General features: G+C 46.1%; 1 protein-coding gene across 2 annotated transcripts; it reads left to right on the plus strand.

The window, feature by feature from the left end:
* The first annotated feature begins 22,364 nt into the window (after positions 1-22,364).
* IRX6 (iroquois homeobox 6) lies at positions 22,365-28,729 on the plus strand. Of its 2 annotated transcripts, none has more exons than XM_055332091.1 (6): positions 22,365-23,336; positions 24,268-24,522; positions 25,263-25,372; positions 25,574-25,881; positions 26,750-27,355; positions 28,279-28,729. In XM_055332091.1, exons 1-6 carry the CDS (start codon positions 23,292-23,294, stop codon positions 28,284-28,286), a joined length of 1,332 nt encoding a protein of 443 aa, XP_055188066.1. In that variant the 5' UTR covers positions 22,365-23,291; the 3' UTR covers positions 28,287-28,729. The 2 variants fall into 2 exon arrangements, with proteins under 2 accessions (XP_055188066.1, XP_055188067.1); XM_055332092.1 differs by having other exon boundaries at positions 28,282-28,729.
* Positions 28,730-71,884: the final 43,155 nt, after the last annotated feature.

A 71,884-nucleotide genomic window follows, 5' to 3' on the forward strand; every position in this document is an offset into this window, starting at 1 on the left:
TATTTGTCATCTTTAGATCTGCTTAACAATAAGTATTCCTGCTCACTGCCAGGAAGAATAAAGCAAAAGATGGGAAAGACAGTACCCCTTAAATAAATAAATAAATAAATAAATAAATAAATAAATAAATAAATAAGGCAAAGCATGTTGTAGGCAAGGCATGGCCAACGAAGCAGGTTGTCTGCTTGGAATCTTGGCAACTGTAGCATGCAAAGCCCCTACTGGCACTACTCACCCCCTCTCTGGCCTTAGTGAGCTGTGTGACTTTGGACAAGTCGCTCCGCCTCTCTGAGCCTTTCCTCCACCTCTTCCTCTGTGATTGGGGGTAGGGCAGCTAATAAGCAGCGGTTTTAAAATGATGTTCTGCTGAGCCTTTAGGCATCCCTCAGAAGCCCTTGTAGAAAGAGGGTCGGGCGCTCAGTGGGTGGGATTTCTAGGCCCCCCCAATTCCGACCTTAACCAGAGCATTCTGCTTTTATCTCTTTTATAATCAGAGTTCTGCATAATATTTGAAGGGAAGAAACAGCTCTGAGGCTAAAAGGAAAATGAAAACCACTCTGCCGACTGAGCTCGGAGGCCTTCCAGCTCTCACAACCCAGCAGCGCAGGGAGATAATTGTCTTGGTTTCCTAGACCTTCGGCCTCTTGCAAATGATTTGGGCACCAAAGAGAAACCACACCCAGACGCCTGTCTGCACGCTGCCTGCTGGGGATACCAGATGGCTGTCCCCTCCACCTCCCCATGATGACAAGAGCTCTCCCTCCAGAGTTTGAAACCCGTCACAAAGAAAGGGCTTTCTTCTTGGGCAGGACCTCACCTGACATTGCCTCCTTCCTGCCTTTACTGTTCATGGTCCCCAGAGAAAATCCACCGGATGGTAAGATGGGGAGTCCTTCTCCCTCTGGGCTAAGGTGTTTCATGGGTAGTCTCTTGGTGTCCGAGAGGTTGAAATAGAGCTTGTAGAGGCCTGGGTAAAACTATCTGTTCATTCGAGTTCATAACAACTGCTGACAAACACCATCTTTTCCATCTTGCTGATAAATTATGCCTGTCGTGACGGACATTTGATTGTAAAGGCCCTTGGCAGGACTTGAAGGCATTTCACTTAAAACCATTATTAGATTTTCGTTTAGCTCTCCCTCGACGCCCCCCTCCAAAAATAAGGCCTTCAGGTACCTCTGAGATATTTAAGTACACGTTGTCTTAAGAGACCACCCTCACACCGAAGGCAAGTACTTTAAAAGTTGCTTTGTAATATTAAAAATGAGAGAGAAAGGGGGAGGGAGTACGCGCATGAGAGAGAACCGGGTAGGTTTTCCATGATTACTAATTTAGCAGACTCTCTGTTATGTTTTATTGATAGTTCTAAACATAAATTTGCCTTTGGTATACTTTGCTGCTGATGCCTAAAATAAGACATGTAAGAACACATAATCCTATGCCTACGGCTTTTCAGAATAATGTACAAAGGCTCTTTGTGGCAACCCAAGCAAGAGATATTTAAATGGAGAGATGCAGGGCTTAGGCAGTTCTGCAAATTTGGGCAGAAAGAGAAGTCGCTTGCTGCTCACTGGCGGATCTCTCGAAATCCCAGCGTTCATGCAGTTTTAAATACAACATTTCTTCTGGTTTATTCTTGAATTAGGAATCCTGATCTCGCCCACATTTTATTATTTGCAATTGGAGAATCGTGTGTGTGAGGCCCCAAGTTCACAGGAGAAAAATAATACATATTGCACCACTTAAGAGGGTAGTTATTTATGACTCCAGCCTGCCGAGGATACTAGCGTAATATGTATTACGAGATGCCTTTACATGCTCAGAGTAACACAAAACTCTGTGCACACAGCCCATAAAAAGCAATCCCTTTAAAGGATTTGCTGTCAGGGGTTTGTGGTTTTTTTGTTGTTGTTGTTGTTTCCCCTCTTCCTTCTTCCTTCCCTTCTTCTTCCTTTTTAAATCATGAGGTGCCAAGGGATAATCAAATATATATATATATTATCCTCCAAATACTAATGGGCTTGAACACAGGGTGGAAGATGGGAGGACTGATTAGCAGGGAAGGTCACCATGTCATCAGAGGCACTATTTGCAAATAAATGATCTCCATAAAATATTTTGTCTGCGAGGACTGCTACTGTGAGCGATTTGATAGCGTTTGCAGCGGAGATGATGTTGACACCACGGCACCATCTTCATCCTGCCGGATGATGCTGCGTTTTCACAAATGTCATGTTCACGTTCAAACTGGTTGGTTTTCTCCAGCTTGCGAACTGCTGGGGATCCAGGCAGTCAGGAAGACCTCGGTCTGCGGTCCATCGGGGCCCTTCCGAAGGGCAAGCGGCCTGCTCTCCCGCCTCGCTCTGCAGGCAGCAGGGCAAGGCAGGAGCAGAGAGAGACCCAAAGCCATCTCTTAGTATTATTTTAAGGGAGACAAAGTATCTAATAGTGCGCTCTAGGCAAACACACTCTCCGAGACAGATCAGCTTAACTCCCTGGTATCCTGGAGCACAAAGCATTTTAATAAAAAAAAGATTTCGGCTGCTGCACAGGTTTGAATCACGGGCCTCTTTCACAGATACAGGTCCTCAAAGAGAGGCAGCCGGTAGCACATCTGATGTTCAACTGAGCTCCAGGGCCTCTCCTCCAGCCTCTCCTCCTGAAACACTTCCTCAGGCCCTAGGAGGCCAACTGGCAGACCAAAGAGGAGGCCTCCTTTCTGTTCCCCTCCCAGCCACTGCTTGCCTTCCCAGGCAGGTGAGCCCCTCCCAGCCCTGGAGCTCCAACCCCAGCCTGGTCCAGCCTCCAACCCCCCCCACCCTCAACATGTGGGGAGCAGGCTCCTGTTTCCAGCACCAGGTTTTTCTGCACTAGGAGTTGTGAGCTCTTGTCAGCACCTTTTCTCATGAGCTTCTTTAAGCTGCCTGCAGGCTGAGAGGGAGGGCCAGAGTTCCAGGGGCATGAGGTGCTTTGCCCCTCACCAGAATCAGTTTTTTTTTTTTTCTTTCTGCTCCTGCTGCATGCAAGGTGTGGATCCAATGACATGAAATCGGACCACGAGGTCCAAAGGGGGAAGACAAAAGAGAGTCTATACATAGGTCCATTTGTTCATTCACTTTTTTTTCAAAGTGCTTCCACGTGTCACATTGTGTCCTACACGATGGAGTGTCATGACAGTAAATGAACGTGATTCCTACTGTCGTGGGAAGCACCTAATGAAACTCGAGCATAATAAACATATCAGGGGCTAAGAGAAAAAGAGGGTTTTTGGTGGTAATGGTGTTGTTGTTGTTTTAAGCAGACACTTCTTGTGGTGCAAATCAACCCAGTGCTATTTGCAAGGAAATCTTGGTAAGTCACAGGAGTGCAGGGGATCCCTGAGAAAGGTCTAGAACAAAAACATGCAAAATGATACATTTAAGAATAATTCATTTTGGGATGCCTCGGTGGCCCAGTGGTTGAGCATCTTCCTTTGGCTCGGGTTGTGATCCTGGGGTCCTGGGATCGAGTCTTACATCAGGTTCCCCGTGGGGAACCTGCTTCTCCCTCTGCCTGTGTCTCTGCCTCTCTCATGAATAAGTAAATAAAATATTTTAAATATATATATATATATATATATATATATATATATATATATATAACCCCCTTTTGGGGCACCTGCCTGGTTCAGTCCGAAGAGCATGTGACTCTTGATGTCAGGATTGTGAGTTCACACTCCACACTGGGGGGTTCAAGTCCCATGTTAGAGATTACTAAAAAATAATAACAATAATAAATGAACTTTAAAAAAAAGAATAAATCCTTTTAACCCAAGGTCTCTTTGTTCGCTGGGTATTATGATGATTTGGAAGTTTGGGGCTAACTAGTTAATTCTACCTCTCCAGGAAATAAGAGTGATGAGGGGAAGACGGAAGACAGAACAAGAAGGGAGGCTGGAGTCAGGTCACTTCTGAGACCCATGAACACGTTATGTAAATTCATAACTTAGCAATCACTAACATTTTTGCTGGTCATTGCAATCACCTTGGAAGCAGATCCAGGACGAGGGTGAGCCGAGTGAGGTACCAAGGGGGCAAATTGTTAGGAGGTGCTCACTCCCAGGGTCCTGCAAGAGCAGTCAACACCCCTTAAATTTTGCACACAAGGCAGTTCACTCACCTTTCCCTCATCCCAACCCTGTCAGGGAGCTTTTAAAAATACTGATTCCTGAGCCACAACTCAGAGGTTCTGATTTCATTGGTCTAGATATGGGCCGTGGCATTGAGATATTTTAAAGCCCCCCAGATGATTACAATGCACAGCCAGTTTTGAGAACTGATGTTCGGACTTAAGTGGACAGTGAGGTAGACAGGGCCAAGGCCCCCAACAAGAAGATACGGAGTCAGGACAGCTAAAATAAAATATCACTGACATCCTATTCTACAACTTAGGACCACACTATCATTCTGCTTTGCAGCCTTTGCAGAAATGACTTCTGCAAAATGTTGTAAAATGAGACGGTTAACCACAAAGCATTGGTCAATATCATGGGCAAGGAGCAGTTAAGACATAAGCCCCCAGGCATCAGCCAAAAAAAAAAAAATCAGCAGCACAGAGACATTAACCTAATGGGTAGACAGGTACATGACCAGAGCCCTGATTGGCACGACTCAGCACACCCTGATTGATTCAGATAGTTCTGCAGAAGAGCTCATAGAAACCCTGAAACTTAGAAACTCCACAGGCAACCTTCTCAGGGCCTCCTCTCCCACTCTGGGAGCTTTATACTTTTGCTCAATACACTTGATTTTGTTGCCCACCACTCTTCATCTGGTCTACCTCTTCATTCTTTGAATCGGTGTGACCAAGAACAACAGGCTCTAAGGGGTTAACAATCCTGTAACACTGATCCAGCAGTTCCCGCCAAGCAGGGCACCGTGAGCAGAACTGTTAATGATCATATAGCACTTAAAGTAGAGATAGATGGTCAGATTCTTTGCATACACCTGGCTCTGCCCTGGGCAGCTTTGCCAGGTTCAGATTTCCCTCTTCTGCTGATGCAGGGCTGCTCCTGATCAGAGCGGCCATTGGGGGGATCTCCAGATCGTAGCTCGCTTAACTCTGGTGACAACTCTGAAAAGTAGGTATTACCATCTTCATTTTATGAAGAGGAAACCAAGGCCCAGGGAGGTTAAGCCTCTTGTCTAGGATGCAGGCAGAAAGGAAATGAGGTGTAGGATTTCCATCCTGAGTTTGTCTTTTTTCAACACACGTGCTCTTAACCTCCCAACAAGCTACACAGACTCTCTCCTAGGCAAGTGGCTATCTGTAATCAATGACAAACATGGCTCTCTATCTGTGATCTGTGAGCAATTTTACTTACAAATGTCCTTGTCCTTGATCTAGGGGGAAATCAAGCCACTGTTTGGCTTTTTACCTCTAGTCATCAGAACCAGCAGGTGTCCGATTCTATAGCCCAAGTCTGATGAAGGTTGGATTTCTGGCTTGCTTCTGGCTCCAAGAAGGGGTCCCTGGTTGCCCTGCCAAGGCCTCCAGCTGATGGCAAGTAAGACAAGTGGGATGCTAAGTCCATGATAATTATCTATTCTCTAAAGCATTCAGTCAATGGCAGCTGCCATGCAGGAAAACATAAGAAACTACTGACATGAGTCCTCGGAAGGACAGGTCCCTTTGACTGATGGTCACAGGGCATGCTGGGGAGGTGCCCTGAAATAATAATGATAATGCATGGTTTCCTGAAAGGCACAGAGGATTAAGGGGCCAGAGCAAAGGCAACCCTGGTAAGCAGGTCTCTCAAAGTCAACGCCACCAGTAGAGAGAACACAATGTCCCAGGACCTCAGTACACTTGAGTTGAAATTGGGATGAACTGACGTTAGAATCAGCAAGATTTGCGTTCTCCACGGTGCCAGCATGTAGCCACAGAAATTCCCATTCCTTCTGTCTCTGCAGACAGCGTTGCTCTCATGCTCAAGATCTCTATTGTCTTCCCACTGTCTACTAAACCAAGTACAAGTTCAGGTTCTTCATTTACTGGTTACATGAACTTGGCAAGATCTCAACCGTCTGTAGCCACAGCTTTGTCATTTATAACATAGAGTTAATAATAATAAGCAGCTACTTGTGGTAGATCGATTACAATGTGATTTTGCAGCAGTTTCCATAGCAGAGGTGGAAGCTGTTTCCCCATCCCTTGAATCTGGGCCAGCCAAATAAAATAGTGACTATGTGCCAACTCCAAACCTAGGTCTCAGAGGCTTTGCATCCTCTTTTTGCTACCTCAGTGACCTGCCACTTGCATGTGAACGAGCCCAAACTAGCCTGCAGAAAGGGTAGGAAAGCATTCGACAGAACCTGTCCAGCTTAGGCCTTCTTAAACCAGATCTGTGAATCTCTCTAGATGCATGGTAAGTAATAAAGGATTCTTATTTTAAGCTACCAAGCTTTTGGAATAATTTGTTTCACAGTGACAACTAATTGATATACTATCTCACTGAGTTTATATTGTCATTAAGTGAGATAATTTATCCAAATTGTTTAAAACAGTGAAAATGCTCAATAAATACCACTTAGTACCAGTAATCATACTAAGTGTAGTAGTACCAGCTGAAGAAAATACTCTAAGCTCTTAAAATGTATCCTGTTTATCTTACAGTACACTGTATCTGGATTTAAGCCACACTGAGATATTCTCCATACATACTTTGTACATCCCACATCCTAAATTTGGTTACACCCTTCCCCTCACATAGAATGTTCTTTATTGCATTTATACCTTCTAAATCATCTCTGACCTTGAATCCTTAGCTGAACTGCTACCAGCTCCAAAAATCTTCCAACAATGACCATCAGTAGAACCAGTTTCTCATTTGTGTGTGTGTGTGTCCTTAGCACTTTGATGATGTACCATAAGATCATACTCTGTCTTGTTTCGGAATTATGTCTCTTAGTCCTGCGTGACTTTAGGCTTTCTGAAAGCAAACCTGGGGACATATTCATCTCTGCTCTTCCTCAGTGGACCTAAATCAGGAACAGCAAAAATAAAAATGAGGAGTGCCAGTTAGTTCTAGCCAGTTGGTAGTCTTCTGGGAGCGCTAAGTTAAATATTGTGTCCACCTCAGCTAGTGAGGTCTTTATGTGCATGAAGTGGGAAAGGAGCTGCAACAGAGCAAGCACTCAAACGTTTGCTAATCACAGTCAGTTTTAAAACTCTCTATTTGAGGAAGGGGAAAATAAAATAAGATGAAATCAGAGAGGGAGATAAACCATAAAAGACTTTTAAGTAAGAAAACAAACAAGGCTACTGGAGAGGAGGGGGTGGGAGGATGGGGTGATGGGCATTGAGGAGGACATGTGTGATGTCCTCCATGCTACATTTCTCTTGTATGCCTGATTGTTAGCTCATCTGACTCTCACAACAACCTGGTTTTATTATTTTCTGTTTTACAGCAGAAGTTAAATGGCTCGGCTGAAGTCACTCAGCGAAAACCAGAACCCAAACTCAAATGTGAATCGCCTGCCTTTTAACCCAAGACTTTTACTGTGGGATATGAATTGTCCTAATTGACAATCATAGCCCCGAGTTCATATTTTCATGCACCATGGAAATTCACTTCAATTATGTAAATTGGAATATTTATTTAAAATACAGAAAAGTACAATATAGCCACAAGCGCACATGCACATGTGCACATGTGCATGCCTCCACACAACAGAGGGACATAACAAATCAAAGAACTTGCTTTTAGTTCTTTCCTCCTGTAATTTCCTGCCATAATTCTCCATGTGGACAAGTAGGCGTGTGCCATTGTTATTGCTGTAATAGCATCAGAAGGTCACAATTTAGTGACTGATTTACTCAGTGCAAAATGAAGATAATATTTCTTGTATAGCAGTCTTGGCTGTGGAATAAAGGCGTTCCGGTAAATCCAATTTTCTGGTTAATAAAAAGTGACTACCTGGAATATTATACAGTCATGAGGAACAATGAATTAGAAGTACTTACAAGAATGTCAACAGGTCACAGAAACAGAGAACACTTCATAAGAAAAGAAGGAAAGAAAGCCAAACCTTCTACAGTCCAATTCACATAAATTAAGCACACATATACAGAGCCACATTCACCTTTGGCAGATAGCACCCCTGTGCTTATCAGGGGAGGGGAGCAGAAATGAAAAAAAATCAAAAAAGGAAGAAATAGGGGCATCTGGGTGGCCTCAGAGGGTTAGGTGTTCGACTGTCCATCTTGGCTCAGGTCAAGATCTCACTCATGAGATTGAGCCCCAGGGCAGGTGAGCTCCATGCTCAGGGGAGAACCTACTTCTCCCTCTCTCTCTCTGCCTCTCCCCCTGCTTGCACACACACACACACACACACACACACACTCTCTCTCTCTCTCTCTCTCTCTCTTTCAAATAAATAAATAAATAAATAAATAAATAAATAAATAAATAAATAAATAAATCTTTAAAAAAAAAAAAAGAAAGCAAGAAGGGGTTTCACTCAAACAATGATGATAATTGGCCAAGAATTGAAAAATGTGAGTAACAAATTACAGAGGTCCAAAATTTATTAATCAAAAGTAAATTAATTAGTTTCCCCCAAAAGTACTTTACTGTGGAAAATAATTTTCTCTGCCTGCCATTCCATAAATACATACAAAACACTTTTTATGGTCCAGGGGTTGGGAGTATGGAATAATGTAGAATCTCAAGGAACAGCTGATATTTTATCAAGCATCTATAGAATGCTAAGCGCTGCCCAAGGTGTGTTACATATATTATAATTAATTTTCACACGATAATACCAATTATTTCCTCCTTTTTAAAGATAAGGGAGCCAAGGCTAACAGGTTAAGAATTTTACCCAAAGGCATGGCTACAAAGTGACAGAGCTAGAATTGAGACTTATCCCTTTGTCCACAGAAGCCCAAACTCTTTCCATGGTATCAAGCTACATACAAGCTGGTGTTGGGGCAAAGTGGGGGTAGAGATATAGGACATACATTCTTGTCCTACAGTAGCTCAGCGTAGTTATAATAAAGACCATATGGACTGAGAGCTCCCTGAGGGTACACACCTGTTCCCATTCATCCCATTCATCCCTCCAGCACGACACTTTACTTCACATTCTTGTCAGATGAGAAAAGTGACTAACAGTGCTAAGAATATAAGTGTGCTTTTCTGGCTCTACTCTCTACTTAATAGCTTTCCAAGGAAGGCATTATTTTATTGCATTTATCCTTTTATATATAGACCTTTTATATATAGAAGTTGTATAGGCAACCACAGATACACTAAATTGGTATCTCATAATACAATTAACCACATACTGGCATGTGCCAGAGAAGGTTCTTACACACTGCCTAGAGTTGGAGGTTATGTGGGTTTATCTACTTAACTAGGAGGTTTGAATCCAGCTACCACAACCAGCTTGCAAATCACCATCGTCACTACCCTCACCATCATGCCATGACATTATCATCATCACTACTCTCACTGTTCATTGAACATATTCTATGTGCCAAAGCCTGAACTAATCATTTTACTTGAGTCCTCTCATTGAACAACCTTCTAAGTTAATGCTAACATTCATCCTATTTTATAGATAAATTAAGACTCAGAGAAGTCACTTGCCCAAGATCACATAGATAGTAAGCAATAGAATAATATGTTAGTTGGGATAGTTTAAAATGTGCTTCAGTGACAAACACCTCCCAAGTCTCAATAGCTTAACTTTTTTAAAAAAGATTTTATTTATATATTTTTGCAAGAGAGCGAGCTAGTGAGCATAAGTGAGGGGATAAGGGCAAAGAGAGATGAAGACCCCCTACTGAGCAGAGAGCCTGATGTGGAGCTCAATCCCAGGACCCTGAGATCATGACCTGAGCTAAAGGCAGACACTTCACCAACTGAACCACCCAGGCACCCTCAATGGTTTAACATTTGCAAGGTTTGCTACAGAGCTGAGAACCCCAAGACCAGCCATCCTCCATGCAGTGACTCCGACATCCAGTGGCTTTACCATACCAGCATGAGTTCTGCACATTCACAGAGGCAAGAGGAGAGGAACATGAGCATCTTGCACAGAGACTTCTCACTGTCTCAGCCCACAAATGACTCACATCACTCATAGTTCTGTAGCGCGACCTAGTAACATGGCCCTGTCTGACTGCAAGGAGGCTTGGGAGTATTCTTTCTAGCCAGCATGCCTAGGAAGGAAAGAAGTGTATATAGGTGAGCACTAGAAACATCTACCACAGATAGGGACTCTGAAGACCTCTTAGTCCCTGAAGAGACCTGTATCCACCAAGAATGTTATTTTGGCTTCTTGAACACTTCTGTGGGAGGAAGGGGTGATTATCATGGGCTGTGCCCTGACCCTGTGCTCATACAAGACCACTTGCATGCATTGTCATTTACCCCCCAACACCATAAGATAGGCACTAAGTATTCCCATTTTATAGATGAGGAAACTAGGTCTCAGACACTAGGTTACTTTCCCAAGCTAGAGCTGGGACCCACAACAATTGTTTTCTACCTCCCAAACCAAACTCCATCCAGTAGCATTACGAAACAGTCACGTTCACTCATTTGTTACTTTACAAAATACGCTGAAGTGCGTTCTGCATTTCGCATTCATGCCAGTCTTCTGAGATGGTTTGGAACCCCTCCATTTCACAGGTGAGGATGCTGGAGCTCAGCAAGTTTAAGTACATCACTCAAGAGGCCATGGAGCCAAGTCCATCCATGGGCAGAGATGAAACACCCTCCAGGGAAAGAGTTCCAAGCTTAGGAGAATGAAAGTTAGGAGCCCACCCCCACCCCGCCCCAACCTCATCTTGGCAGCCCCAATCCCTGGAGAGAGAAAAGGCAAGAGAAATTCCAACCCCTGCAGAGTTCATGCTCTTAAACACTTATAAAAGCTTTAAGATCCAGACAAAATCCAGACCTAAGTGCAAAGGTTACCGGAGTTGGGATTTTATTGCCAGATGTAAATCCATCTTCTCTAAGACCTGCTCCAGGTCCCTTGTGCCTCACTTGAAATATTTCATGTACGCTGAATGGATTTGTTGGCTCCCTGTTGCCTTCGTAAATTATGAAGTCCAAGTTTCTTAGGGCCTGGATCCAGCAGGGGTGGCTCTAACTGCCCCGTTCCAAGAACTGAATGGAGGACAACTTTGGTTCTTTTGTGGGGTTGTCCTGATTTACTCTTTGATCCACCATTTTGGATTGAAGAGGGGAGCGGTACCACTTGGCTCACAATAAGTATCTCCCCAACCCAGAGCTGATTGGTCCAGCCACAAAGATACTGGACCAGAAGTGGACCAATTAGATTTTCACTCTCCCTTTCTCTCATGTAAGAATACGACACTTATTAAAAGGGACATAGTTGTTGGAGGCCGAGACTCCTTAATGGCAGCCCCCTGGGGAGAAATCCCCCCAAGTTCTCTTGCTTTTAATCTATAAATATGGCTCCCCGAGTTTGGATGTCTAACCCACCCTTACATTCTACCATCTTTTTACCTTTTTATCCCACCTAACAGGGGCCATCTGTTGCAGCAACTGAAAGAATTTTGACTAATAACGTGTGAACCCATCCACTCTCAAGACAGAGACACATCATCTTCAGCCTTTTCATCACCCATGACTTACTTTTCTTTTTTTTCTGACCTACTTTTCTGTATTTCTCCCCAAAACTCAGCAACTTCACCTACTTTCCTTTGGAGTCCCCATGGAGTGGTACAGCTGGGTGCGTAAGGCAGAGACTCTGAGAGTACATGCCTGGGCAAGAGTTAGCATTCTAGGGAATTCTACATCTCATTGGCATCATTATGCATGATACCGCTAGAACCCAGAGTCACCAATCATGGACTCAGTGGGAGCCAGCCTCCTTCTCAGTCTGCCTCTGACCACCTTCTCTAGCCTCATTCCATTCATCCCTTCCCGTCCATCCTACTATAATGATCCCCAAACAGCTCCCTCCACGGCTCCGCATATGCCACTGCCTCTCTTAACCTGGAACACCTCCTCCTTCCTTCATTAAAACCCCAGCTTGTCTGTCAGAACCAGATTATTTCCTGATCTTCTGCACACAGCTATAAGGCACAATTGGCTACGATTAGTTACCCCCATTGCCCATTACGCTTATTCTCCCTCATTGCACTTAACATGTTGTATTATTATTATCTGATTTATTTCATGTCTGTGCCCCCCTCCTTGGACTACTTGTTATTTAAATACCTCCTCCTTCACTGGACTAATGCCGCCAAATTAGCTCTCGTGTGCCCCTGCGTAAAGCAGACTTCGGAGTTTGTTTCTTTTTATTTATTTATTTATTTATTTTGAAGTCCTTCCTAAAGAGATACAGCCTCCTGGGAGAAAAGTCTACAAAGATCAAGTTCTCAAATGTTGAGGCAGAATGTATCACAAATGCTGCCCCTGTGAGTGTGCGTGGCCCTACACAGAACTGAAACAGAAAGTGTACAGTCGGGGGAGGGGGCAGGTGAGTGAGCAGGAGACAGTGAGCTGTGTAAGTGGGAAACATAGAAGAAAAGAAGGCCAATCTCAGCAGATGCTCCTTTTGCTGTTAGCCAGCTCTGTGCATGCACAGATCTTTTTAGAACACGGTCCTCCATCAAGGATGCTCATCAAAACATCCTCTGGATATTCGGAGAAAAAAGTACTGAGCACGTCCACACTGAGAAATAGTACCCAGGTGTCACAAAAGGAGGAATATCTGTGTGCCGATTGGAAAGATGTGCAGTGGATTGTTAAGCGAACACAGCGATGCTCATTGTCTGTGACATACCTAACAGTTCTGGGCGGTTACAATGTGCCAGGGTTTCCATAAAAATTTATTAGATCATCAGAAGAAGCTTGTGTGGTAGGTTTCTTATCCCCATTTTACTGATGGGGAAATTGGAACACAGAGACTAAGAACTTGTTCAGGATGACATGCTGGTGAGGGGTGGAGCCACTCTGCAGGCAGCCTATATTTCATGTTATGCTACATAGGCTGCTAACACCCAGGCTCTCAACCACCATGCTATATTATCATTAATTATGTGTGTGTGTATGAGAGAGAGAGAGAGGGAGAGAAACTTTATATATAGCTTATGCTTATATGGCTTGTATTAACATAGAACATTTCTGGAAGGCAGCCAAGAAACTCTTAGGAGTCCACGCCTCTGGAGAGTGGGAATGAAATAATCAGATGACTTATGTGTCTCTTGTACCCCCACGACACTGTCTTAGGAATTCATTCAGCTGTAAGTAATAGAAAACTCAATTAACAGAGACCTAAACAAAACCAGTTTACTTGTCTGACATAACTAGAAGTCCAGAGCTAGTGGTTTATTGGCTCCCTGATACCAGGGCTACTTTTGAGGAATTATCTTGGCTTCATGCTCATGGAAACTCCTCTTCCTTACTTTATTTATTTTATTTATTTACTTACTTACATACTTACATCTTCATTGAACATTTCTGTATTTTACCTACGTCCCTTGAACATTGTCCATCTTCTGCTCTAGAATGTCAGTTCCATGAGGATGGGGATATTGTTTGGTTTACAGCTGTATCTCGGCACCTTAGAATCCTACCTGATACAGAGTAAATACTCAATAAACATGTGTTCAACCGAGGAATGAATGAATATTGCTGCTTCAATCATCACGTCCATATTCACTGACTCAAAAGATGGAGTGGAGGGCACCACTGCCTCTGACCTCTTTTATCAGGAAAATAAATGCTTTACCAGAATCCTCCATGCAGATTTCCTCTAAACCTTATTAGCCAGAACTGGTTTACATGGCACCCTCCTCTCCCCCGGCAAAAGATGCTAGGAAGCCAGGAACGAGTGGCCATGACTCCAGATGGCCACCCCAGACCACATCAGAATGTGCTTAGCCAGGAAGAAACCGTGAGTGGGCATCAGTTAGACAATCAATCATTTCACCCACAGGTAGTTTGGCTTTTTCCCAGGTGCACATTTTATTTTTATTTTATATTTTTTCTTGAATTCAAATGTCCAGGCCCCACTATCGACTTGGTCAGAATCTCAGGGGGTGAGGCTGGACATGTGTAACTGGACATGTGCCCAAGATATTTTGATGTACCATCCATGATTTAAAAAAAAAGATCTCTCCAGAGAGTCTTTTAAGGTAGCAGGGAGATTTTAGAGTCCTTGAAAAGGAAGAATGACCTGATTCCCATAAAGATGAAAGCCCAAGAGTCCTTTATAGATCACTGAGCTCAAGCTCTCCATTTTTCAGATGAGTAAATTTAGGATCCCAGAAGCAGAAAGACTTGTTCAGCGCCTCCTAGGCAGTCAGTGGCAGATCCAGGCTAGGTTCCAGCATTGTCTCTCAAACCAGTGTCTTGCTCTCTTCAGCTCTTGGCCATCTTATTCTCCATCATCAGGTGTTTAAAGCCAGGGGCAGGACCCTCCCATTACTTACATTTAACTTTTTACAGAGAAACAGTCAAATATCAATTTTGCCTTTCCCTGTTAACTGTGTAATCTAGAGTAATAAATTAGTCCCAAAGCAAAAAGATGTCCTTAATCCCCTTGCTGCTTTTCCATATCCCTGTGGTGTTTGTAATGTAAAAGGAGTTTTAGTGGTTCACATCCACTCTCAGCCTTCCCCTTTATATATGTATAAATTTATATCTCATAATTATAGTTGCAGGTTTCCCCTCTTCTCTGCCCTTGCCCTTGAGCTGGAGAGTGGTACAGGAAGTGGTTTACATTCTCCGGTCTACACTGACAGTATAATCCTGCTCGTGTATCTCATGCTGCCTCTGTCAAGTCCATTTTCTCTCCAATACAAGATAGACACTGTGTCTGATGCCCTCATCTCCACAGACTCAGACCAGTGTGTGCCTGGAGCAAACCAAGTCACCCCTCTGAAAGATCTTATGAGTCAGCTTTGGGACAGTTTCAGAAATGCAAGTGAGGAGACCCACACCAAGGTCCTGTGGATGAATTTATTATTGTTGATCGGGTGTGTCATACTCAGCATCGTGCCTGTGTGATTGCTGTGAACATTGCAAACCTTTCCTTCTGAGCTCGTGGCTAGAGCAAACCCGAACCACCAGAAAGCAGAAGCTTGTGCATAGCTTTAAAAGTGCCAGAGGAAATCCAATCACAAAACCAAAATGAAAGAGCAAGGAAGGTGTCCCCATCCCAGAGATGGGAAGACCTACAGGGCTACACCTCCCAAAGCCTGTATGGAACTCCAAGGACAGACTTTATGCTTTCTTGCAGAAGGTGCTGGAGCCAGTAAGTGGACTACACAGAAATCCAAAGACCCAGTGGTACCCAGATTGTCTCAAATGCTAATCAGCTACATTACCTGAGCCAATGGCTTAATCCCTCTGAAACCCAGTTGCTCATCTGTGGAAAGAGGGTATGGAAATGTACCTACTCAACCCCCAGTATGGCTGGGAAAATGAAAGAGAGCAAGTTATGAAAGTATAATATGTTAATCAGTAATGTGGGTAGGTTTGAAGCAACTGAGTCACTTATGTCCTAAAGCTCCAGCCCAGCTGTATTCCATCCCAGCTCCATCAACCAATATTTATGGGATGTTATTTTCCCAGTCGTTCAGATGTTATATATGGCCCTAGTCATCAGTCAAAGGCAAATGTGAAAGGTACCAGCTGAGAATTCTAGGTGTTAGTGTCCAAGAGACCAAAACATCTACCTGGCTGCCCTGATTTTTTTTTCATTTCTATGCAGATACGTGGTATTGTGTAGACATCTAAGGGTAAGAGGAGACAAGAACCAAAAGAGCTCGGATCAACTACATGTTAGGTGAGGTGGTTATTTCTTGAAATTGCATTGTGATAATTAAGCTCCTACTGTGAGATATGTTGTTCAACCACGACTTTGCAGCCAGCAACCTGAGCCCAAATGCCAGATTTTTAGTACCAGGCCTCTGACACCAGACCAGATAAGCTCTCTTAGGCTCCAGCTTCTGTAAAATGAAACAAATAATATCTAATCTCAGGTATAGCTACACTGTAAACCACACGGGGTCAGAGATTTTCATTGCCTTGCTGACCACTAAATCCACGTTTATCTAGTGATACCTGATTTTGGGATGTCTTGAGAATATTTACCTCCTTAGAATGTAGCCTGCGTGAGGGCAGGAAAGATTTTTGCTCAGTACCCAAACTTTTTCTCCTAGAACCATGCTCAGCATTTAGTAGCCACTCAATATGTGTCTGTTGAATGAATGACATGGTCGTTCTTCCTAGATAGAATAGGAAATGTGATTTGAATAGAAGCACCAGCACTCTTGGATTTTCTTCTGTCTTCACTGGCACCTCATACTCTGTGTGTGTGCAGAAGATATTCGACTATTTATAGTATGTAAGGACTGTGGACTAACCGGGGTGGGGGGGGGGCAAGATTGCTTAGAAACCACCACAGTCTGTCAATAACAACCCATGTAATGGGGAGGCCATACAAATAGCTTCGACCCCAAAATAACAGAATCATCTCAGCTGCCTGTGAAACCCTTCCTGCAGACCGAATTTCAACAGAACATTGCAATAGAGAATATTCACTGCGAAATTCCACAACTTTTGTCACTGTGAAAAATGTCATGGAAAGAGATTTTTCTTCTAAAACAGCAACATGCAAAAGTAATCAGCGCTGGAAGACTCAAGGATGGATGAAGAAAACAAGAGGAACAGATCCAATAGCTCTGGCTTTATGAATAACCATTCCACCACCCCACTCATTTGTAAGACCCTCATGAGATCTTTTTTTACGGCAGGTTATGAATCATCTTCATGATATCTTTAAATGGATGATCAATACTATATTTTCCCATAAAATGTTTGGTTTGAAATCCGATTTTAAGTGCATTAGAGTTTTTGTGCACCGAATCGGTGAATGCCATAATAAATTGTCATCAAATATGAAAGAAATATAGCATAGATTAATTGCCGTATTTATTTATGAGTCTATAAAATACCTTGTGAAAGTCCTGGCACATTTTTGGGATACCAATTTGAACCTTCAAGAAAGTTAAAAGCATTCAAAGAGACTGCAAGGAGATTTATTATCGGAATGTTTTTAATTGCAGACCCAAGCAGACACACAGGTATTAGAATGGCTATGCCCTTAATGGGCATGTCTTATGTGTTTCTCTCTCTTCTCTTTTTCCCTTTAAAAATGATATACTTCCCATATTTTTATTGATTTGTGAAGATTTGCCGTAAATTATCGTGGCCAGCACGTGACATCACAAATGGTCCCAGCTTCCCTAAAGTAGTGGGCCCCAGGTGGCACAAAAAAGAAGGCTCCCAGCCAGTTCTAATGCTTGGCTTGAAAAGTAGGTGAAACCACAGTGAAAGAGAAAACTGAGGAATGTCCCTAAGAGGACAAACGTGTATATAACTTGAAGCTGCACATATTTTAATTGAAGTCTCAAAGTCGACAGCAATGCAATACTTTAGGGGAAAGAGTAACAAAGTATCGTCCTTTTAAACTGCCAGTTGACAATGTTGGAGTCAGAGAGCTAGACGCAAAACTCCACAGTTCCTGGCAGTCCTCAGGGCCAGGATCTTGGCAGCTAGCTGCCTTTCCCATTTGCCCAGGCCATGAGACTATTCCCTAACTGTCCACTCAAGACCACCCCTAGGTCCTGTCACAAAGGGGAATAGGACATGGCATCTTATCCCAGTGGATCCTTGCATACTGTCCTTTTTTTCTTATATGCATTTCTTTCCCGTAGACTTTGTCTTCAAAAGCTGTTCCCTGGTTTTCAAATCCATACATCTGTTGTTTACGTTCCATTTTGATTCCGTGAAAACACGAGATGCCTTAAGCTTATCATTAGAAAGATGTTACCCTCTGTAGGATAAAAATAATCAAGACTTTTCTGTATACAAAAACTGCTTTGCAAGCAAGAACTTAATGCACTAAACCCCCTGTCCACTGACGCAAAAACAAAGCTTAAAAAAAATATCTCATCCTCACAATAGTCACTAACTACTAAATTCCATTGCTTTTTTTTTTTTTTTTTTTTTTTTTAATCAGCAGAGATACAGAGCCTTAAACTTAGCTGGATTTTTTACATGGTTTTTTTTTTTTTTTTTTCTGGTTCTTGTTGCTATTTTTAGTTTTTTGGATACTTATCAGCCACAGCTGGTTCTGCTTGCTGTTTTATATTTTAATGGATGATCCACATCAAATTGCTAAAACCCCCAAATTATTATGTAAGTGGTCTCATAATACAGGCTAATAGAAAAGCATGTCGTAGAGATCTGGAATTTGTGTGCTTCCAGTGGCACCTCTTTAGACATTTTCTCTCCTAAATTACCCTGTGTCATCGCAAGGTACTACATGTAAATTATCAGAGTCCGGTTGGAGTTCACCCCATCTCCTTGCTGTGCCCGGCTTAACTTGTGTTTCAAACAGGGCCTTGTGGAAAGACCCAAAGTCAGGGAGTGCAGGCTTTGGACCAGTCCCTCCTCTGTCATCTACTGGGTTATGCGATCTTGGACTTCTCACCTCTCCAATTTCCTTGTCCTAAGCCTTAGAACAGATAAAGTAGAGGTGTTTAAGATAGCTCTCCAAGCACACTAGGAATGCAAAGGAATTTTATTATCGACAAGCTATGATTTCTAATTCTAAGCTCAGGTTTGTACCTGGTTTGCTGACACATCAAGGCCTCTATATTAGGTCTTATTGTTTTACTTTATTCAGAAATCCATTCTTTCTATTTGCCACCTTCCTGACAAATGACATCAATACCCTCACCTGGGAATGATTGCCTTTTTATTTTTTGCTTCTGATGCTAAGGTTGCTGTTGACAATATGTACTCAGGCAAGGCAGGGATTCGCTGCCTTTCACATCAGATGCCATGCACACCACTTCCGTCAGAACAATTAGTGTTCATTTCGGCTTTACTCAGGGAGACCTGCGGTGACTGATCAGTATAAATTATAGATGCATCTGTCCAGATGCACTTGTCCATTCATGAATAGATTTGAGGAAATTTCATTCTTCTCAGTTCAAAAACAGCCACTAAAAAAAAAAATCCATACTTAAAAAATAGAGTTTAGCACATTGTCATCTATGTTGCTATGCCCATAGATTCACACATTCTGTCTGTGATTTGAGGCATTTGAACTTGATTTGGGGCATTTCTGGGTTGTTATTCACCTCCCCCCCCACACACACACAGACTCCCTGTAAAATCTGCTGTCTTTATAAAACATCAGGAAATGATGGATATTTAACCTGGAATAATACATATGATTCTTGTGTGTGTGCTGGATTCAAGTTTATTGCCAAAGATGTATCCCTATTCTCCCCCCCTTTTTTTTAAGTTTTTATTTGAATTCCAGTTAGTTAACATACAGTGTTATATACAATATTAGTTTTAGGTGTACAATATAGAGATTCAACACTTGCATATATCACCTTGTGCTCGTGATGACAAATGCACTCCTTCATCCCCATCATCTATTCCCTCCATCCCCCCCCACCTCTCCCCTGGCACCCACCAGTTTGTTCTTTACAATTAAGAGTCTGTTTCTTGCTCAAAGATACATCCTTTACCCTGCCTGCTTAAGACCATCAGTGAATTGAAAGCAAGGCAACATGAACTTCAAATAAACAACATGGATGAATACTCTCCATAATCCAAATAGGCCTTTGACTATTTACTTTATTCATATTTGTTTTAATGAGCAGCTAGAGGAAATTTCAGGGCATGTTGCATAATACAACAAAAGGATCTGTACCATTTGTATAAAACACTTTGCGCGGAATGACTCTCAAACTGGAAAGATCTGCATTTCATAAGTTTGTCTACTTGCTTCAGTAAAATTCTCTGTGGACACACACACACAATTGGGCATTTTTCCCAAAACTAAATTAATCAGTGCTAAACAAAGCAATGAAAAGCCAGAGCCTTCAGCTGCCAAATGAGTGCCTATCCACAGTCACGAGGATGAGAACGGATTCCGTGGCTGCTTCCCTGAATCAACGTTTTCCAAGAAAGACTTCTTTTTTACCTGAGGTCTCTGCCAGACAAAGATTCATACCGGTTTAACCCACTGGCTCTGTTTTGTTATGAGGCTCTGAAAATAATGGGAAGAGGACACACTTCATAAGAATTGCTTTTAGGGAACCCCACTTAATGCTCCAAGGGGTCACAATCAAACCCCAGGGGCACCAGGTAGGTTTGCTGTGGGTCTAGCAACTCCCTGAGAAAGAAATAAGAAACCAAAGTCTCCCACGCCTGCAAGTGGCAGCCTTCCTCCCTAAGACACTCAGTTACTATAAAGTAACTTTGAAGACAACAGAAAGGTGCCTTCACATAAAACCTGCTCTTTTGTTTGTTTTTCTTTTCCACATAAGAAGAAAAACACCCAGGAACCTTCATAGCCCTACATTCCAATTTCCTTCACTGCTGCATTTCCTCTCTCTCTCTTTTTTTTCCTCTTGAAAAATCTTGTTGCCTTTTCTCTAATCCTAGAGAGCAAAGACAAGAGGTAGGCCTGGAGGGCCTGCACACAGCATTGATACCGCAGAGGTCTTATAAATCAGCGAAAAATCAATACATTCTATATGGTAGCTTCTCCTTTGCAACCAGATCGCCAGGGGACAGAACTAATGCTTTTTCTTCACCACTATCCCATTTTTCTGTCATAAAAAAAAAAAAATCTGCTTGGGAACGAATGGGCAATCAAAGTTGCTGAGTAAGTATTTCAACTACCTAATTTTATTACTTTACAATTGACATACTTTCCCTCTGGAAATGTTTGCAATTAATTAATTAGCAGTAATCTTCCCCAAGGGACTAATTTAATGAATTCTCTCCAATTCTTACTTTAAAAAAAAAAAAAAAAAAGCTTAGATATACCCAAGCTGCAAATGTGTGGAGAGCTCCAAAGTGCATTTCGAAAAATCAAGGGATCTATCTATTACGGGGACTTTTTATCACTAAATCAATCCAGCGATAACTGTAATTCTTTTTCTAACTGGGAGTTTCCCCGGGTTGAACGCAAGGTTTCTCCAAGGTAACGATACTCAGCAGCAGCAGCCAGGAAACCTCCCTGGGTCCCTCAGTATTTAGAATGAAGGCTGTCCTCGTATCAATAATCGTGTGCGGTTTGCGGCGTCTGTAGGGCCTGGCTCCTTCTGCACAGTGTGTACTGGGGTGGGGTGCGGGGGGTGGGGCGGGGGAGGAACCACTGTGCTTCCTTCTAAGGGGCGGCGGCTCCGGCCTATGGTTCCCTCTGCGAGGTTCCAGGGGGAAACTCGGCGCCCAGGGATGGGGCCCTCGTTGCTGGGCTTCCTCCTCGCCTCGCAAGAACGCAGGGCCGAGACCCGGGCCTGACTTCTGGGCCACGCGCTCTGCGTTCACACTAGAAACGGCGACTGGGCCCTTGAGCCAAGGGTTCCTCCGGGAAGGTGCAGCGAGGGCCTGGGAGTGCGTTTTGTGAATTGTACAGTGCCCTGACCCTGTGCGTGAGAGGCGAGACCTTCGGAGGTTTCTGGCCGTCGTTCCACGCGGATACCGACCGACAGCATCCCCCGAAGACCTCCCCCTGCAGACTGGACGCCCCTCTCCGCCCCCACGTCGCGGCCCGGCGGCCCTCGATGGGCAGGCTCGGGCCTGGGGACTGAGCCTTCGGGTGCGCTGACTGTGCCGCGCGCACACTAGCCCGGCCTTGGAGGACGCGGCCCCCCCTCCCGGCACACGCGAGCCCCTCCGCGCGCCAGCTGCCCTGGGGGGACCCCGGGGACGGAGGGGGGCGGTCAGATGGCGGGGCCCAGCCCGGCGGCGTCGCGGCGGAGCGCGGGGCACGGGCCGCCGTCCCGGCGCGCTGAACCGCGGCTCGCCAGCGCCACCCCCAGCGGAGCGCGGCGGCTGCAGCTCGGTGCCGGCGCCTCGCCGTGGCTCCCCCGCTCCCGCGTGGACGCGGCGGCCGGTGCGCGGGGGGCAGCCACGCCTCGCCTCGGGAGGACATGCCTAGGGGCGTCCCCGGCCGCCTGCCGAGGGCCGGGCCAGACCGAGCGCGCTGCCCGGCGGGTTCCGAGGGGAGCTGAACCTGGGCCTCGAGGGGGCGCTACCCGGCCTGTCCCAGCGCCCGAAGGCGGCGGAGACGCCCCGGGGTCGAGACCCTGGCCAAGGCCAGGGCGCGGGCAGCCTGGATCTAGCTAGAGTCCTGGGGGCGCGGGGGCGGAGAACCAGATTCCGGGGGACAAAGACGGGCGGGCCAGGGGACCCGCCGACGCTGGCCAGCCGCCGTCCCAACGAGCGCGGGGCCTGTGGCGGGAACAAACTTTCGGGCGGCGGAGGGCGGGGGAGCCGGGCCGGAGGCTTCTCCCTCGAGCCGCCGCGCTCCTCCACCTGCCAGCGTTCAGCCTCCGCCCAGCCTGCGCCCACCCCGGCTCCCTCCCCTCCCCCGCGCCTGTTCGCTTCGACTCCTCATCTCGCTCCTCTCCCCTCCTCCTTCTCCCTCTTGCCTTTCTCCCCCACTTTTCTCCTCTTTTTCCTCCCATCTCTCCTTTTGTATTCTTCCCCCCCCCCCCCCGCGGCCCTGCTCGCTTCTCTCCTCCTCCGGGCCGCAGGGGAGGAGGTAAACGAGCTGCGCCCGGGGCCTGCGCGGCGCAGAGGAAGGCGTTTCTCCTACTTCTCCCGGGTAATTTGGAGAGGTTGTATGTGCGCGCGCGCGCGTGAGCTTAAGGCGAAAAGGGGTAGGATCCGGCGCCCAGCAGAGAGGGTCGGGGTCTTTGACGTTCCTCGCCAGCTGCATAAACCTCCCGGAACAAGTCTGAGTGTGGGTGAGAGTGCGCGCGCGCGCACGGGCTGGCTGCGCTTGGCACGCTTGGTGGCCCGGGGCCCCGGGGCCCGGGGGCCCGCCTGGCGGCCCGGGATTACCGTGACGTCACATCGAGCCTCTGGCCACCTTGGGCTGGGACACCTCCGGAGCCGCACAGCCCCGCGCCGCGCCGCACCTTGCCTCGCCACCGCGCGACTTTGGGAACCCGCGTCCTCTCCCTTTCCTTGCCCATCCATGGGCCCTTCTGTCTTCCGGACCACGCGGGCCGGAGGGGCGCCTTCTGGAGCGCAGGGCTCGGCAGCGGGACTGCCCCCGGCTCTGCCTCCAGCCGCGCCAAGCGGGCGGAGGACCCCGCGCGGGGCACCCGCAGCGGCGTAAGGAACCGAGGCGGCGCTCGGCCGGGGGCGCAGAACCGCGGGGCTGAGGCGGGAACTCGCAGGAGGAGGAGGAGGCGGTCCAGGGACAGCCACCATGTCCTTCCCGCACTTTGGACACCCGTACGGCAGCGCTTCCCAGGTAAGAAGTGCCCCCGTGGGGGGTGGGGGAAGAGCCGCCCGGGCGGGGGTGCCCAGGGCACGCGCCCGCGGCTCTGCGCCCTCCTTTCGCACGAGTCTCTGGGGAAGCCAGACCGAGCAGGTACGATGGACCACAGACCCCTCCGACACCCCCAAACCGCTGCCGAGAACATTCCACTCCCCCAGGGCAAGCTGGAAAATCCTGAGACCCGAAACTTGGGCACCGACCGAGCACTCGGCGAGATGGGTGGGATCTCAAGATCTTCCAAACAGGCCGCCTTATTGTACAAATATCCGAGGTGACCCCGAGAGTCCGCCTCACCGTTTTCCAGTTGTTTGCATGTGGACTTCCGTTCTTATCCTCTCTCCCTTCTTTGAGTGGGTCCAAGCTCTCTGCTTCCGGTACCTTCGATTTTTTTTTTTTTCCAGATTAGGGTGGGTGGTGTGGTTGTGCAGTGACAAAGGTTTCCTGGGGGAAATTCTGGGGACACCCACCACGATCTCCAGTTTCTGCCCAGACTGTGGGGTCTGGTTCCAGCTTGACCTCTGACCCCGGCTTGTGATCTGGGACAAGTCTCCCTGGTCCTCATTCCCCATCTATAAAACGGGAGCAGGAGTGAGACGTGATGGTGGTCTCTGTGGCTAACTTCTAGTTCTGCCTTTGTAGGATCCTGTGATGGGAGGGCGGGAGGAGGGGTCGGCGGCAAAACGGGGAGTTGGGCTCCTGTAATTCGCTTCTCAGAACGTTCCCGTCGCCTGCATCCCTGGGACTCTGGAGCCTTAGCAGCGTTTTAGGAGTGTCTGTAAGGGCAGTTTGGATAAATTGCGTCTTCAGATAATTCCCACCCCGGCCGAATGCTCCGCACACGGTGGCATTTAGTTAATGTGGAATAAGGGAGTGACCGGCCGCGCACCTCTCTCGCCCCCCACAGTTTCTGGTGTCGGCAAGTTCCAGCGCCACTTGCTGCGAATCCGCCCCGCGCTCCGTCCCAGATGTGGCCCCAGGCTCCACCCCGGCGGCGGCTCTCTGCTGTGCCTCCTACGAGAGCCGGCTGCTGGGCAGTGCGCGGCCCGAGCTAGGCGCCGCCTTGGGCATCTATGGAGCCCCCTACGCCGCGGCAGCTGCTCAGAGCTACCCAGGCTACCTGCCCTACAGCCCAGAGCCCCCCGCGCTGTACGGGGCGCTGGTGAGTACACCGGAGGGGGCCTGGGTGTGGGAGCCAGAACCCATCTGGCCTGGGGGCAAGAACGCAGCAGCGGGTGACATCTACTCTGACATCTCCAGGGAAGACCTAGGAAGGAAGAAAAACTCTCAGGAAAGGAAATGGGTAGGACTGTGTATAGTGGGGAAGGGGGAGCACATCCTATGGCATTTTACACTTTGCAGATCTCCATTCTGATTAGAAAACATTTGGGCTTCTATTAATTCTGTGAGGTAGGCAAGTCTCCGTTTACAGCTGAGGACATTGAGATGCAGAGGGGTTCAAATCCCTTGTCCAAAGTCACAGAGGTCCAAAGTGTCAGGGAATAGCTCTGCAAGGAGAGTAAGGCAGTGAAGTTCCCCAGCAGGTGGGGATGGGGTTTGGGAGGAGTCACAGGTAGTAAGGGCACTGGTAAGAGCTAATACTTAATTACTGTTTACACCAATAAGTCTGCCAGCTGGTCTTCTTCAGTACCCTATAGGTACTACTGTTATTCCCAGCTACCAAAGGGAAACTGAGCCATAGAGCAGTTAAACAACTGCGCCCAAAATCACGTAGCCAGTGGGAGTGGTGGTACTGGGATCTGAAGGAGACTTTTATTCCAGGGTTCACACCCTTAGCAGTGATACCTCCCAGAGGTATCTTCCCCATCTTCCCCAAATGCAGTCTTGAATTCTTCCCCAAATGCAGTCTTGAATTCTCTCTTCCCACCCCACCCCCACCAGAATCCACAGTATGAGTTTAAAGAGGCTGCTGGGAACTTTACACCGGGCCTGGCGCAACCAGGAGCCTATTATCCCTACGAGCCGAGTCTGGGGCAGTACCAGTATGATCGGTAAGGCACAGGGTGCGCTGGTAGCTGGCATTCCAAGTCCTCTCCCCTCCCCTGACTTAGGAACCATCTGGGAAGAGCCTGGGAAGGGGGAAGGACATGAGGAGGGAGGAGCGCTGAACCTCATTTCCAGGCCTCAGACCATCTCCTGCCTGCAGCCCCAGGTTCTCAGACCTAGAACTGTGAGCCAGGTTCTCCCCCCAGGTATGGAGCAGTGGAGTTGAGTGGCACTGGCCGCCGGAAAAATGCCACCCGGGAGACCACCAGCACACTCAAGGCCTGGCTGAATGAGCACCGCAAGAACCCCTACCCCACCAAGGGTGAGAAGATCATGCTGGCCATCATCACCAAGATGACCCTCACCCAGGTGTCCACGTGGTTCGCCAACGCCCGCCGGCGCCTCAAGAAGGAGAACAAGATGACTTGGGCGCCCAAGAACAAAGGTGGAGAGGAGAGGAAGGCTGAGAGTGGAGCAGAGGAGCCCCTGGGCTGTCTGAATGGTGACACCAAAGGTATCAGAAATGCTCATCACCCCACCTTGGGGATTTTCCAGCCATATATTGGGTTGCACTTTTGCAGCTGCCTTGTGGAACAGCTAACTAAGGTGGCACTCCCTTACTTACCCTTGCACTTGTACCCCCCCTCCCCCCCTCCCCCTCCTCTTCCCCTCCCCAAATGGGCAGTCATCTGGGCCTTGGCCTGCATTGTTCCCTCTGCCTGTAATTCCCTACATAACTGACATCTTCTTGACTTCTAAGGTGTGGGCTGGAAAGTGCCTTAGCTTTTCTGGCCACCCAAGCTAACTTAGCTCCCGCCTGTTGTATTTCCTTTGCCATACTTACCACTATGAGAAGGTACTTGGGATCTGTCTACCTCTTAGAGAACAGCAGCTCCACAGGAAAGTGTCTATCTCACTGCTGAATTCTCTAAATTCTTAATGCTTAAATGCCTCATGATGTCTGGCACATCGATGGCACTCAGTAAATATTTGCTGAATTAAATAATACACACCCGCTACCAATGGATGTCAAAATGGGGTGGGGGGTTGGGAAATGCCCCCTTGGGTGTCGGTTTGCTTTACAGTGGAGAAACTGAGATCCAGGTCTTAGATGGAAAAGGTGGTGGTTTCTTTCCACCAGAAAGGAGGAGACTTCTAAGGAGTGGGGGCAGGGCTGGGACCTAAATTCTGTCCCAGGGGCAGCCTGCCGGGGCCCTGGGACAACTGAAAGAGAAGGTTTCGGCCAGCCTGGCGAATAAGTCCAAGAATGCCCTAAGTGCTGAGCCATCTTGCTAAAAGCTTCTCAGGGATAGGCACTCCGCGGATTTCCCTTGGGGCCTGGGGCTTTTCTCACCCGCTCCTGATTTCCTGATTTCCTGCAGATGTTACTGCACGCCAGGAGGCTCCAGGGCTCCGGCTGAGTGACCTGGAAGACCTGGAGGAAGAAGAGGAGGAGGAGGCCGACGAAGAGGAGGCAGTGGCCGCAGCTGCGGACAGGCTGGCCGAGTTCCACAAAGACTCGCAGTCGCTGCGGGCGCCGTGCGCGGCCGCTCGGGAGGCCCGGCTGCAGCGCGGGGAGTGCGGCCTGGCGGCGCGCACCTTTTCTTTCCCTGAACCCCCGGGGTCCGGAGAAGCTGACTTCCTGCGGGCCGAGCCGGGGGGCCCCACGATGACCCTGCACTACCCCTGCAGCGAGAAACCGCGCATCTGGTCCCTGGCGCACACCGCGGCCCCCGGCGCCGTGGAAGGTGCGCCCCCGGCCCCTCCCAGGCCACGAAGTCCTGATTGCCGTCTGATTCCAGGACAGCCCCCGGGTGCGGGCGGCCGACCCGCGGTCCCCAGAGACTCCGGGTTGGAAGCGTCTTCCCGCGTAGCCAAAGCCTTTGGAAACCGCCCGCTTGCCCCGCCGGGGCTGCCGATGAACTGTGCGCCGTGCCCGCGGCGGAGGGAGCCTGCAGTGCACTGCCAGTACCCGTCTGGAGCAGAAGGTAGTGGGTCCCAGGCGGCGCCGGCGGCGGTGTCTGTCCCCAAGACACCCGTTCACTGTGCCACCCAGCCAGCCCACAGCGTCTCAGCCTCTCGGGCATGCCCTGTTCAGACCCGGAGCGGGATTGTCCCACAGCATCCCTCCAAAGGGCAGCTTAGAAACAAAAGTCCTAGTCTCCCCTCCTTTCAAAACCAAATGATAGTCATAAGCTCAGGGTGAGGCAGTAACTTATCTAGGATCACTCAGAAAGTCATGGAAAAGATGGACAACCAGCTCTCTGCACTGGTGCCCTGTGTTCTACCAAATGGGCCAGGTGGGCACCACCTATGATCTTCTGGCACAGACACCCTTGTCGCCTGCCTGCCTTTCGGAGGAGGCCAACTGGCCCCCTGCATGCTTGTACCAAGAGTTTGCTAGGGCTGCGTAGGAACCAGGGCTTTCCAAGGAATCTGAGGGGACGGGCCAGATACATTCAATTGGTTTAAGGCCAGTGCTCAAGTCCAGCTGGCAGCCCTGCCTTCGGCCCACTAAAACCCCTGGGGAATGTCGCCCAGGCTTGGTGCTGTCCCTGGAGAGCACTCACCCCACAGACTTCACCTCCAGCAGGCTGTGACTGCCAATCAGCTGTGCCTGGTGGAAGGGAATTGTCCCACAAAGGGACGTCCCCCAAGCATCAGGCAGCCTCCAGCAATTACTGTCAGATTCTACTCTTTGTAGTAATTTCTCTCAGGATTAGCTACTGGCTGAGAAAATTGGGTTACGCTGTTATTTGAATTTACACATAACGGGGTCCGAAAGTTGCTCTGGCAAGCAAATCGCTTCTAGACCTTGGATTGCCTTTGGATAAGCCGCCCTTGACCTCCGATTTCCTAGAAATCGCCACCAAGTGGCCCTTCGGGTTTTAATCAACCTTTCCTCTCTCAGCAGGTTAGCGCAATGGCTGCGATTTGCAGAAGAATCTTGGAAATAAGCCCTACTCTTCGAACTCACCTCCATGCTCTGAAGCTGGGAGACCTTGCCAGGAACTGGAGACTCTCACTTCATCTAAGAGACAAACACACAGATACCCTTATACAGGCTCTTCTTGCACGCAGAGCTGGGAGTGGCAGGCGGACGTGGGCTCCTCAGACCCTCTGGAGGAGGTGGCGTCAGGGCACCTTGGGGAAGGCCATGGGGAAGGCTGGGCGAGTCTGCCCAGTGCACCCACTGGGTACACCAAGTCTCCCTCCCTCCTCTTGATACAGGGTCTGCAGCATCTCCTTCCCCTGCTCACCTCCACCCCGCCCCCTTTCACTGTGTAACTTCAATGCTGACCCAGCCCCTCAGGACCACCTTCGTCCCCATTCCTTGTGTCCTCAAAAATAATCAAACCGAACCCCACCTGTGTGGTGTGTCTGTGCCCGGGGCGCTTGGAGAGGCTGGGGTGGAGGGGAAGATGGGATGCAAACAGGGATTCTGGGGACAGGGTGGTGTAAGCTGCAAAACCTCAGGCCCTTTCACAGCAGGGAGCCCAACTGGCCAGGTTTCGGCCAAGGTCTCCACGCATAATGCAACTCCTGGAGCCGGTGCCACCTGGCGGATTCTGTGCAGTGGAGGAGGGGGGCGCAAACGGTGAGGCTGGAGGTGGGGGAGCAGCGGAGGTATTTGGACGCTGCATTGTTTCCGAGCTCCTACTTGGGTTTTAGTTTACTGGGAGAGGGGCGATGGGGATCATCTTGACCATCCCTTGGCACCCAGCCGGGATCCCTGCGCACTTCCCCTTGGACAAAATGGCAAAGCGTGGCAGCTTGCTGGGTCCCTAAGAGGCAAGTGGGGGCATTCTTTCTATTTAATCCAGTGTCAGCAATCACTTCCGGTACAGGCCAACCAATGGGAGCTGAAGGGCGGGGAAGGGGACTTGGCGCCCCCTGCAGCGAGCAGAGCAGCATCTGGAGCAGGACTGGGGGAGAGGGGATGGAGAGCAGCCCGCGCCTGGCCTGAGTTCGCGCCCCCGGGCTGCTGGCCTCGGCTTGAGCCAGAGAGCAACCTGGCCGCTGCCAGTGGAGAGAGAGGGAGGTGAACCCAAGCTGGGGCTCTAGAGGGGAGCTGCGGAGAGCTGATGCGGGTGGCAAGGCCGAAGAAGAACAGCCAGGGTGCGCACCCATGGACCGGATCCCTGGGGAGCTGCGTCTCCACCGCTGGGCTCCAGCTCGGGCTGCCCAGACCGGGTGACGGCTGGCACTGATGTTGGGGGCAGCAAGGGCCCTGTTCTCACCTCCTCGTGGGAGACCCCTTGGAGGCTGCAGAGAAAGAGTAGTTGGAAAGACTGTGGGGGAACAAGGGGCCGGCCACCTCCTGTCTCCACCCAGTCTTCTTTTTTATAGAATGACGGGTCAGAAGGGGCTTTAGAGATCACGAATTACAAAATAGAAACCTCTTCCTCTGATGAGGAAACTGAGGCCAACCTGAAGGGCAGAAGACTGATTCAGGGTCACAAAGGATCCACAGAGGAGAGGGACCCCAGCTCTCCACTCGGGGCCCAGAGCTCCTTTCCCTTGCTTCCTCTGGGTGATGCCTTCCCTGCTTTAGGTTTTCTTCTAGGCAACAGCTGCTCCTACCCCCAGCTCCCCGGGGACCTCCAGTTGCCCACACTGACCCGCGGCTTAGGGTCCGGGAAATTAAACTGCGAAAAGATAAACATTATTTCCAGTCGGCTTTGCAGGATTAACGCTTGTAATAAAGAGCATTAGCTGGAGGTTTCTTTCTAGGCGCTCTCGACCCCACCCCCTCCTGGAGGACCAGGTAGACCCCTCCAGAGGCTGCAGAGTCCACAGAGGCACCTTCAGAGGGCCTCTGGCTGGGAGGGGGGCTCCAGCTACCCATTTGGTGGAAGGGAGAGGGACCCTAGCACCACACTGAGTTTGCACCTGGAGTCGACCCTGAAGGCCACAGAGCAATGATGCACCCAAGCCCCAGGTCACATGGCTGATCCAGAGAGCGCAAGCTGCCCCTGGGGAAGACCAGAGTTCTGACCTACACTCTGCCTCCTGCGGTCCAGCCTTTTATAGAACAGTGAGTCCCTGGAGAGGAGGCTCACCTGGATCTGCCTCCCCTCCCACCCAGGACCTCAGGAAGTTGTCTCCCCAGCCCCTGTCTATGAGACCTAGCTGCTCCTCACCTCTCCCAACCCAGAGCAGGAGCCTGCAGCCCAGGGTTGTCCCAGAACTAGCCCTAGATCTTAGCTGGATATGGTATAGAAAGGGCAGAAAAGAGTGGCTGGAATCCCAGGAAAGAGCTGGAGTGTCTCAGTGCCATGACTGCTTTGCTGTAGCTGTGGACAAGCCCCCCTTCCCCTATCAGGTCCCCCAGCTGTAATATACAGGCATCCCTCTAGCTCTCTATCCTGGTGCAGTGTCTGTGCCAGCACTGGTGGTGAGCACCCAGGAGTAAGGGTGAAGGCCTGAGAAAGGTACATCTGAGCCTGCGATTATCCGAGCCTTGGGCCCCTGGCAATCTGTTCCCACCATCTCTGCCCCCACTGACAGCCTCCTGCAAATCTCCCAATATAATCTCCCAGAATCATATTTTGAACACTGTTTTGATTAAACACCAGAGTAGGGGGAGGGAGGACACAACCCCCCTCTCCCCAGCTGAGCCCGCTGGTGCCCACAGGCAGCTGGCATGTGAGCTCTGCGAAGGGGAATCGGGAAACAAAGGAAGACTACATTCCCAGGTTGGACAGTCTCTAGGAGCTGGACCTTCAAACTTCCTTGATGGTGACAGTGCCCCTTCCCTCGGCTGCGGAGCACCGCACTAGGAGGCTAGGTTGAGAGGAGAGGCTAGACCAAGGGAGTGTTCTTCCTTTACTGATCCCTCTCCACTGGGAGTCACTACATGGCCACCGGACTCACTCCATAATCTCAATGATCACTTCTGGCTCTAAGATCCTATGACCTTGCTAATGATAATAAGAGCATCTGGAGCCCTTACCATTTGTCAGACTCAATGCCATGTCCTTTACACTCTCTGACTCATTTATATGTCACAACAGTGCTAGCGCGCATTATATTGTACTTCCTAGTATGCCCATCCCATGAATGAGGAAAGAAGCTCAGAGAAATGAAGTAACTCGACATTAGTTATTTAGCTAATGAAGTAAAGTCAAACTCTGAATACTACTTATTCTTAATGGCTAAGTTCTGCTGCTAATGCATTCTATTATATTTTTATTACTTTATTTTTTTAAAGTAGGCTCCACGCCCAGTATGGGGCTCGAACTCACAACCCTGAGATCAAGAGTTGCATGCTTTCCTGTCTGAGCCAGCCAGGGGCCCCCGCATTCTATTATTTCAAGATTCTTTATTCCATTATGAAGGAGAACCTATGTTTTTGCGACTCCAAATGTCTGTGAGTCTGTGATCTCATGCCCCTGGAACTCCAGGCTGACCTCCATCCTTCTCAGGAACGTCTGGTGGGAAAGGACCCCTGGTGCCTCCTGGGCACACTCCCATATCCTGGCTGAGAACATCCTTCACCTTTCCCCCTGCCCATATTTCCCTGGGACACTCCAGGTCAGTGTTCAGCAAAGTGTAGGCCATGGATCTCCAGGAGGAGAATCAGCACACAGTTGAAGAATCACACAGGGAGATCTGCCTTTGTAACAAGCACCCTATGTGGTTTGATGGGCTTCTCACCTAAGCAGCTAAGCCTTAAGCTCAGCATGAGGGCTTAGGGTACCTGCTGCTGGCCCAGGAGTAAGTCACATCCCAATAACAAGTGTAAACACTTCCTCCGGATTTAATCTGGATTCACATTCAACCTCCTCATCCGGTTCAGTTGCCCCTACACCCCCTTTCCCCACCCCGAACCATTCCAAAGCTCAAGGCTTGTGGTGATTGGAGGGGGAAGAGGCCATTTAGGAAAATAAGTCTCCTCTGCCAGTTGTCTGAAGACACTAGGATTTCAGGGTGGAAGCATCTTAGGAGTCACTTGTACCTTAGTGAGTAAGAGAATTCTGTCCCCAAACATGAACATGTAATCAAGAATCCCTACACAGTTGGAAAAAGCCAATACCAAGAAGGAAAGACTGTATCTTAAGCAAATAAAAGAACCTATGGAGGGGCGTAAGCCTCTTGCCATTTTCTGACATAGCCACTTATTTGCAGCCTTGGCATTAGAAAGTTCTTCCTTTTTTGAGCCAATTTCTTTCCCCACATGACTCCTGAAATATGTCTCCTAAACCAGTGAGGCCTGCTCTTCTCCATGACATTTTTTCTCCTACCTCCTATGTCTCCTCTTCCCTTCTCCGCATCTGTAGATATTCTCCAGTTATATGGCAGAGGACTCCACTATCAGTGTGATTTTCTTCACTGAGTGTTAAGTTGGAGATGAGAAACAATGACCTGAGTCCTTGGGCAAGTGACCAAAAGTCTCTGAGACTCAGCTTTCTCCTGATAAGTTGGGGTCATCGTTAAACATATGCCTCCTTCACAATTCCTCTTAGTTCTCTCACTTAGTTGCTGTAGGAACAAAGATTTAGAACAGTGTTACTTGAATTTTGGTTGGTGGCAAACCAACTCCCTGATTTCTGCCAAGAGCTGGGAGGTGTTAAAGCCAAGCTAGCGCCATGCTGGAAAAATTTCAGTGTTTCCTCCTGCATCTCTCCTTTACTCCCTCACCACCCTCACAGTCTTCACTTCTGACACTTCTGGTCACCAATTTTGTGTGAGGCTTCTCCACACCAAGCAATAATCTGTGACACCAGCTGGGTGTCCTACTGTTTAACTCAATTCTGACACTGTCTACCTAGAGATAGTGCCAGGTGCTGGAGTTTAAGAGCTCAGTCCCTCAAGACTGCTCTCATTTCAGATGCCAGTCACAAGTAGTGGGTCCCCAAGTTCCCCACAATATCTGACAACTGAGCTACAGGTCAGAGGTTCCTACAAACCCATTCTCAGGTTTAGTTGATCTGCTAGACCAGTTCATAGAACTCATGGAAACACTTATGTTTACCAGTTTATTAAAGGATGTAACAAAAGACAGATGAACAGCCAGATGAAGAGGTAATGAAGAGGTAAGAGGTCCAGAGCAAAGGAGCTTCTGTCCCCTTGGAGGAAGGGTGTGTCACCCTGCCTATATCTAGATGTGTCCACCTGCCTGGAAGCTCTCCAAACTCCATTCTTTGGAGATGTTTATGGAAGCTTCATCACATAGGCATGATAGATAATTAACCCCATTTTTAACCTATCTCTGGTCTCTGGAGATTGGAAGGTGTGGCTGAAAATCCCAAGCTTCTAATTATGACCAGTCCTCATCCAGGAGCCCACCAAGAATCACCTCATTAGAATAAAAGACACTCCTACCACCCAGGAAATTCCAAGGGATTTAGGAACTCTGTATCAGGAACTGAGGTCAAAGGCTAAATATTAGAACAAAAGATATTCCTAGTGTTCTTATCACTAAGGAAATTATGTGGGTTTTAAGAGCTCTGTGCCAGGAATCAGGGGCAGGGATAGATAGATAGATGATAGATAGATGGAGATGATTGATAGATGGTAGAAAGATAACCTATTATCCTATATATGTATTATCTGTTATCTTTGTGTAATCAGAGGCTTGAAAGACAGCTGAAAAGTGGGTAGTAGTTTGGGTCATTCTGAGATCCAGCATTAGTTAATGCTGTGACCAGCGTTGCTGATACGCTGGTGGTACACGTTCTACTCTTTGGTAAACTAATCTGTATTAGTGTAAAGGGTGACTATTAGGAGATCATCAGAGACTAGTGACTTCCCTCATTGCCTGGGACTGTCTCCAAATTCCAATTTAGCTTTTTTAAAGTCTTAGAGAACCTGTCCCAGAACAATGATGCCAACAATGATAATGGTGATGAGTCTAGAGCAATAGTTCTCAAACTTTGCAGTTTATAAAATAAGTCAGAGAGGTCTTTTGTTTTGTTTAAATTTTTCATATCCATACCTGGGCTATCCCAGGCCAATAAAATCCAAAACAACAACAGTCATTGATTTTGTTGATGGATCTGCTTCTTGGGCGGTGTTCAGTGAAAATGGTTTGTTGCGGATCCATGTGGTATTAGAAGAGGCAGCTCGACTGGAGCTCAAGTAGCCACTTCCAAAGAGGATCTGGGGCTTTACCACCTGCGGAGATTTCTACTGTCTCTAAGGGCTGCTTGAGGTGCCTCACATCATGGCAGCTAGGCTCCAGGAGCAAGTATTCCAGGAGGTCTGGGTGGAAGTCACCAGGTCTCTTATGACGTATTTTCAGAAGTCCCAGAGGCCACTTCCCCTGTGTTTTGAAGGTTAAACAAGTCACTAAAGCTTGCCCAGAGTCAAGAGGAGAGGAAATTAATTCTACCACTCAACAGAAAGAGTAGCAAAGAATGTATAGCCATCTTTATTGGAATTGAAATCCTCAGCAAAGGTACAGTTTTAAATGGATTTCCAGACTTTTCTCTCCCACTCAACATGAGGACTTGGGGCTCTATCTTAGTCATCATGGGCTGCCATAACAAAATATGATAGACCAGATTCCCTAAATAACAGACATTAATTTTCCACAGTTCTGGAGGCTGGAAAGTCCAAGATCAAGGTCTGATTGATTTAGTTCTGGTGAGAGCTCTCTTCCTGGCATGCAGATAGCTCTGTTTTCTCACTAGTGGAGATAGACTGTGTGTGATGTATCTGTCTCTTCTTATAAGGGCACTAGCCCTATTGGATTGGGGCCCTATCCTTATGATATCACTTAACCCCAATATCTCCTCGCAGGCTCTGTTTCCAAATACAGTCCCATTTGGGCTGAGGATGTCATTATATGAATTCTGGAGGGAATAAACATTTGGTCCATAACAGACTCCAAGACAGAAACCAAGATGGACAAGCCACTTAGGGAGCAAGTGACTGGGAAGAGGCTGCTGACTCTATGGCCAACAGCCTGGGCTGTCCCTTAGCCACAGAAGCTCTGGCTGAGGCAGGCATCCTGCCACCCACCCATAATCGCCCATCAGTGTCTTGGCCTGGCAATCGGTGTCTGTAGCCTTGATGGCAAAGAAGACAATGCCATATATATTCAAAGCCTTTTTACCTGCCTGACCATATAATTGCATAACAACTCTTCCCTCCATAAATGAAAACTAAGTCTAAAGTAAGCCAAGTCCCTTGTTCAAGGTCGGACTTCTAGGAAGTGGTAAAATTGTGTTCAAATCTAGGTATGTGACCTCAAAGCCAATGCTGTTCCCTAAGCGAAGGCAGAGAGAGGCTGAGAACATCTCCTCTAAGATCAAACTGTATTAGCAACGTGGTAAGAGCACAGCCTCTACAACCAGATGACCTGGGTTCAAATCCCAACTCTGCCATTTACTAGCTCTGTAAGCATGGGCAAGTGGCATAACCTGCCTGGATCTTGGGTCCCCCAATTGTAAAATGGGAGTGAGGATAGTGACTGCCCACAGACAGTGATGAGGATTAAGTAGTTGCCATGTAAGCATTAGACTTGTGTGGGGTTCCTGGGAAGCATTACCTCAAGTGCCGGCTGCAACCTCTTCTACTGCTAAACCCCAGCCGCCCCTGCCTCCCCATGCAGCCTGGCGTGGCTGCTTGTGTCCCCACCCCCAGCAGCACCATTTGCCTCCCTCATTAGGCCACGTCCGTGTCACAGCTCACGCGTGTGACACGTCTTACCTAGAGTGAAGACATGGGGTCATTCACTCGGGTGTCCATTTAAGGAGAAACCTCACCAAGTGAATTTTATGAATTGCTCACACTTCCCCTTATCAAGATTAATGGCACCATTGCCCACGGTCAGTCCTTCTGTGGTCACAGCTAATGACTTCAACCCTCAACACGTTTCCTCTGCATTTGCTTCAGAAAATCATTCTGAACAGCAAGACTGCTTTAATAGGCACTTGGTACTAATGATGCCTTTTAAGTGCATAAAGAGAATCTCTAAGTACCAAAAGGGAGGCCCATCGACTGGTGACAACAGCTATTGACATTGACATTTGAGGCAAGGTCAGAAAGCTGCCGACCACGGGACTGTTACTAGGCCTAACAGTGGAGGTTTTTTTTTTTTTTTAATTTTTTTTAGTACATTGGAAAATTTTTCATTCTGCCCTATGGCTCCTCAAACATGCTCCCTACCAGCACCATTCCCGGAGCCTGTTATGTACATTTCAGCGTTTCACAGCCTCTGCTAGTCTTCATTTTACCTGCAAGATTCAGGTCATATCCGAGCTTGTGCTGTTTTCAATTGGTAGTTTTCTTTAAATAGACTCACTTTTATATTTTTAAATAAATGCATTTGAAAGGAAACATGGTCTTACTATCCACTCTCTATTTCTACCCTTCCCTCTCTGCGAAGTCACCATGACATGCTCAGCCATTCAAGAGGCAGCTTGGTGGTGTGATTAAGAATGTAGAAATAGGGGCACCTGGGTGGCTCAGCGGTTGAGCATCTGCCTTCAGCTCACAGCGTGATCCGGGGGTCCTGGAATCGAGTCCTGCATCAGGCTCCCGGCCTGCTTCTCCCTCTGTCTGTGTCTCTGCCTCTCTCTGTGTGTCTCTCATGAATAAATAAATAAAAATCTTGAAAAAAAAAAAGAAGAATGTGGAAAGCTGGGTTCACATTCTGCCCCACCACTTTGTATCCAGGTGATGGCACAGAAGTGTCGTAAGCTCCCCAAGCCTCAACTTCTTCATCAACAGAATGGAATAAAAACTAGCACTTAGCTCATTGGGTGATGGTGAGGACAAAGTTGGTTGATGAATGTTAAGTGTTTAGCTCAGGGGCTATCATGAGTGCTCCATAAATGTCGTCTATGACTGTATTATCTTCTTCCGCTACAGGCAATCTTCCCGGGAAGTGTCACACAGCCTCAGCTTACTGTTCTTGTCCCTGCTGGAATGACGACATGGACTATACAGTCACTGTGAGGTCCCAATTCTCTTAGCAAAAAGCCACTCCCCAAAGATGGAATCTGGGCATGTGGAATCACTCATGACCAAAGCTTTGTTTCGCTACCACACTTTTCTTCTCCTTGGGAACTGACTCCTCCCTCACCCAGGAGTGTGTTCCTTTTTATTCCCAGCTGTTATCTCCACAGCAAGATCCCACGTCCTCAGGAACCAGATCTAGTGCATGGTGTCTGCCATCTTGTCTAGGCCTCCATCATTCATCTCATTATTTCACAGGACTCCGATCTTCAGTTCTGAAAAGCACGGATGCCTGCTCTCACTTTCTGCTAATTTTTTTGTTGGTGATGGTTGGCATGAGGCTGGGGCAGAGCAGTGGATGAGGTTGCCCCCCAAAAGGGAGTTCCTGAGCACGGGTTGGCACCGGGAGGGGCCTTGCAGGAGGGTGATCCGTACACCCCTTGGAGAACAAGAGAGAGTGTGGGAGGGGAGCAAAGGGGAGCCTGGATTGGGGTGAGGAAATTGAATGAGGACATGAAGAAGAACAAGCACTGAGGACATCAGCTCAGAGGCTTCAGAGTGTGACGAGCAAGTTGTAAGGTGAGCCAGCTTGGGACATTTAGAAAATTAAGTCTCTTAGCACCGGACATCAGTGGACTTTCTTCATGGGCAGCATGCTGTGCTTTGAACAGAGGGGAGAAGGGAGTCTGGTATTATTACATTCATTACAAACTGAATTCTCAAACGTACATTCAAGCTGAAGCACAGATACTTCAGATCTGGGGTGGAAGCTGTGCCAATCTAACTGGGGGCGGGGGGGGGGGAGCAGCCCAGGGGCGGTGGGGAAGCTCGGCGGTATGGATCCTCACGCACTCTCCTGGCTCCTTCTCAGCTACTGCGTTGCCCCATCGCATAACTGTGACATTTGACATATGACACCCATGAGTTTCACTTGACCCCTTTGTCGGGTGCCATTAAATGGCCTGAAGTTAAAATGTTAATTATCATTAATCATTTTTTATGAAATGGCTTTGCCAAGCCATAAATTCAGCCGAGAGAGGCCTCACGTGGGGCTGGCAGTTTATGGAATACTGACCGTCAGAGAAGGTACTGGAGTATGTGGAGGTTTCTAGAGGTGTAAGGTACAAGAGAAAATCGAATGCCTACAGGTGGGATGGGATGCTAGTGCCTAGGTACAAGGAAAGAAAGATAGCAACATGCAATCAACCAGGAAGGAGATATTGAACGTGGCCAGAGCAGGGAACTGAGTGTTTTATCCACTATGCTCCCTACCCCAGGCTCAGGGGCTGATTCAAGGTAGATGCCCCAAAACCCCCAATGTGGAAAAGTGAATGAATGAGAATAGAGAGAGGAAGATCAGAGAAGGAAGAGAGGAAAGGAACAAGAGAAGGGGACGTTCTGCAGAAAATCAGACAATAAATCAAAGGCATGTGAAAAGAGCCCCAGATTGTGCCCTGGAGTCCAGATCCTGGGCACCTCAGTATGTATGCGTATGCTTATTCCTCTTTGGTTAGATACGCTAAAGGGTGATTTATCTGTTTCATTTCGATTCCAGAAAACCCTGCCCATGGTTAAGGATACTGTGCTGTGCACTTGAACGTTTGCTAGGAGGGTAGGTCTCCTGTGAAGTGTTCTTACCACAAAACAAAACAAAAACGAAACAAACAAAAGAAAGGACCCAGGAAACCTTAGGGAGGTGATGGGTATGACTATTACCTTGGATGTGATCATGGCTTCACTCCCGTAGGCGTCTGTCCAAACTCACCAAATTGTATCCATTAAACCCGTGCCGTTTTTATATACCAATTGTGCCTCACTAAAGCTCTTAAAAAATAAGCTTTTTCTAAGTACAAACATGCATAGAAAAATAGGGTACAAGGTCATATGCCCAAATGAGAACAGTGGTTATCTCTGGAAGAGGAGATTATGGGTATTTTAACCTTTCTTGTATTTACATTTGCATGTTCTGCAAGATTGTGCTTTATAATGAAAAATATGTAATAAATCTGTGTGTGTGTGAAGCCCACAAGGCCCTGCCACACTAAATGCCAGGCTCCTTAACTGAGTATCCTTTTGGGTGACCGGATGCCGAAGTAGCCTCAAGATATTCTAGGATAATCCTTGAGTGAAGACATTCAGAGCCAAGAACTATCCCCCTGGACCCATAGGGTGTACTTCAGGGGCTCTCCGAACCCTAAAACTGTTTGCAGAACTGTGGGTACACATGCAGTGTCCTGGGGAGATAGCATCTTTCCTGGTCATCAGACTCTTAAAGAGGGACCAGTGACCTCTTAAGAGGTCCTCTTCTCTAGACTAGAAGGTGCATATTACTATTAGTAAAAACTTTTCAAAGGTGCATCCCAAATATAGGCATTTTTTGTTCATGAATTATATGCCAGCACTATGATAGAACTATATACAATATGAATATATTAAAAATACTTATTTTTAAAAGATAGAAAGTAGATGGAAGCTCTAACATTTTCATCCCATATCCCAAAGGATCATTTCCAGCCTGCCCCCTGGAAAGCACCAGGGCACTTTTGGAGAAAGCCAGCTCTAGAATCAACAAGGAGCTCCCTGGCCAAACTAAATCCTCTCTTGGCTGCCAAGTTCCACGAGTGGGGAGATAAGAACTCTGGGGTCGAATCTGACATCTGTGAAAACATGCCACAGCATCGTGAAGATATACATGTACTCCCTCCTGGCATCATTTTTTCCTAGCACCTGCCGCTTCCTGGCTAAAGTCTTCACATCTCCAAAGTTGTGCCGCAGTCTTGGCTTTCAATTCGAACAGCAGTGGTTTTACTTTTAGGGTTTAATCTTATCAAACAGATGGGGATCACAGTATGGATGATGATCCAGAGTACATTTACCTCAAGCCCACCCCGAAATGACCGTGGCTCTCACCTTCCTGACATATGCCAGGTCCCTGGTAATTTCAGACCATCGGCGGGGGCACCAGTAACTCAGCCCCTTCGTCATTATGAAATCAGCCGTCACTATTGAATGGATACGCACAGGAAAGTGACTAGATAAGTCGATTTGGACCCACCTCTGTTCCGGGACCTCTCTGGACTTAATGTTGTGTGCTTTCATTTTTCCTAGGATTCTGGTGCCCACACCCGTTAGCAAACGAGAAGTAAAACTCAGCTGAAGTGCATGTATTTGTCTCTCTGTTTTCAGTGTCTGACAAATGTAAATTGCCTCATGGGCACATCTTTTATAATTGACAAAGTTCTTTCGATTTCAAGGTCTCCATTGGTTCCCTCCCCAACCATAGGACGTAGGTATTGGAATATGTGGTAGATCTGGGGTGCACGTTCAGACCCCCCATAATGACTTAGGCACTCCTTCCAGCTGCGACCAGTGTTGGCTGCTGATGGCTCTCAACACCCTGCATCCAAACCCTGGTCTATTACTGGTGGTTGCAAAGGCTTGGCCACTTTATCCCAATTGGGGACAACTCTAAAAGCCCATCCCATGCTCCTCAGGGAATCATGAGGTCTTTGTTTCAACCATATCACAATCCAACTTCTCCCTCTACCCAATTCTGCTTTCTTCACTTCTCACCTGTCAAGAACACTCATTCCGCAGTCAACCTCAGAGTCTCAGAGGCTGCTTCCTGGGGAACCCACCATAAACATTTGGGAAACCGAGGCCCAAGGAAGGGAAATGCTTCATTCAAGGCTCCACTGATGGTGGAGTCAGGAATTAGGGCTAGAATTCAGGTTTCTCGGCTCATGCCCTTTTGGAATGGAGAGTGAATTTTTCTGGCTGGTGCATGGCAGGACTCCACCTGGAGCCTCGGGATTCCAGAAAAGCATCCCCTATCACCTGCACTGAATCCTTCTCAGATTTGCTCTTGCTCCATCTTTGAAAAGGTTAATTGCACAAATGATTTATGAATGCACTCTTCTTTTCTAAAAAGTAAAAACGCTTCAATTAACACTAAAATCCCAACGTTGATTCGGATAAGGCTAGTTCCCAGCACAGATAAACATCGATATCTCAGTGGCTTAACAGAGTAGAAGTCTATTTCTTGCTTTCATGAAATCCAATCCAGTGTTCCTCATCTGCAGGCAGCTCTCTCCCAGGCCGAGAGGTCCAGGAACTCAGCTTCTTCCATCTGTGGCCCCGCCATCTTGAAAAGTAGCTTCCAGGTTGCAGAGGAAAGAAAAGGCAAGGAGGGCTGCCTGTTGGAAGGTGGTGAGGAGTTCTTCACCTGTTTTCCAATGGCCACATTCCATGTGTTCACATAAGAACACTTAACTACAAGGGAAGCTGGGAAATGCCATGTAGCTGGGTTATCAGGAAGAAGGGGAAATGGGATTGACCATGAGCCTGTCTATCTTTGCCACAATCCCCTTTGACCATATGAGCCTCCCCCAAAAGAATCCCGGTCTCTTCTTCCCCAGAGGTGAGCACTTCTGTCAATTTGATGTGGTGTCTTCTAAGCCTTTCCTTTGCATGACACAAATATGTGTAAGCCCATGCAGACATGTGGAGATAGCATTGGTATTTGTGTGTTTCTTTCACAAATGGTATCAAGCTCCTGGGACACCTATGCCCATCCATGAGAAGAAATGTAGCCCATTCCTCTTCATCAATCACCAGTGATCCAAAGTGTGAATTCCTCACTGTGCATTTAGCCCATTCTCCAACTGATGAACATTTGTATCCTCGTGTTCAACACCCCCCCACCACCAAATTTAAGCTTTATAAACACTGATGAATTAAACATACTATACACATCTCCCTGATAGCATTTCCTCAGCCAATTTTATGCTCAAGAGCTACAGATGCCAACTAATTTGAAACACAGTCTTAAAATATTTGCCTTTTTTTTTTTTTGTATGGCTCAGGTCTGGAGGTCCTGTACCATTACAAAGAGGAATCACAGGCAAAAATTAGCAACTCCAAAAGGTGGGATAACCTGGAAAGTATCAGGAGAAGCCACTCTCATAGAATATGGGTGTGCATGTGAATAGCAAAGAGGAAGCTATCCAAATGCAGTGAGTAGCAAGTGCAATCACTGAAAGCAGGCAAAAGAATCAATTTCCCCAGTGAGGGACGCAGGGAGGGCCTCTTGGTAAGACCATATGGATGCTTGGGGAAGGCCACGGGTAGAACAAGCTGCTTGGGAAAAGCATCAGCAAAGATTCTCTGGGGGGTACGCAACAGAAACCTACACTGGTTCACTTGAGCAAAATAGGGAATTGATTGGAAGGTTCTGGAAGGGGTCAGAGGATGAGGGAGGCAGGATTGCAGAATCAGGCCTAGAAAAGCCACCCACCGGAGCAGCTCAGGAAGTCTGAGCAATAGGGGTTTCTCATCAGCCACTTTGGTTGGGCTGCCAGAGGAATAAGCTTCGGGCAGGTGGTTGCACTGCTGTTGGTTGAAGTCCCTTCTGGACTTGCTTGAGCCACGTGGTCCTCTGCATCATGCTTGTCCTGGCTGAGGAAAGGCAGGGCCCCTTCATTATGATGTCCCACTATCTCTACCCAGTGGGACAAAGGTGATTTCTCTCAAAGAGAAATTGGGGTGCTGCCTCGGCCATCAGGAAGCAGAGGGACCCCTGGGCTCCTGCTAATACTGTCCGGTGGAAAGCCAGAGATCAAGGGAGCCTGGTGATGCAGATTATAGATGCCAATCTCCAGGGATGCAGAGCAGGGCAAAGGACAGGAGCGTGAGGTTAACTGGGCAACACCAGACACGGGTGCTATTTTTAGAAGAAGCCAACACAGGTGTCAGGCAGCCCGAATACGACCCACAGCAGGAGGTCATGATGAGGCCAGAAGAACAACACCAGGCAGGTGACAGGAGTTAGAAGGACAGGGCCCACGGTTCCCCAGCCTGGAGGTCAAGAGAAACACCACTAGAGAAGAAACCACAGGCCATATTAGATGAGAATTTCAACTGCCTGGAAATAGATGACTTTGCTTCTTTTTTTTAAAACCTGGCTTCATTAAGATGATGGTATCCAATGTACCTAGGTGCCCCTGTGGAGAAAATGAGACCAGGGAGTAAAGATGTTTGAGGCAGTCCCAAGAGTCTCCAACTGAGTACCTGTGACAGAGAATGAACTGTTTATCTTTGTCAATATAGCGAATATGGAAAACTGTAATGCAACAGTGCGGACCATTTTATCACGGCCACCCCATCTCTAAAGAATAATAGCTAATTGGAATCCTAGTGCAGTAATGGCCATAAAAGCAAGGCTCTTAGCTGAGATTGAGGGAAAGAAGCACTTTAGCAATTGCACTTCCTTTACTTGTCAAAGGAAGGAATCTCTGCCCAAAGACTCAGTCCTTGGCAAGTATGAGCGAAATTACAGAGATGGAATCCAAACTGATGGGTTGGGTGAAAAGGCACATTGTGTTTTCCAGCCTACATTACCCCAGTGTCTAGTTAATGCTTTGAGGTTTGCCACATGTTTACATGGATGTCTCTTTCACTGACCTTCCCAACGGGCCTACCTGAATGAAGATTAGCATCTCCCTTCCAAGGCTGGAAGAACTGAAGTTAAGGAGCATTCATGTAGCCAGTATCATAGGCCAGAATGCGCCTGGAAGCTGACTCCAAAGCAAGACTTGAACACAAACTATTTGTTTGGAAGGTGATCCCAGTAAACATCGGTGTAGGGGTGGAGAGGCAACACAGAGAAGGCAAGGAAGCCAACTCAGGGTCTGTTGACAGATGAGGGACCTCTGTGGGCAACTGGGTGGCTATCCCACCAGGAACCACTGGGACCATATGTGAAGTATGACTCAGGGTTGTCCCACTCAAGGGGGGACCCGGGGGCTTGAGTCCCCAGCACCAAGGCCTTGCCAACTTGCAGCCAAGAGAGAAAGCCCTTAGCCACTCACAGTAGAACATAGCAACAGCATGTCCACAGAGGGGGAAGGCCAAGGGGCCAGGGGCTGGGCATTCTGCTGGCAGACCAGCACGTGGTAGGCACCCAACCCCTTCCGTCCTTGCCAGCCTGTCAGCATGAAGGCTTTCTTAGCCGCCTCTGCAGCTGAGGTTGGCTTTGTTGAGATGTCACAGAACTACCCCCTGGGGCTTCTGGGAAAGCTTCCTGGTAAAAGGGAAGAGATACATAAGGCAACCCCTCACCTCCTGGCCTCCCTGCATTTCCTGCCTTTGGACAGTTCTCATGAGGCCATGAGGCAGGGGGCAGTGGCACCAACTATCACGACAACTGTGACCCTGATGTCATTTATATTCTGAACTGATCCTAACGCTGCGCCTATCCAGACTTAAAGTAAAATGAGCAATGACTAGTCCTGCAGTTTAAGCCATGATTGGTCGGGTTTTCTGTGACTTGCGGCTAAATGCATTCCCAAAATGTGATTTTTGTCTCTGAACACAAAGTCTATACCATTGTCCATTTTACTGCTTTTCTTCAGTCTGCTGGAAGACGTAAACTATAAAGGTGGTCTTTGCTTTACATGTTTTAACAGTCAAAATAAGAGTGGTGGCTTACACAGATAGAAACACACCCAAACTTTTTAAATTGTTCAACTAAAATAACTAAAATAGAAAACAAGTGGCTGTTTTAATCAGTTAATTTCTTGTTGTTGTTCTTTCTCTCAAAGTTCTTTTCAGCTTTTCTACTCAGAAGTTGTCCCAGATATGATAACTCCCCCAACTCACTCCTTCTCATTACTCCCCTGCCTAGAGAGGGTTCATGAATCAGATGTAATGCAGACCAGTCATTTGTGGTGGGCAGAGAGGAAAGAGGGTAACTTTTGGAAAAAATCAAGTCCAAGGTGAATAGAAAACAGACAGAAGTATGAACAAAGCCTTATCAATGAACAGTAAAGAGCTGGCGACCTAAGAAACATAGGGGCAAACCTTGAAATGAGAAGGGGCTGGCGGACGGATCAGGGAGTCTTGGGTTTGGTTAGAAGCTCAGCCAACCACAGACACTGGGCTCTTGGATAAGTCATTGTTCAGTTCTCTCCCCATGAAGTCAAAGGCTTTTAAGGAGACCTGTGATACACTGGGATTGCAGTGTATTTCTGTGATTTACCTTTATTTTCAGGTTCAATGTTTGCAGATCTACTTTCCTCAAAACTGAGCACTTCTGCAATTGGAAGCTGCAACCAAAAGCATCACATGCCACTTTCAAGCCTTTATTCCGAATATTAGTTAGGGAAAAGGTTCTAGAGGCACACACACACACAAAAGAATCAACCATGCCAGAAATGGCATCCATATATTTTAAAGTCTTTGGGTGCTACAAAAGCAAGCAGCATGTTAATATGACATTTACAAATCACCCTCAACCACTCTCTAATTAACTTATTGTGTGCCTTCTCTAAACTAACATACGCAGAATTAGAGGAGAAACACTTATTTGTTCTGTTGCTAAGGAACCGATATAATTTGCATAGTGAAAAAAATCATTAGTATATTTAAGCTGAAATTCTATCTATTTATAACAGCCAGATTTAAAGCACGAGATCAAAGTCTCAGTGTTATTTTTTTTCTCTCCATTCTTAAGTAAGCAGCCCAAAGCAGCAACGTGGTTGTACCTAATACATAATATTAGCAAGAAGTTCTAGAGTCTTTGCTGCTAATGACCCCTGCATAGTTGCTTATGGGAACAAACCAGAGACAGGGCAGCATTGAATGGTATAGGTGGACAGGTGGCCGCATTTGACATGATGCGTTGCAGAATTCAACACACACCTGGATTCCAAATGAATTCAGCTTGGCTGATCTCTTTCCTGGCTCTCGATTTAAATGACTATATTTTTTTCCTCACTTTTCTTAACTGGTTCCTTCATCGATAGTTCTCTGGAGATGACGTAAAGAGCTCTGGATTTAGAGTCATAAAAACTTTGGGGAAAAATTTTTTTTTGGGAAAAATTTTTTAAAAAATTTAAAAAACAAACAAACTTTGGGTTTCAGCCTTAGGACACTGCCCCTGTGTTAGCTAGGTGACTGTGGCAAGTGTCAAGAGTCTGATAGGTTTGTTTTCTTTTTAAAGATTTTATTTATTTGGTCATGAGAGACACAGAAAGAGAGAGAAAGGCAGAGACACAGGCAGAGGGAAAAGCAGGCTCCATGCAGGGAGCCCGATGTGGGACTCGATCCCGGGACCCCAGGATCATGCCTTGGGCTGAAGTCAACGCTAAACCGCTGGGCCACTCGGGCTGCCCCTGACAGATTTTTTTAAACCTGTACAGGTGGCCTTGGATTACCGGCATCATTATTATGAATAAAATGAGAAAATGGGTCAAAAGAACTTTTCAAAGAAGGAGGTGAATTTTTCCAACTTTATTGAGGTATAATTGACAAAACTGTAATATTTAAAGTCTACGATGTGATGATTTGATACAGACACAATGTATGAAAGGATTCTCCCTACTGAGTTAATTAACACATCATCAAGGGGGTGTTATTAACTTAAAATTTCATAGGAATTTTTTGGAACAACTTGACAAAAGGATATCAAAATTCATATGGAAAGACAGTCTTATAGCCAGGAAAATTCTGAAAATAAAAATAGTGAAGAGAAGCATGACTAGGTATTAAAATATATTTAAAAGTTGCAATAATTAAAATAGGGTGGGCCTAGTGCAAAGCCAGGTGGGCCGGTCAATGAAAGAGAATTTAAAGAGGTCAAGCCCAGGGTGCTGGGCTGGCTCATTTGGTGGAGCATGCAAATCTTGATCTCAGGGTCATGAGTTCAAGCCCCATGGTAGGTGTGGAGCCCACTTAAAAAAAAAAGTCATCACCAAAAGAAGCCAACCTAAATACATATGGGGATCTTACACATAATAAAAGTGCCATGTTGGGATCCCTGGGTGGTGCAGCGGTTTGGCGCCTGCCTTTGGCCCAGGGTGCGATCCTGGAGACCCGGGATCGAATCCCACGTCGGGCTCCCGGTGCATGGAGCCTGCTTCTCCCTCTGCCTGTGTCTCTGCCTCCCTCTCTCTCTCTCTCTGTGACTATCATAAATAAATAAATAAAAATAAAAATAAAAAAAATAAAAAAAGTGCCATGTCAAACTGATGGAGAAACTATGGCTTATTTAATAAACAGTGCTGAGAAAACTGGCTATTTGGGAGAAAAATTAAATTAATCATTAATGAGTTTTTTTTACAACTATTACAGATGTCTCGGATATTCAGCTATAAAATATGAAACCATAAAAGAAAAGAACTGAAAGGGAGCCTAAATAATTTTGTCTTACCGAAAGGGCAATAGAAGGCTATTCTCTATGTAGCATGCCACCAAGAAATGATTCAATAAAATATAGATAAATCTGAGGATCCCTGGGTGGCTCAGCGGTTTGGCGCCTGCCTTTGGCCCAGGGCGCGATCCTGGAGTCCCAGGATCGAGTCCCACATCGGGCTCCCAGTGCATGGAGCCTGCTTCTCCCTCTGCCTGTGTCTCTGCCTCTCTCTCATTCTCACTCTCTGTGTCTATCATAAATCAATCAATCAATCAATCAATCATTAAAAAAAGTTAGATAAATTTGACCACATAAAAATATTTTGTGTGGCAAAACAAGAAGACAAACTGAAGATATGAAGAAAAGAGTCAAATACAGTAAGTAAAAGCAGCTTACTGACCAACTCATAGAGAATTGGAGTGGGGAGAGAAAAAAATGTGACATCAGCATAGAAAGGTCTGGAAGACATAGAAAACCACAGCTGGGGAGTGGATGGAGAGAGAGATGATTCTACTTGTCACCTCCCATCAATCTTGGTTTTGAATTTCTTAAGCTGTAAGCACGAATTACTCTATTTGTTTGAACAGTGGTTATAGACTTCCCCAGGGAGAGCTGGCCACAAACCTCTGCCTCTACTCTCTCTTTTGACAACTTTCTCACCTCTCTCTTTCTTGTCTCAGCACCTGTTGACTTCCACCTTCTTTTCAGCAAAGAGGGAACGTCCACTGGCTCATTTAGTTCTGCTGCAGAATGACCTGCCATCCAGCAAGGCATCCGACGATGCCAGCTCCAGCTGAGTCAGAAGGCCATTTCTCAGATGGCAAGGTCTCCATGCTGCGCCCTTCCTCACTGACGTTTATCTCCTTCATGCTACTGCGTGTACCTGAGTGCTCCTCGATGACTGAGCTGTGACTCTTCCACTGGGTTCTCTGATTGCAGTCAACCCAGTGACCCCGCTAAGGGTTCAGGGATCACCTAGAGTGAGTGACTCCGAAGGACAGTGCCAGGCAGTGGTGCCTTGGTTGCATGACTGGCAGGCTTTCTAGGATGGAGTAAAAGGAAGCCCTGACTTCTAGCGTTGGCTGATTTCTGTGGTGTAAATACTGTCATGACTGATTTCACGTCCCCAGTATGCCTTCACCGAGCAAGAAATCGGGAAGAGACTCACAGTTGGAATAGGTGTATGGCATTTCCACCACATACACACAATAGATGAAAACAATCTCAAGACCATTGACATAGTACAAATAACTGGGAAGCGATGAGTTTTAAGTATATATTAGCTTTGTTTTTAGTAGAACTTACTCAACCAAAAGGTTATATTTAATTTTTAAATTTTAAAATTAAATTTTAAAGTTTAATTTTTTAAGACTTTTATTTCTTAAAGAGAGAGAGAGAGAGAGAGAGAAGCAGGCTCCCCACAGAGCAGGGAGCCCAATGCAGGACTTGATCCCAGGACCCTGAGATCATGACCTGAGCCAAAAGCAGATGCTTAACTGACTGAGCCACCAAGGCACACATATAGTTCAATTTTTAATAATGATTATGTTTTACAACCACTCAAAATTCCTGAAACTTTAGCAATTAGCTCTTGTGAGCTGTGTGAGGTGGCTCAGGCTGATATGACTGCTCAGGTCTGCTGGAATTAGAGCAAGTTTAGTGATTGTGAACAAAGATTATTTCACTTTTGAGTTATTTTCTTTTGGATTTTCCACTTACTGAAAATCAGATTAGACCACAACCATTATGTCCTAAGGCACAAAGATGTCCTAAGGCACAAAGAGCCATAAGTTCCAAGATTCCTTTCCCTTCTCAGCTCTGTTGTCACCTCTTCCAGGAAGCTTTCCTGATCTACATGCTCATGGTACCACCCAGTCTTCTTCATGGCACTCACGCCTGTCCCAATATTATGCCTATATTATTAGCATATTATTGGAGTTCCTATATATTGGTTCAATATATATTATAATATGTATCCATTATTTATGTGACTCATTTATTACCTTCCCCTCACCCTCGACTAGACTGTAAACACTTAAGGTCAGAATATTTTGTTTGTTTCAGCTTTGTTTTCAGTGGGATTAGGGAAGACTCAGGAAATTTTGTCTCCATCTCCTACCCTCGTTTCCTGGCACAGAGAGAGACCCAAAGCACATTGGCTGAATGCCTTCTCAGAAAAATATGTCAGTGCTGACCTACTAGGAAGGGTTTCAGAACTGGGCATGATGTAGGTTAGAAGTGCTGCAAGTACTTGTCCTTTTTATTTATTTATTTATTTTTGGTTCTTTGTTTGTGTTAGTTTGTTAATTTGATTTGTTTAATTCACAGTTGCCAGAGATTGCAGGGGCTTAGGAGGGGGCTGTGTCTGCTTACCACCCATTTCAGAGCCTGGAAAACAAGAGGCCTGAGCCCCATACTTGTCACTTCCCATCCATCTTGGGTTTTCTGAGGATGCTTTTTTTGAGGATGTCATTTAGCAGGGGTGCCCATTCTCCTGCGTCTCAGTCTGGCGCTTTTCCATCACAGCATGTTGTCTCAAGTTATTTACCCTAGTCCTGGTCATAAGATGAGAATTACAAAAATAAAGGCAACAGGAATAGCATCTCCTCCCATAGGACATTCGGGCTAAGGAATACTCTGAAACTCTCATATATTTGAGTAGAACTTGAATAATTCTCAATGGCAACTGCTCTAGTGTTTGATTTGGGGGTTTTTTCTACATGTTTTCCCCCAAAATGCCCAATCACAATGCATTTCCGACCTCCCATTTCCTTGAGTACAAAACAGAGCAATTATGCTTTTTTTCCCCCAAGACGTGAAGACTGGGCTGGCCCTGGCTAACACCTTTTAAAGGCATGGCTGAGTTCAGGTGTTGGAGAGAGAAAAGAGGAAGGACATAGAGATCTGTGTTTGCTGGGCAGGCTCTACATTTGGTGTCTTTTCTTTTCTTTTCTTTCTTTCTTTCTTTCTTTTTTTTTTTTTTTTTTTTTTTTTTTTTTTTACATTTGATGTCTTAAAATGAGGCAGTATGTTAAAATGAGACGTGATGCTCTGGTTATAGCATCAGGAGACTCACTTGGTGTGAATTAAAATCTGGATTCCCAGGCCCCACCCAAGAACTACTGAATCCTGATGGACTGGAGAGACTCCTGGGAATCTAGTTTTCTTCAGGACCACATGTGTACATCTGGGAGAGGGACCCTGACAGAGTGACCAAGGTATGGACTTGGGCATTGCCAGCACTGGGTCTCACTAGGTGGCTAACCCTGGGAGAGTTGTTTACCTTCTCTGGGTCTCAGCTTCCCTATCTCTACAGTGGAAATAATGATAGCTACATGGGAGGGTTTCAAGACTCTGTGTCTGCTCTAGGTGTTGAGAAAGAATCTTTTTTTTTTTTTTAAGATTTTATTTATTTATTCATGAGAGACACAGAGGACCTGGGATCACTCCCTGGGCCAAAGGCAGACACTCAACCACTGAGCCACCCAGGCGCCCCTGAGACTTCTGTTTTTTAAACTTACTTCTTCTAGTGAGTGTTGGCTCTGAAATCCACACTCAGATTTCTGGACTCCCACGCATGCTCTTGCACCGAACCCCTCTGCCTGACCACACTTGCACTTGCTCTTGAGCTGCACCCAGCACGACGGCATCCATTATGGCAACTGGGAAAAACCAGCACCTCATTCCATCTCACTGGCCAGGTGCCAGGACCCTTTCCCGTTTTCCTGCATCTTTATGCCCCCTAATAGCCTCTGTGTCTTAGTAGCAACACATTTAGCTATCGTGGCTATGGAGCTCACCAGAGAGCTCTTTTTAAGATTCTTTTCTCAGGGCGGCCCGGGTGGCTCAGCGGTTTAGGCTGCCTTTGGCCCAGGGCCTGATCCTGGAGACACCAGATCAAGTCCCACATCGGGCTCCCTGCATGGAACCTGCTTCTCCCTCTGCCTGTGTCTCTGCCTCTGTGTGTGTGTGTGTGTCTCTTATGAATAAATAAATAAAATCTAAAAACAAAAAAAAACGAGAAGTCTCAGGGGCATCTGGGTGGTTAGGTCAGTTAAGCGTTTGCCTTCAACTCAAGGTGAGGTCTCTGGGTTCTGGGACCCACTCAGTGGGGAGTCTGCTTCTCCTTCTGTCCCTCCTCCCCCCAATGTTCTCTCTTGCTCATGTGCTCTCTCTCTCTCTCTCTCTCTCTCTCTCTCTTGCTTTCTCAAATAAATAAATAAAATCTTTTTAAAGAAAATCTCTGAGCCTCATTCCCATTGTATATATACTGGGGGATGATAAAGTGTGCTTTACTGGGCTTCTAGGAGGCTGCCATGATCGCACAAGATAATATATGGTGTGTGATTTTTCTTTTGAAAGAAGATGTGGGTTTTATAATAAATGCTCATTAAACAAATAAATAGGGACGCCTGGGTGGCTCAGTGGTTAGGCGTCTGCCTGCAGCTCAGGGCGTGATCCTGGGGTCCCAGGATCAAGACCTACATCGGGCTCCCTTCAGGGAGCCTACTTCTCCCTCTGCCTGTGTCTCTGCCTCTCTCTCTGTGTGCTTCTCATGAGTAAATAAATAAAATCTTTAAAACAAACAAATAATAAATTCCCGAAAGCAGTTTTTAAAGAACCCTTACTATCATCTATCTGATCCAAGACAATCAATGATGTGGGGTTTTTCTAGATTTTTGACACTCATGACTTGGGGTCAGGTTTTCTGGGGGGGGGAATGCATTTTCAGGTTGTGATCACACATCATTGAAATGGCTACACGAAACCATCATTTCCTTCAGCAGCCCCCTGTGGTTGGACCTTAACGCTGTTACGATCCTTGCGCCATTATAAAAATCACTGTTGTGAACATCTTTGTGCTTTAATATCTTAAAATATTTTTTTACTATATTTTTTCTTCTTAAGTCATTTCCAGAGAATGTGGGATTACTGAGTCAATGGCACACGACTCCACTTTGTAAAATGATTTTTAAAAGCATAAAACGTAATACAAATGTAAGGACTGGTTTCAGCTCATGTTTAACAGGTTCTGCCTAAAGCAGAGCACGGGACTGTACTAAAGTGCCCAGAAAATAACTCCCAGAGCAGCCCGGAATCCTTGTGTCAATCCTAAGGACCCTAATAAGTTAATAGGGATAACAGAGGTGAAATCAGCAGAAACCCAGCCCTCAAGGAGCTCCCTCCCTACAGAAAGGAGAACATTATCTCCATAAATTACATCACCAGCTCAAACCTCTGCTAAACCATTTACCGAGCTGTGCTATGTGGGGCAAGATACTTTCTTTCTCTGGGCCTCTACTCCCACCTTAAAATGAGAGCCTCCATCCAGATGATCTTTTAGAACTTCCTAGCTCTGGAAATTCTGATTCTGCCCCACTTGTGGTCCGTGTCTGCTGGCAGGGATTCCAAATAACTCGATGCTGCACAGACTGACCACTCACAGCTGGAGCCTGGGCAGGGATGCTACTCACAGTACAGTGGGCAGAACAGGCAGGACGATCTGGCTGCTGCTGCAGACTTGGGACAAGCTGTCGTGCCTGGGGCGGGGACGAAGGGAAGGTTTGTCTGGCAAGGATGTGCTTGATCTTTAGACTCTGTGTCCAAGGCCTTTCTCTGACAAAGCAGGTCTCATTCCTCGGTATTTCTTTTTTTAATAAACATGCTGCTTTCTTTTCCAGCTTTGGACAGAGTGAACCCTACCAAAGTGAAATCAACTGGATGTCATCAAGGAAAGAAAAAAGAAACCCCATCAAGTCCTAAAATGAAAATGTTACCATCTTTCGAGTGTAGCATATTTGAAATGACACGATGTAAATGATTTCACTAATGCTTTTGCTTTTAAAACACTGTAAAGCAGTACAAATCAGTCTCCAAAATCACTAGCTTAAATGTAAGCCTGTGTTCATTGGTAACATCTAGTTTCAGTTACAATGAACAGATAGACCCAAAATATCTCTATAGTAACTTCTCTAAACATTTTTATTGTGCTGCTCTTTTAACTCAAATAAGTTATCTTGATCACAAAAAAAAAAGTAAGTTATCTTGTTCTCTGTGGAGTTCAATAACTCCCTTGTTTACTTGAAAAAAGCATCAAGAAAAATCTCACTGACTCTGACCCCATTGATTTTGCAGAGCGGGAGGTAGGCGAGGCAGACAGGAGTGGGGGGATCTGGGTCTGGTCCACCCTCTGCCACTCATTCATTCTCTGACCCGGAAAAGGCATTTTCCTCTCCTTGGACTTGTCTCTCCTTGGAGTTTCTTCATGATAGAAACCAGCAGAGTTGCATTAAATACTTAGGAATTCTAACATCCACGTTTCTGTAGCTCATATTCTTGCCACTGAACAGAGGTTGGACTGAGATACTCCTTATATTTAAAAGGATAAACAAGTACCCATCAAGTTAAAACTACAAACAGGAGAAGGATATATTCCTGTGCTTAAAAAGAGGGAGGAGATTCTGCATCATTGGCCTGATTCATCACCCCTCCCAGGGTCCAAGTCCTTCATCATGTATTTATTGTGTAAATCCCTGCCCTTTGGCTTTGGATTCAGCCCCACCACTTGCTTTGGCCAATGGGCTGTTCATAGCCACAGTGTGACTAGTGGCTTAGCACGGGCCAGTGAGCCTGTGCTTGCAAAGAGAGGCTTGCTCTTCTGCTGCTCTGCCATCATTCTGAAGTCATACCCTGGAGAGCCTGCTGGTCCCAGGGGAAGGATGAGAGGCAGGTGGAGCAGAGCCCCTGGGCAGAGGATCTCCAGCAGACTCTGATGTATCAGCAACTACAAATGATTATTGTTTGCCAGCCACTGAGTCCCAGCCTGGCTTGTTACACAGTATCATCGGGGCAATAACTAACCAATACAAAAGACCAGGTGCTTTTCTAGAAGGGAGCCCATATTTGCCTACAAACCAAATACCAAATATAAATAAGCATTATTTGATATACATTGTAGACGCCAAGACTTTCACCTGTTTGACTTTGGGCCTGCTAACTTCTCAGTTTCCACATCTGTAATGTGGGATGCCCGTGTAGTTAGGTTTAGTGGGAGGGTTCAACACGAAGGCCCATTAAAAATATTTAGCGCAGTGCACTGAAGGAGCACTCAATAAACAGTAGCTGTTAATCAGCTTTTCTAAATTCCTGTGGAACTTAGGTGCATAATACAAAGTTCAGTATGTAACTAGAGAAATAATATAGGTGTAGAGATCAGTTCTGACGGAGAGGTATTTTTTCAGCTGGCACACAGAAGCCTCTGAAGGATAAGACTGGTGACTGGTTCCAAGCCCAGAGAAATGGAGCCACCGTGGGCCTTTTGAGTCAAATAGGTTAGTCCTTCTTCACTGCTCTTTACAGCCTTCTGATTATCAAAAAGTATTCTCCACTGGCACCAGCATATCTTTAACACCTTTCTGACACAGGAGAATCTCCCGTTTAATGAAGAAAGAGAGGGCCTGAGGCTCAGGGAATCCTAGGCCAGCAACAATTATTTTAATGGTTGCTTTGTATAGGTGGTAAGTCCTTGGTTTTTTGTGGGCCTTTTTTCCCCACTTATAAAAGTGATATAAACTTGCTTTTTAAAACAAATATTATCTAGGGGCACCTGGGTGGCTCAGTCAGTTAAGTGTCTGCCTTAAGCTTAGGTCATGATCTCAGGGTCCTGGGATTGAGCCCTGAATTGGGCTCCCTGCTCAGTGAGGAGACTGCCTCTCTCTCTCCCTTTGGCCCTCCTCCCTGCTCATGCTTGCTCCAGTGCTCAGCTCTCTCTCAAATAAATAAATAAAATCTTTTTTAAAAATTATAAAAGTAAATAAATAAAAAGTAAGTCTGTTTGAACAGAAAAGTAGGCAAATGGCAGCATAAGAGGTACTCGGATGTACCAAAAAATCCTACTTATATGATGTTTGGCAATCACCGAGTTAATAAATAATTACTTAACTGATTAAAGCAGAAGTTCTGTTGACAGGTGGAAACCCAAAATTATATCTGCTCTCTTAAAGCATTTCACTAATTCCGACTTGATTCCTCTGCTGATTGGCTCTATTTCCCCATCCCTGAACTTAGCCCAAATAACTAAGTTTTTGATGTGCTGGTCTATAAGCAGAAGAAACACTTCTAAAAATGAGCATAACATTTCTCATTTCAACACCCAGGGCACTGACAACCAGCATCTTTCAATAGTCTGAAGGAAAAAAAAATACAGATTTTGTGTTTTCCAATTTGATTGAACCTGGCAGGAACCATCTGCACACATGGAGACATGTGGGGTGACACCCATGACTCCACTAGGCTGGCAAATTAGGCCAAGTGTATCTTTGTGTCGACAATTATCAATTTCAAATCCTGGAAAGATGTCTATGGAACAGAATCAGAGGGAAACGGGACTCTGTCTCATGTCTCAGTGCAAACAGCCATTGTTCAAGACCAATTAGCATTACTGGTGGTCCCTTCTTCCTGAAGCTTCCACTTCTGGGCTGGGAGCATCTGCTGCACATTTTTCATTTCTTTCCCATTTTGAACAATTTGGTTCGTAAGCTCCATTTCCTTGTGGCTTCCTGGAGTTCTGATGACAAACCACTGCACTTTGTTCCTGTCCTTTAGGGTCTGAAAGGCACTGGAGAACACACGAAATTTGTTTCTAATTTTGTGTCTACCAAAGCATTCCTGGGGTAACAATACAAGCCTGTAAAAATAGGAGGCACCATCCCTCTAATTCCACAAAATAAACAAATCCAAAAGGAAATATAACACAGTACTCGAAAATGCAACCTAAATATTTTTACACCCACTCCCCCCGTCTTTCTTTAGCTGGCGGAAACTTGTTTCTGAATTATGACTTGAGATTGCATATTTATCCGTTGATGTTTACAACAAATAATCATGACATAAGCAAATGAACAGAAACACTGGGGCTTTCTTCTTCTTCCTGGTTTCATGTTTTATAAAATGAATGTCCCTAAAGACAATTTAAGAGAACGTGGAATCCAATTTCCTCACTGGTGTTAAGAGTTTTATTTTTAACTCGACTACTCAAAATAATAGACGAGACGTTCCCCATGCGCCCTTATCCGCAGTCGGAGTACACGTAGACACAAAACAGAATCATCTTTCCATTTTCGTTTTCAGATAATTCAGAGTAACTTAGAGTTCTGAATTCCTGAATCTTAGCCAAGGTGATGTCATTAAATCTATAATGAAAACAGTGTCACTGAGAGAATTAATTCATTATGGTGGAATTAAGTTAAATCCTTTATGATATGCCATTAAGCACTCATACGAACATGCTTGCATCAACCTAAATGAAGCACAGTCAAATACAAAAAAGAAAAACAAGTTCCAATCTCAAACATCATAGAATATTGGGTAACTTTCAAAGTTAAATTTATTTAACTGCTAAAAATATTTATAAATCTCATGGCATTTAAGCATCGTAAGATGTTTGAAATGTTGCAGTGGCCAAATACTTTGTGGTTTATAGAACATCTTTGCCTGAGGGAGTATAACTTACCGCATAAATCATTATTATGAATTTTAGAAATGTTTTTGCCTTGTTGCTCATTTTCTTCAACAGCCAAACAGCACAAGAGCTACCCAACATTTCAATAATCTTCAAAATATTCTTACATTCGGTCCAGATACGATGAAACAGGGATGCCAGACTTTGAAGTAACTCAGTCAAGATTTTAAAAACATCGCTCGTCCCCGAATTTACCATGTAATCGACAAATACTTCTTTTGTTAGGTCCTGCAGAAAGAAATAAACAAATGCAATCTATTCCCTGTCCTCTAGTATTTTACAGTTCAGTCCAGAGCCATAACATCATCTTGTAAAAATCTATCCCCTAAAACCTGGGCAGGGGAAGAGGAACTCCATAACTATTAGCCAGGCACTTACTAGGGGCTATTTCTGCCTCTGACACCAAATTTCTGCTGAGTCCAAGGAAACTTCCACAGCTTCCTCTCTATATCCTGGCTCGCCATATACTTATCTAGAATAATGACTGCTCATGAAGGGGGTTGGGTTTCTTAGAAAAAAATCCAGATGGTATTCAATATGAAAACTTGGTTGTTAATAGGTTTTTTTTAAAGAAAGGTTAAAAAATTAGGTCATTTCATGCTAGTGAAAGGACATGCATTTTTAGAAGATAACTGAAAGAAATCACAATTCGTGTTCAAAGCATCTTGCTTCTGACACATGGCTGTTAAGTGACAAATGGAAATTTCCTGAGCTCAGTAAAATGACTTGACAATAGGCTGCATATAGTTTCTACCGAAGCTGGCTGTCAAAAAAGTTGTAGCAATCATGCTCTATCGTTAATGATGACCAGCCAAGCTCTTTGTCTGCAAAGACCATGGACCAAATATTGTCATAGCCCGTCACTGGCTGTGCAAACCTTTTTTTTTTTTTTTTCATTACCACCTGGCAAAAAAGGAATTTTATTTTTACAGATTGGCTCTCATTACAACAAATATCACCCGAAACCCTTGAAATAACAGAAAGAATCCCAAGGCCTAGCCAATGACCTGCTTGCTTTATACAATATTGATAGGACAACCCCTAGGCAACAAAGGAATTCTGATGGTGTCTTGGTTCTCTTTGTAATGGGATTTGGCCAGGATCAGGAAAAGCATGTATTTATTTTTTATTTATTTATACTGTGTATACCCTGCCTGCTTCTCAAAAGGTTTAGGATGGCTTGCAAAAACCAAAACCAAAACAAAACAGAAAAACTATGTGCATTAAGCCGGTGTAAATATAAAAATAGAATTTTTTAAAAGCAAAAAAGGAAGGAAAGGAGGGAGGGAGGGAAAAGGAAAGAAAAAGAAAGAAAGAAAGAAAGAAAGAAAGAAAGAAAGAAAGAAAGAAAGAAGGAAGGAAGGAAGGAAGGAAGGAAGGAAGGAAGGAAGGAAGGAAGAGAAAGGCTCAGGCAAATACAGCTCCCATAATTGAGCATTAAATGGACTTAGATATAGCATTTCCTGCTCAAGAAGCGAGCAGGACAGAAACTCAGCTGGTACACCGGTAAGACTTACCAGCTGTTTTGTTTTCGGCTGACATCCATTCTAACTGGCCCATGCTCATGCTGTATAAGTTGTTAAATATTTTTACCATCACCCCAAGAGCCACGCAGAGAATAGGCACTCATTAAATGGTAGCAGTTTTCAATATTTTGTCCTTCATCCCCAGCAGCCATATCACCCGCAGCATCCAGTTAATATATACTGTGTTTGAACTACGCAGAAAATATATTCCTGTTTTGCCTTTAAGCACCTGCATGCTAAGTGTCCTCTGCCAGCAAAAGAAGGCAAGTAGTTGATCTTTCTTTGGGTTCTATTTTCCTCCAGAAGAAAAATGAGTACAAGAGGCCACAGCTCAATTGATGTTCGCCAAAAATCTGATTCTTGTTCTCAGCAGAGACTTTGCAGCCACATTACAAATAAATGGAATACCACACCGGGGTGCCCCAATTCTGGTCTATTGCTGAAGAGTATGCAAAAGCCCTATGGAGTTTCTCTCAACTTTGAAAAGGGGGGGGGACGCATTTCTCTCTTTTCTCTATTTTTTTTTTCATATTTAAGCCTCCCACCTTTGGAAGGGTTCATGTAGCTAATTGTGCATTTTTCCCTGGCATGAGGAAAGGACAAGGTGTCTGCTTTCACTTCAAATTGCTTGGCCCTCAATCAACGTCACCATAAATGTGACATATGAATATTAAATCCAAATATTTTATTGGTGCAGATAAATATGATTTGTAAAAAGAGTCAAATTAACAATCCATTACATACTAATGGGTTCTAATCAATAAGTTTAATTTGACTAAAAGGAGAGGGGAGGAGGGGGACAGGGACCCAATTATACCCAAATGGTGCAATTTAAGATTATAAAGGTGACTGCCTTCTAGAACTTTTGAGCCGTATTCTGACTTGGGCGCTTATGGACCCAAGGCCCTGAGCTGTTCAAAGTGAATTTCCGGCTGCAGTTGACACGCTCATGTTTCCAGTTATTTTTCTTTCAAAACAAAACAAAACAAACCTTGTTTCCAATACAAAAAAAGCACAAAGAATAATAAAAACAAACCACCTTCCACAACCCAGAAAGAACCAATATTTTTTTAAATGTCATATTGGCTTTGCATCACTGTAATAAAAATAAAACAACACTCGTAAAACTGAGGTCTCTTCTCTCCTTCCTCTCCACCTTCTCCAGAGACTGGACTGAACGTTGTATGTTTCCTTCTTGTCCTCTTTTCTGTACGTTTTCTACATCTATAGAGGGCCCAGACGCCAGGCACAGCGTCCCTGGGTGTGTCTGTAAAATCTACAACTTCCTTTGTCCACTTGACAACCTAATCCGTCCCTTTTAATATCCCACCTTATGATTTTACTTGTATGACTTGGCTAGTTATTCACTGCTCATTTATTCCCCTACCGATGGACAACTAGAATTCTCTGGCTTACTGTGGGTATTCTGATACCCCTTAGGAAGAAGATGCCTGGGGTCCTTTGATTATGGAAGTCGATTTCAGGTACTTGGACAGGCCCCAGCCTCCCTTATGGGAAGATCTACGTCCTCTCCTCCAGGGCTCAACCACGGGAGAACCAAGGTAGAAAAAAAAAAAAAAATCCCTTCCTCCGTGGCTCTTGCATCTCCTCCCAGGACCCCATCGCTGGCAGTTGGGCTCCAGCTGGCTGAGCCCTTGGAGGATGGAAGTGTCCCCTCCCTGCGCTCAGGGGAGCGGAGCTCTCTCCTCCCACTCTGGCCCTGGACGAGCCTGGAGGAAGAAGGAAGCAGAGGAGGCTTGGTGGCAGGGGCCTGCGCCTCTTCAGATGGGGTGTCTGCAGCACACCCACAATCCTTGGTGTCAGTCTGCTCCCTAGCGTCGCCGGCGGGTCCAGCATCTGACAGCGGCAAATCCGGAGCTGCTAAGCGCGCGGGCTCCAGCCTCCCTCCCGCAGAAGAGGAACAAAGCCCAGCGGACTATCTTGCTATCTTCTGGGTGGCAAGGAAATCTCAATTATACACCCAAGGGATGTGGTTTATGAAAAACTAGAAAGAATGTTTAAATTGTGTACGTAAATTGTTTTGTTTTACAAGCTGGGGTAAATCAGCACATTTGCAGGCCACATTGATCTGATCCACTCCATAAGACTCTTTTTGAATCTATGCCATTGATGTGGGGTGGATGCCTACGCGAAACATAACCGACCCCGAAATTCAATTAGGGCATTAGGGGGGAAAAAATGGAAATTTCGCTTTGGGGTTAGGCAAGATTGCCGAGAACTTCTCGGAATAGTTCCTCGGCTGTAACTGAAGACTGAAATGGAAGGATAAAATTTCCAACGGATGCCGTGTAGTCAGAACCTCGGCTGGGGCTCGCCCTTTTAAAAAAATGATGGCAAACCAAATGCCCTTCTTTTACCTGATTTCTAGCTCGATCTTAAAAAATATCGCCTTCCTGTTGTCCCCAACATAGCATATTCCACATTGATCCAGCTGGATAGAGGCTTAATTAACATTCTCTATCCTGGTGGTAATAAACGACAGAAGATTGGAAATACCTACTTCGGCAGGGAATACCTAATTCCACCATCCACTGGAAAAAAAAAAAAAAAAGGACCCCAAGGAAAAAAAATATTTGAAAACGGCATTTTATTTCTACAAAACTCTGAGCAGTAGAGCACACCCCAGGGATGTGGTTGATGGGAAAAGTCAGAGTGTTTAAATTGTATATGTAAACCGTTTTTGTTTTGCTCGCCGGGGTAAATCACAGATAGAGGTCACAGCGGTGAGAAAAGTTAGAGGCGGGTGGAACCTAAGCAGGAATAATCTCCTGGCTTTGACCGTGGGTTGCTGAACCCTAATCGCTGATAACAGCCGTCAAGCGGCCAGCGGAGGAGCTCCACTTCATATTGATGTGGCATTTACTTCTCCAGAAAGTCCCCTACTCGGGCCAGCACTTATGGCAATATAATTAATAGTCTCTTGAGTTATAGATTCTGAGCTAAAGGTAACAGTACATAATAGAAGTCAAGGTCACCCATAATACAGTAGCTTCTATAACAAAGGGGATTATTACTGCAATTACCGTCCTGTTGGAAAGATTTTATAAGTTTTCATCATTTTAATTCTTAAATCTCCCTCTTGCTGGTGAAGTTGAAACTCTCCGGTTTATGGTGGAGGAATAAAAGCCTCTCCTGGACCGCCGCAAAAGCTTTTCTCTCCCGAGGGTGCAAGTGGCTTCTAGCAGGGTCAAGAGACCAGAGCATGGGGACTCTGTTTAGCAGCCCGGCCTTGCGAGACCCCTTACAGACCCAACGTTTCTTCCTTGCATTGTTCCTTCCGAGGCCGTGTCAAATAAAATACACTCATGTCCCACGTGAGATGTAAGTTTGGGGTTGTTTGTTTGCGGTTGGGTCCTCCCCCCCCCCCCAACTGCCATACAGAATGGGAAAGAATTTTCTGGTTTTGTTTATAACATTTTTATTTATTTTCAGGAGACAGTGGTCCCTTTTCTTCTTTTGGAGTGAGTGACATTATTTTCACCCTAGGTCCCAACCACTATTTGAAGGGCCTTGAAAAGTCTGAGCTTCTGGCCCTCTGCCTCTTGTGTCCACCGAAAGCAACAGCTCTGTTTGCCAAAACCTGAACGGGAGCTGAAGTTCTCAAAAGCACGTTTCCCACCCAAGCTATTTATGTCTAAATTTGCTGCTGGCTGGAAAAACTTGAGTTCCTATCGTTTAAACCAAAAACAAAAACAAAACACAACCTGTTTTAAAAGCTTCTAAAAAAAAAAAAAAAGATGAGGGGGGCGACTCAGGTCTAAAAATTGTCATTAATTTAGTAAGACATCCTGGCCCTGGAGCAGATCAGAAGCTTACATGTGCCATGTGGGTGAGCCTGGGGACAGGGTCCTCTGAGGGCTTTCTGAAATGGTTTCTAACTAACACAGCACTCATTTCTATGATCTGGACGGTCTTGCCCGTCTTTCTGCTCTGGACAAAAGAGCGAGCAGACACAATCATCTTTTGAGAATGATGGCATCATCATTGTCTGCATAGCAGGACTGTAATTAAGCACCAGAAATAGGACAGCTGAGAATGGACAAAGGGGAAGGGAGGGACTGTGAAACGATGTTGTAGGGCAAAGATAGTAGCCGAAGTCCAGAAGACACATGGATGAGGTCATCCTGGGAAAGAGCATATGTCCAGATGGAAAAAGAAAAAAAAAAAAAAAAAGGCGAAGCAGGCCAGAGAAGGGGAGGCCCAGTGAGTTGCTTAGTGTTCTGGGCCTGACTCACATGCCCCCTCCTCCAGGGAGACCTTGGGGATGTCTCCTGGAAGAATCATTTGTGTCTCCAAAGTTTACCAAGGGCCTGCTATGTGCCAAGTATTGTTTTAGGTACTGGGGGATCCTCAGTGGAGACCAACCAGGTCCCTTGCTATTTGTGGGTACTTGAACATCGCCTCCAGAATAAGCCAGCTATGAGAAGGTCTGGAAAAAAGAGCATTCTGAGCAGAAGGACAGCTGAGATGAAGGTCAGAGGGTAAGAATAAGACTGGTAGGTCCCTGCAGTCTAAAAATGCTCTAGCTAGGGCACTGGAGCTGAAAATGCTGGAGGGGAGTAGGCGGGCATCAGATACGTGGGCGAGGCTTAGTGTCCTAGGGCCTGTGGGCCTCCAGGGAGGGGTCTGAATTTTATCCTAAATTCCAGGGTTGCTATTGGAGGGTTTTAGGCCAGGGGCCTACATGGTCGGTCCTTCATTCGCATGGGGTTATGTGTACTCACAGGGACTCTGCTTTCTAGGCTTCTCCCCCGCACCCCATACTTACATATCATGTACACCTAGGGCAGCCCCTCATCAGCGTGCATGCAGCAGAATAGCGGGGTTAGAACTCGGCAGAATGCATGCATAGACCGTGGATGCCAACCCACCCCAGGCACTCCCCATAGACCTCGCTTGTCCTCTGCGGGTCGGGACATGAAGGCAGATTCAACAAGAGCTGAATTTGAAACTCAACCTACCTGGAAAGTCCAAAAAGGACACCAACAAAACCTTCATTGTCTTTGATTTTTCTCATCTCATGGCTGATGAAACTACCTAGAAACACACCTTTTTCCTGCAATTAGAAGGTCAATAATGACTCATTTATATTTTTTTTAAGTTTATTCATGAGAGACACAGAGAGAGAGACAGAAACACAGGCAGAGGGAGAAGCAGGCTCCCTGTGGGGAGCCCGATGCGGCACTCGATCCCAGGACCCCGGGATCATGCCCTGAGCCAAAGGCAGATGCTCAACCACTGAGCCACCCAGGTGCCCCAATAATCATTTGTTTAATACACACCCAGTGAATATAGCCCTTGGGGAGGATTGAGGACAAACGTGTACATGAAAGGGGTACACAGGAGTAAGTCGTATGAATAAGGGGATGAAAGAATGGATTTCAGAAATTGTATCTCTGAAGGCCCAAGGGTCTGGGGCCTGAAGAAAGAGAACTGACTTTTTTTCAGCTCCTAACAATACCCCCTGAGTTTTGGGTGTTTTTTTTGTTGTTGTTGTTTGTTTGTTTGTTTTTTAAGATTTTATTTATTTATTTATGAGAGACACACAGAGAGAGAGAGAGAGAGAGGCAGAGACACAGGCAGAGGGAGAAGCAGGCTCCATGCAGGGAGCCCGACATGGGACTCGATCCCTGGTCTCCAGGGTCACTCCCTGGACTGAAGGTGGCGCTAAACCCCCGGGCCACCAGGGCTGCCCTGTTTGTTTTCCAGGTCCTCTTTAATAAGTAGTATCATTGAGCATCAGAACAGTGAGTTGAACCCCAGCTGGAAACTCTGAGGCTCAGAGAGGGGAAGTGACTTGCCCAAGGTCACACAGCCAAAGTAGGCCTGGAATTCTACTCGGTACTTCCTTCATTTGCTCTGCTTTTTTTTTTTTTCTTTAAGGAAAAAGAAGGGGAGGGGAAGAAGGCTCAGAATACATACCAGGTGAGGGGTGCCGGGGTGGCTCAGTCGGGGAAGTGGCTGCCTTCAGCTCGGTCATGATCTCAGGGTCCTGGGATCGAGCTCTGCGTTGGTCCTCGGCTCCCTGCTCAGAGCGGAGCCTGCTTCTCCCTCTCCCTCGGCCCCTCCCTCTGCTCGTATGCCCTCTTTCTTTCTCTCAAATAAATAAAATCTTTTAAAAAATGCACACTATGTGTACATTCGCTAATAAACAAGACCCAGATGGACAGATAGAAAGCTCTCCCACCATCCTCAGGGCCCTGCCCAGTAGGCTTACCCACAACAGGGCCTTTTAGGCAGGAAATGCTAGGTTTCTGGGTATCCAGAGCACAGACTAGAAGACGGGTAGGGCTTTGAGTAGGCACATCCCCTTAGTCTCTTCATCAGTAAAGTGGGTACAGTTGTAAGACCTTTCTCATAAGGTAGTGGGTATGGTAAATTAATCTGTGAAAAGATCCCAATGTCCGGCAGGGGATAAGTCCTCAATAACTAGTAGCCATTGTCAACATTATTGTTTTTTATGATAGAAAATATAGAAAAATACATGCAAAAAACCCCACCCACCATCCCAAACCTAGAGGTAACCATAATTAAGATTCTGGGCATCATCCTTCCAATCTTTCTCCCAGATACACACACACACACACACACACGCACGCACACACATGCACACACACATACATACAATTTGCTTATTAATTTCAGGTATATTATAAACAGTTCCTATGTCACCAGATTCTTCCAAAACATGATTTTCATGGCTCCTTTAGCCAATCTCTTATTACGGAAATTTAAGTTCATAAATTTTTTGCTACTGCAAATAAGGCTTCAGTAATTATTCATATTCATCAAGCTCTATAAATAGATATGATAACTGCTTTAGGATAATTCCTAAATGTTGACTTGCCAGGTAACAGGGCATGCATATTTTGGAAGCTTTTAGTAGAAATACCGAAACACCCTCCAAAAAAGCTGGACCACTCCATACCCTCCTGAGCAAAATACAGGAGTACGTGCCCACATTTTCACCAACCCTGGGGCACTATCACTTTCAATACCTTCAACTTTTAGATGGGCCCAAAATATCACATCTTGTTTTAAATCCCTTGATTGCTCTGAAGGTTGATTCTCCATCCATTGTTATTCATTTATGAACTACCTGGTTAAAGTCTTTTACTTTTTTTCTACTGGGGCATTTGTCTCAGGCAAACAAATTCGAAAGAAGGTGATATATACCTGGGATGTTTTGTCATGGTACTAACTGAAGCATCTCCCCTGTCTCAAGCTTTTGGTCTTCTTGGATTTTAATCAAAACATTAGAATAACACGAGTTGGGCATGATGTTCATGTGGCTCTAGCACTCGGTCACTGGTGACTGGGCATTCTCCTTGCGCTTTATCCCTGTCCTCAGAACTGTTGTTCGTGTGGACGAAGCCAATCCATCCAGTGGGTTTTCACTTTTATGACCATAGGAGCTCTTTGTACTTCATCTCAGAGCCCCACCTGGTGCCCCGGCACCTCCCACCTTCTGGCAACAACATTCTTTGAGAAAATGTTGGTACCACCTCTTGGACGCAGTTCCCATTCTCATGACACCCATTTAGCACCAAAAGTCTCTAGTGGATCCCAGAGAAGGAATATCGTCTTTGAACAAAGTGAGGAGAAGGGTGGGAAAAGGAGAGTAGTTAGTGGTTTTTTTTTTTTTTTAAGCAACCTAATTTAAGTGTAAAAATCAGCTTCCCTTCTGAACAATGTGGCAACAACCCAAAAGCTGTGAATGCTGGTGCTAAAGCTGAGGGATTTGTGAGGAAAAGCTTTTATCGAAAGCCCCGGGGGAGAATCTGGCTGTTTCTGTGCCTACAAAGGACATTCCCAACCTGCACAGATAACCCTCCATGGCTCTTCCCTAACTCTTCGAGAATCTTTTCTTTGTCCCCATCAGTGACCCCTGAACAGGAGCTGCATGCCTTCAACTGGAGTAATGGTCATTCACACCCCCAGCTTCCCTTCTCCCTCCTCCTGGTAACTGGACTCCTCTTCTCTTCTGGAGAATCCAGGTCTCCGTTTATGGGTTTTGGGGGGAAGCTGACTCTAACACCTGCTCCGGAGGTGGGGGTTTTACTCACACCCAGCCAGTCAGAACTCTACAATACTGTGGCCTCCATTATTGGCATGGGGATGGGCACAGGATCCAATTCGGGCCTGGGACAGTCAGACCCAGAACTTTGGGCCAAACCGTTTAGGAGAGCCATCTCCTCGGCCAGCCTCAGAGCTGGGAGAGCCTAAGTCTGAAGCTGCAGTTGCCCATCTTGCCCCTCTGGCCGCCCACAGAGAGCCCAGGGGCTGGATGGAGATAATAAGCCCCAGCCCTGAGGACATCTGTGAGCCCATAGATCAAGCCATGCCTGAGACCCACTGTTGGACTTTACTGTAGCGTGAGCCAATCAACTCCCTATTTTGGCTTAAGCCCTTTTGAGCCAGGCTGCTGTCACTTACTATGGAAGGAGTCCTGATTAATGCAATCTATGCCTTGAACATCTGAATTGTATAGACACCCATTAGCGGTTCTGGGGTTCTCAACTAAGGCAAGTTGGGGGGAGTGAGTAGGGGGTGGAGCAGTGAGCTCACAGAAAAGGCACCTAGAAAAACACATGTGAAGAGTAGTGAAGAAACACAGAGGGGGACCCCAGGGAGATGTGACAGCCTGTTGTCATGGAGACCCGCAGCAAAGACCATTGGATGAAGGATTTTAGAGCTGGATTTTAACTCAGTGGGAGGAAAAGTTACTGGAGACTCTCCACTCTAGGCTGCGAGGAGGTAATGAGTTCCCCTCCCATGTGGACATGTAAGAGGAAAGTGTCTAACAGGATGTCATCTGGGAGATTCAAGCATCAGGCGCAGGTTGAACTAGATACCCTTGACATTCCTGCTAACCCTGAGCCATGATGAATCCATTTTCACTATGAAGAGGTTAGTGTTTGAATCAGGTCTTTCTCATTCGTGACCCAGCTTTTCCAGCAGAGAAATTATGTTTATGAGAGTAGAGTTGCTATGGAGACAATTAAAATGACAGATTCGATGCTTAAAGCAAAGAAACAGAGATACTACTGTCCTTAAGAGTATGGCCCCCATCCTACCCCCTACCCCAAAGCCTCTTGTTACCCAGCACGTGCATGTAAACCGGTAGGCTCCGAGAATGGGAACTCAGCTCCCAAAGGCCCAGAGTGGCAGGCTAGGTAGGCAGGGGGCAGAGTGACCATCTAGATGCTACCTCCAAGATTAGCTTTATGTGGGGGTCAGGACGTCCGGCTGGGGTCTGGCTGAGGACTTCACTTGATCACTTCCCACTCAGCATGGAGTCCCTGACTGGGACCAGTCTCTCTCCTCTTCTCAACCCAGAATCACTGTTCGTTCTAAAACGGGGTGAAGTCCGCTGGTCTCCCAAGCTCTCAACAGAAATGACACTGCTGTGTCTTTTTGGCTTTTGTAATTTTTTAAAAAAGAATATCACCAATTAATATTTTTATCTCATTTATTTTTTAAAGATTTTGTTTATTTATTTGAAAGAGAGAGCACGAGTGGGGTGAGGAGCAGAGGGAGAGGGAGAAACAGGTTCTTCAATGAGCAGGGAGCCTGACGTGGGGCTCAATCCCGGGACCCCAAGATCACGACCTGAGCTGAAGGCAGATGCTTACCCGACTGAGCCACCCAGGCACCCCAGTGATCTTTTTGGAACGTTAAAAATCACCATTTACATGCATTCGTATTTAGGGCATTGTTTTGAGAATCATTTAATATTAAAAGAATTTTCCTCCAATTGATGATGTTTGTTTTTCCATTTTGATGCTTTTAAAGTGTGTATGTGTGTATACGTGCATGCACATGAGTGTGTGCTTTGTTGGTGGTAGTGAAGTCCAGTTAAAATTCATGGAAAACAATTTCCAAACTACAGATTAGTTGTTTATAGGCTCTTTCTTTCTTTCTTTCTTCTTTCTTTCTTTCTTTCTTTCTTTCTTTCTTTCTTTCTTTTTCTTAGGAATCTATATGTATTTTGCCATGTCAGCCATTCTTGAACCACAGGTGTTTTTACAGCATTTTTGTAGGTGTAATGGAGCCATTGGGATGCAGCTGTCTTTTCACTAAACTTCCTCTAAAGCAAACATTAGAAACTTCGTCCTTATCTCAACGGCTTCCATGTCTCCTTTTCCTGTTAGTGACTTCTCCCTTCTCCCTCCTTTGGGTAAATACTTCTCATGCCTGGGACTCTGATGATCCATAATCCACCAAAATAAAATGTACAGATGTTTTTTTAAATGGGCCAAAATGGACACTTTTCACATCTCACTCCTCAGGGTATTTTATGGTTGGTTTTTATTTAGGGGGAAAGGATGTATGTATCATCCCTTTTGGCAACAACACCAGAGCCCCTCCCCTGACTTTAAAAGCCATGTCCTTGTAACCCTGACACCAACACAATCGTGCGCTGGTTTAAAACTAATGAATTATTATGCCACCACATGTTCTTAGGAAAAAACTAAACATATAAGTACAAGTATAACAAATGTGTAAGGGTGAGGTTTCTTTTGATCCGACCCCTTCTCATCCTGGTTCCCTTGTAAGAGGTGACCGTGTTATCAAGCTGGTCTGTGTCCTTCCAGATCTTTCCTTTTGTCTCTCTCTCTCTCTCTCTCTCTCTCTCTCACACACACACACACACACACACACACACACACACACACAAACACACACGTAGCATATGCATCCATGTGTTTCTTTAAAAATCATGGGAGAAAACAAACAATGGATTCGGTGAAAGGGCAGCCAGGAGTACTCACGAGTGTCAGAGCAAGAAAGAGCCTTAATGACCCCATGGTCCGACTGCTCATTGAGCAAACGTGGTGCTGGGCTCCCGGGTGCCTCTCTTCCCACGAAACCGCACTGTGATGTGAGCCACATTTTGATATGTGGGGCTTCAGATGCGCAGGCAGATGTGTAAATACTCGTCTCCCAGGCCTGAGTATGATTTTTAATAATCGAATATGGAGCTCGAGCCAACATTTTATTCAGGCACTAAATTTAAAAGTGGAGCCAAGAGACCTTAAAAAATTTATGATCCCACAAATGCAGGGAGTTTCCCCCCACGATCGCTGTCTTAGAACTAAAAGCATAAAACCGGCCCTGTGTGGCTTGGCTCTCTTTCCCAAGCTCCAGCTCAGGAGTACTCCTGAGTCTCAAGCTGGCTACCCAGGCCAGGGTCCCTCCAGCTGGTGGGGGCTGGCACCCTGTGCCCTCTCCCATCCCCATCCCTGCCCCAGGCCCAGGAAGGTCCCAGTTATCACCCCTTCCCCTCCCTGCAACCCTCCAAGCAAGCAAGCAAGCAAGCAAGCGCTTGAGTGCCCTGTGATAAAGATAGTGTTTCGACTTGAAAGAGTAATTGCTGACACACATTACTGTTTCCCCGGAGGAAATCAGTCCAGACAAATTCTCTACAAACCTAGGACAGCAAACTCGGCAGTTTATGATGGCAGCCTGCTTGGTTGGCTTTTGGTCTCCCTTGTGAAGTCATTCTGTTTCCTTTTCAAGACTTGTGTCCAAATGCCTGCCAAGCCAACAACACCCTGAATCCTTCCCATCCTGCCAGGCCCATCACCAGGATCTGGACCTCTGAGGCTTGGGGATAGCTGTGCATTTGCCTCACACCACTTGGGAGGAACCTAGGGGGGACACAGAAAAGCCATCCTGTGTGAGGCACCGGTGGGTACCTAGAAGCAGGTAGATGGCCTTCCACCCTAGAGAGAAGAAGCCCATTGGATAGATACTACTTTCATAAGAATCTGTGTTGCCAGGCTTGCTTCATTCATTCACACATTCGTTCAAAATGTATTTTAAGCACCTATTATGTATCTACACAAACACAGAGATATCATGTAGTGATAAGGTCAAGAAAGAAAAATAAAACAAGGCAGAAATGATAGCAAAGATAAGAGGTGGATTTGTTATTTTATCAGTGGTGGTCAGGGCTGGCCGCCTCATTGATTGGGTGCCATTTGAACAGAGACCAGAGATAGATAAGGCTATAAGTCACACAGCTGCTTGATGGAAGAACAGCTTGGGCAGTGAGAACAGCAAGTGCAAAGGTTTTGAGATAAGAACAACAAAAAGGCAAGGTTGGCTGCAGCAGAATGCGTGAGGCAGTAAGTGGGAGGTTATATTGGACACAGTGAAGGAGCTCATGTACAGCTTCGTATGCCATTGTAAGAATTTGACTTTTCCTCCAAGTAAGAGGAGAAGCCATTGAAGGGCTTCCAGCAGAGGAATGACAGAATCAAATTCACATTTTAACAGAATCATTCCGACTCTCAGTGTTATAAAGACCATGACAAGATTGGAAGGAAGGAGACCAGATAGAAGGTCATTACTGTCATCCACAAGAGATACTGGTGACTTGGATCAGGTTGGTAGCATGGAGAGGGTGAGTAGGAGAAGTCCTGATATATATTGAAGGTAGAGTCAACAGGAATTTGGCTTAAATGATTGGGAAAATGGAGGTATTCTCTGAGATGGGGCAATTACAGGATGACCACCAAGGAGTGGTAGATTCAGGAATTTGGTTTTGGACCTGCTGAGTTTGAGATGTCTTTTAGACACCCAAGTGGATATGTGAACCTGAAGTTCAAGAGAGAGGTCTCATCTAAAAGTATGCTCTAATATGGGATTTAAAGCCATAAGGCTGGATGAGTAGCCAGAGGAGAAAGCCAACAAAGACATGAGTGTGAACAGAGAAGAAAAGAGGGGAAAAGTCAGGAAAAGGGAAAGGAGGAAAGAGCAGGGATGGGAGAAGGAGGGAAAGAATCTGAGAACTGAGCTTACAGGTGCCACAACATTTAACAGTTGGGTGGGGAAATAATGGAAGATCTCCAATTAAGAAAGTTTCCTTTGACGGAGAGTGTGATCCAGGGAGGTGTGGTATCCTAGAAGCCAAGAAAATGCTTCCTGAAGTAGAGGATGATCAACTATGGCACACTCTGTAGAGGAGCCGAGTAAGATGAGGTCTGAGACTTGGCCATGGGCTTTATCCTTGAATATGACCTTGAAAGCTTTCTCGGTAGAGACAAATCTGATTGGACCAGGCTCAAAAAAAAAAAAAAAAAGGAAAAAGTACAAGTGAAGATAATGAAAAGAGATGATTGTTTTGAGGAGTTCAGTGTGAAACTCCATAATACTAAATCTTGGTGTGGCAGAAAGGCCACTCAATGCCACCATGGATTTCCATGAAAGTGCATAACCCAAGGCACTGCATTTCTTTGGGCCTACACTGGAGATTTTATCAACTGCATTTTTTTTAATAGAAAAGCATTTCTGGAAGGTACAGCATCTCTACTGCCCTCTTTTCAGTAGAAAAAAATCC

This window comes from Nyctereutes procyonoides, unplaced genomic scaffold (assembly GCF_905146905.1).
Source record: "Nyctereutes procyonoides isolate TBG_1078 unplaced genomic scaffold, NYPRO_anot_genome, whole genome shotgun sequence".
Taxonomy (NCBI): domain Eukaryota; kingdom Metazoa; phylum Chordata; class Mammalia; order Carnivora; family Canidae; genus Nyctereutes; species Nyctereutes procyonoides.

Excerpts from the sequence above, each read along its gene's own strand:
- IRX6 (XM_055332091.1), top strand. The coding sequence starts at position 23,292 with ATGTCCTTCCCGCACTTTGGACACCCGTACGGCAGCGCTTCCCAG. Across the intron at positions 25,373-25,573 it reads GGGCAGTACCAGTATGATCG|GTATGGAGCAGTGGAGTTGA; the intron begins GTAAGGCACAGG and ends TTCTCCCCCCAG. Across the intron at positions 25,882-26,749 it reads TCTGAATGGTGACACCAAAG|ATGTTACTGCACGCCAGGAG; the intron begins GTATCAGAAATG and ends GATTTCCTGCAG.